Source organism: Macrobrachium rosenbergii, chromosome 55 (genome assembly GCF_040412425.1).
Source record: "Macrobrachium rosenbergii isolate ZJJX-2024 chromosome 55, ASM4041242v1, whole genome shotgun sequence".
Taxonomy (NCBI): Eukaryota; Metazoa; Arthropoda; class Malacostraca; order Decapoda; family Palaemonidae; genus Macrobrachium; species Macrobrachium rosenbergii.
In genome coordinates, this window is record NC_089795.1 from 81895409 (window position 1) to 81967497 (window position 72089).

Consider the following 72089-nt stretch of genomic DNA (forward strand, 5'->3'; position numbering starts at 1 on the left):
CAAGTGTGAGTGTAAGGGCTGGGGTAGATGAGAGAGTGCCAGAGTTTGGAGCTTTAGGGATGCAGTGTTGAGGGGCCCAATGAGAATGGCAGATAGTGTAATAGATAGGAGTGTAAGAGCAAGTAATGTGGAGGTGCCAGTGAGGATGAATGGTGGGTTTGTAAAGGGAACAACGGGTTGGACAGGTTAGGGATAGTAGTGTACAAGGGAAGGTCGGTGAGTGGAAGTCAGGTTGAAGTGTTTTAGATATGGAAAGGAAGGACATACAAAGAATGAGTGTAGGTGGGCTTTAGGAGCATATTTTCGGGTATGGGCAATCGGGACATTTGGTAAGTGAGTGTACGAAAGATAGGGGGGTTAAATGCTACAGGTGCGGACTGGTGGGTCATATTGCTAATGGTTGTAGGGGTACCCGAATGAATGTAATATGTGGCAACTGTGGTAAGAATGGGCATTATGTGACAATGTGTTCAGAACCGAGAGCGAAATGTGTCGAATGTGGAATGGAAGGGCATGTTTTAAGTGTATGTAGACGAAAGGAGTGACTGTGACAGCGAATTCCGGGAAACTGAGTGTGAAGGGGTTCAAATGGGTGGATCCTCAGGATGCAAGCGGTGCGTGTGATGCATGTACGTGAGGGGTTGTTGCATGAGGGAGGCTTTGCTGGAAAGACTGACGAGTGCATGAGTGTGCAAGTGTGTTGTAAGGGAGTAAGATTGATTGCGTTGTTAGATACCGGTTGTAGTATGAATGTCATATTTAAGAATGGATGGGAGAAATTGAGGAATACGTGTGAAATTAGGAATTGTCAGAAGTAAGAGGGATTGGAAATTTAGGATAGCAGTGGTTGGAAGGTGTGTGAACAGGTTAGAAATTGGGGTGTAATGATGGAAGAAAGTGATTTTTGTGTGATTGAGAGTACGAAAAATGCGGGATGGTGGTCCATCCTAGTATGAATGTAATTGAATTACATATGAAAGAGAATGTGCTTGGGATTTGTATTTGGGGAAGGATGGTAGGGTTGAGCAAAAAATTGTGGAAGAGAGTGCCTGTAATTGCGACAGAGAGGGTAAAAAGTGCCACATGAGATTGGAGAAGTTGAGTGTGAAAGTGGCATGGCCGGATAGCCTCCGGGATAGCCAACAATGATAGTTGTGAGTATGTAGTTGAGGGAATAGACGTAAATAAATTAGTCAGGGCAAATGTGTGTGTATATGATGGGGTGTATAAATGGTTGAAATCGAATGTGGGTGAACCAAGTATGCATGAGAGCTTGTGTATGGAGGATCAGCAATTGGTTTTGATAGAGTATGGTAGGAAACGTAAGAAAGGGGAAGAACGTAGAAGTGAACGGAATGATCGTAAGTTGTGTGATAGGGTGTGAGTGCCAAAGTGAAAATGAGTGATAAAGCGTGCAATACGGATGAATGGGATGGTATGAATAGAACGTATAGCATATGCGGGTTTGATATAACTGAGTTGACTGAACGTGTAGGGGTGAGTGAACGGTTGGAGGTGAGCGAAAGTGTAAGAGTAAGAGAGCGTAGCAGTAATAGACGAGTGATTGAAAGCATGAATGAATCGTTGCAATAATTGGAAAGGTCAATGAGCGAATGGGATGGGTTAGTTGAAGAATTGGGGGAGATATTTGGGAACGAGTTAGAGGGTATAGATGAGCTTGTGGGTGAAATTGAGAGTGGTAATAGTGAAGAAGATAGCGTGAATCTGAGAGAGAATGGAGGAGAAAATGTAAATCTGAATGTTGCTGGAAGAGAGAGCAAGTCTGAGAGAATGATTGCGTGCCCGCGAACGCGTTCTAAAGGACCTGCTAGTGAGCATCCGTGGGTGTTGCGTAAGGCAATTTGAATGCAGTGTGAAAAGTGTTGGTTGGAAAATGCTAAAAGGGGGAGAATTATAGAGGGATGAATGAATTTTTACTTAGCATTTCCCAACGTTCTGTGTGTGTGTGAGAGAGAGAGAGACAGAGAGACAGAGAGAGAGTGAGTTTTAGTTTGCCGTTTGAGATGGTTTTGTAAAGTAACGTAAGTTTTGAGAGAGAGAGAGAGAGAGAGAGAGAGAGAGAGAGAGAGAGAGAGAGAGAGAGAGAAGAGAGAGCGAGTGTAATTGTCATTAGTGAGTGTTTCGGTTGTTGGAAGAGGGATATGGTCGTTTGTTGAGTTGTTTACGGCGCTGTCTGTCTGTGAAAATGTGAAGGAATTTCGGTTTTGGGGGAGTCTTTAGTCAGAGCTAGTGCCGGTCAGTGGTTTCGTGTTGGACAGTTTTTTGTATGTTTTTCCGAGAGTTGTTGGTTTTTCTTGTTGGTGTGCTATTTTATTGTGTGTATATGGTTCTATTTCCTTTTTTTTAATTTATATTTCCTTGTTGTGTAGAGTCTGTTTTCAGTTTTGTTTGTGTGGTTTGTGTGCTGTGTTGGCGACCGTGGACACCTTTAATCCATCTCCCAGCAACCGAGGATCAGGGTGAGTGTTGTGTGTGGTTATATGTTCTGTGTATCTGTGTTGTGTGTTGTTTTTGTGTTTTTGAATTCCGCTACATTATATTATGCTAAAGGGCAACTGGTGTTGCAGTTACAATTAAGATTGTGGCGGGTAGTGTGACTGGAGTGAAAGGATGGAAGAGGAGCTGGTGAGGTTGAGAGAGGAGTTGTGGCTGTCAAGAGAGGAGAATGCATGGTTAAAGAGTGAGAATGAGAAATTGAGGCTTCAGTTGGAAGAGATGGGATCATTGGTAAAAAGGAGCGAAAAGAGGAAATGAAAGGGGGAGATGAAAGAGTCAGAAGAGAGAATGGAAGAGAGGGTGGATAAAAAGTTGGAGGGAATGATGAAAGGTGTGGAAGAAATGGTGAAAGGTATGTTCAGGGTGTTTTTGGAGAAGGGGCTGTTGGAGGCAGGTCCTCTGGAACGTGTGAAGGGGCAGAGAGAGAGAAAAAGGAGGAAGAAGTGAATGGGCGTGAGTGATGAAAGGATGTGGGAATAGGAAGTAAGAAACGAGAGAATGAGAGGCAGGGTAAGAAAAGGGGAATGAAAAGCAAAGGAAGGAACAGAGGAAAGTAAGGATAAGTCAGGGGAAGAAAAAAAGGAAGAAGGGAAAGAAAGGAAACTGGTAAGAAGGGTAAGGAAGTGGGAAAGGCAGGAAAGAAGGAGAGGGAAAAAGACAGTAGTGATAGTGAGGTGGATGGAGGTGAATGAATAAAAGTGGATAAAAGAAGGGGAAGAAGAGTGTAATGAGTAAGATGAATGTAAGTATGGAAGTGGACTCTTGTATCTGGAAGGGGGTATGAAAGGACAGAGTGAAAGAAGGAAAGTGAGTGAAAGTGGAGAAGAAGTGAGAAAGGCTATGTATGAGGGAGGCACGGTGTGAAAGGTATAATGAGTATGGAAGTAGGGATGTGCATGATTTCTTTAGGGAGTATGAAAGGTTTTGTCAGGATAAGTATGGGGAGAGTAAGAGAGTGTGGGCACGAGAATTAGGAGAATATTTGACTGGGTTTATTGATATGTATAGGGTTATTATGGAGTGTGGGAGATGTTGAGTATGACAAGGTGAAAGCTAGACTAGTTGAGCAGCAAGGAGGCGTATGAAAGGAGTGTTAAATATAAGAGGAAGAAATGGATTTGATGAGGCAAGAATGAAAGCTGGGAAACCTTGTCACTGTATGCTTGTAGGCTGAGACGTTGGTGAGGAAAGAAGTTTGGGGATGATGGGATAGATGAACAAGGAGTTAGTACGAAAGTTGTTAGAGAGTGCCAGATGGAGTGAGAGAATTTACTGAACTTGAAGCGGAAGGAGAAGAAAAGATGGACGAGTGAAAGGTTGACTTGGGAGAAATTTTGGAAATTGTAGAAGATTATGAGCTTGACAGGGTTATAAAAGAGAGCAGAAGTGTGAGTGTAAGGGCTGGGGTAGATGAGAGTGCCAGAGTTTGGAAGCTTTAGATGCAGTGTTGAGGGGCCCAATGAGAATGGGCAGATAGTGTAATAGATAGGAGTGTAAGAGCAAGTAATGTGGAGTGCCAGTGAGGATGAATGGTGGGTTTGTAAGGAACAATGGGTTGGACGGGTTAGGGATAGTAGTGTACAAGGGGAAGGTCGGTGAGTGGAAGTCGAGCGAAGTGTTTTAGATATGGAAAAAGGAAGGACATACAAAGAATGAGTGTAGGTGGGCTTTAGAGCATATTTTCGGTATGGGCAATCGGGACATTTGGTAGTGAGTGTACAGAAAGATAGGGGGTTAAAATGCTACAGGTGCGGACTGGTAGGTCATGTGCATTAATGGTTGTAGGGTACCGAATCGAATGTAATATGTGGCAACTGTGGTAAGAATGGCATTATGTGACAATGTTTCAGAACCGAGAGCGAAATGTGTCGAATGTGGAATGGAAGGGCATGTTTTAAGTGTATGTAGAAAGAGGGTGACTGTGACAGCGAATTCGGGAAACTGAGTGTGAAGGGGTTCAAATGGGTGGATCCTCCAGGATGCAAGCGCGGTGCGTGTGATGCATGTACGTGAGGGGTTGTTGCATGAGGGAGGCTTTGCTGGAAAGACTGACGAGTGCATGAGTGTGCAAGTGTGTTGTAAGGGAGTAAGATTGATTGCGTTATTAGATACCGGTTGTAGTATGAATGTCATATTTAAGAATGGATGGGAGAAATTGAGGAATACGTGTGAAATTAGGAATTGTCAGGGGGAAGTAAGAGGGATTGGAAATTTAAGGATAGCAGTGGTTGGAAGAGTGTGTGAACGGTTAGAAATTGGGGGTGTAATGATGGAAGAAAGTGATTTTTGTGTGATTGAGAGTACGAAAAAATGCGGGATGGTGGTCCATCCTAGTATGAATGTAATTGAATTACGTATGAAAGGGAATGTGCTTGGGGATTTGTATTTGGGGAAGGATGGTAGGGTTGAGCAAAAATTGTGGAAGAGAGTGCCTGTAATTGCGACAGAGAGGGTAAAAGTGCCACATGAGATTGGAGAAGTTGAGGTGAAAGTGGCATGGCTGGATAGCCTCGGGATAGAAACAATGATAGTTGTGAGTATGTAGTTGAGGGGAATAGACGTAAATAAATTAGTCAGGGCAAATGTGTGTGTATATGATGGGGTGTATAAATGGTTAAATCAGAATGTGGGTGAACCAAGTATGCATGAGAGCTTGTGTATGGAGGATCAGCAATTGGTTTTGATAGAGTATGGTAGGAAACGTAAGAAAGGGAAGAACGTAAGTGAACGGAATGATCGTAAGTTGTGTGATAGGGGTGTGAGTGCCAAAGTGAAAATGAGTGGATAAAGCGTGCAATACGGATGAATGGGATGGTATGAATAGAACGTATAGCATATGCGGGTTTGATATAACTGAGTTGACTGAACGTGGCAGGGAGTGAGTGAACGGTTGGAGGTGAGCGAAAGTGTAAGAGTAAGAGAGCGTAGCAGTAATAGACGAGCAGTGATTGAAAGCTTTGAATGAATCGTTGCAATAATTGGAAAGGTCAATGAGCGAATGGGATGGGTTAGTTGGAAGAATTGGGGGAGATATTTGGGAACGAGTTAGAGGGTATAGATGAGCTTGTGGGTGAAATTGAGAGTGGTAATAGTGAAGAAGATAGTGAATCTGAGAGAGAATGGAGGAGAAAAAATGTAAATCTGAATGTTGCTGGAAGAGAGAGCAAGTCTGAGAGAATGATTGCGTGCCCGCGAACGCGTTCTAAAGGACCTGCTAGTGAGCATCCGTGGGTGTTGCGTAAGGCACTTGAATGCAGTGTAAGCGTTGGTTGGAAAATGCTAAAAGGGGGAGAATTATAGAGGGATGGAATGAATTTTACTTAGCATTTCCCAACGTTCTGTGTGTGTGTGAGAGAGAGAGACAGAGAGACAGAGAGAGAGTGAGTTTTAGTTTGCCGTTTGAGATGGTTTTGTAAAGTAACGTAAGTTTTGAGAGAGAGAGAGAGAGAGAGAGAGAGAGAGAGAGAGAGAGAGAGAGAGAGAGAGAGAGAGAGAGAGAGAGAAGAGAGAGCGAGTGTAATTGTCATTAGTGAGTGTTTCGGTTGTTGGAAGAGGGATAAGGGTCGTTTGTTGGAGTTTGTTTACGGCGCTGTCTGTCTGTGAAAATGGGAAGCGAGATTTCGGTTTTGGGGAGTCTTTAGTCAGAGCTAGTGCCGGTCAGTGGTTTCGTGTTGGACAGTTTTTGTATGTTTTTCCGAGAGTTGTTGGGTTTTCTTGTTGGTGTGCTATTTTATTGTGTATATGGTCTTCTATTTTTTATTTATATTTCCTTGTTGTGTAGTCTGTTTTCAGTTTTGTTTGTGTGGTTTTTTGTGCTGTGTTGGTGACTCGTGGACACCTTAATCCATCTCCCAGCAACCGAGGATCAGGGTGAGTGTTGTGTGTGGTTATATGTTCTATGTTTCTGTGTTGTGTGTTGTTTTTGTGTTTTTGAATTCCGCCACAACCTGTTTCCTCTTACAGCAGGAAGATAACTTTAGTTACAGATTCCAGTTTACAAAGCACACGCTATCGCTTCGCTCAGGCCTCCGACTTTATCCGGGTTTGGAACTTGCTTAAATGCAGTTGTTTGAAACGATTTAAACCCTAGAATACAGTCGTCGATTAGTTTTGCTGTCAGGTTGGTATGGATAAATTTCGGATATCGGATAATGCTTTAAAAAGTTCAAGTTTTATTATTGCAACCCGGAGTCGCCTTTAACTGGATTTAAGAGAGAGAGAGAGAGAGAGAGAGAGAGAGAGAGAGAGAGAGAGAGAGAGAGAGAGAGAGAGAGAGAGAGATCTATAGTGTTAGAAAAAGGTGTCAACAAGAATCGGTCCCCAAATTAGGATTTTCAAACTCGGAGTCGGGTAGACGGAAAAGAAATGGACGTTTTTCTTGAAGGTGAAGTTAATTGCATATTTCTCCTTTCCAGATTCCGATGGAAATAGACACCGTCTTTTCATCGGTTACAAAGGAATCGAATCCCAAAAGGACGAAGAGGCTGATAGGATCTTCAAGGAAAAGGAGATCGCCTTTCCATCTGAATTTAAAAGTGAGCATAGTATACCGTCTATTCCAAGTCAGATTTTATTTAGTCATTATTCTGGTCGATCACGTTTTATATTCTTATTGTACCTTTAATATCACTAACTATTGAACGCTTCGATAGTTTTCAATACGACCTTTGCATTCCGACGTCAAGCCTTCCTGTTCCTGTTCATTTATTTAACAAGCCATCATTTCATTATTCTCCATTGTTTTCTGCCCTACTGTGTTTTTATAAATATGGGAAGATATGGTTGGGATTATCATCAACCTCATTACTATTCTTGGTAAGTTAATAGAACCTTATTTTTCTTGGTTTTTCCTCTCTTTCAGTTTGCCTTTGTTCGTCTTCTACATAAGCTTTCCCGTGCACTCTTTGTTGGATCAGCTCTCTCTCTCTCTCTCTCTCTCTCTCTCTCTCTCTCTCTCTCTCTTCTCTCTCTCTCTCTCTCTCTCACTTAATGAATCCTCATTTCCAATTTGGTCTGCTCATTTCACTTCCCAATCTCCTCCTAGTTGGTACTTGGTATGATATTAATCTCCTTTTCCACCGTATAAGTCTCCAGTCCAAAACAAAAGTTTGTTTGTTTTTCCAATTTTCAATTGCTGCTGTAACTCGTAGCTGTCCCTTTTTTGTTGCAGGGTTTTCGTTATCACAGACTGTAGGTCTCAGGTACCTGAAGTTTCCCATCTTATCAACCCGTTCCCTGCCCAGTGATATTGTGCGATCGTGCGCGATCACTGCAGTCTATCTCGTAAAGCTTGCAGCGGGGTTGGAAATGGGCATTGATATACTGAAGATTTTACTTTTAGTTTTCTGTAAAATTAAACTATTGTAACGGCTTTGTCTGTCCGTCCGCAGTTTTTCTGTCCGCCTGTGCAGGTTCACATTAACGTTCAGTTTTTCCTCCACAGGCCCACAGTGCAGGCATTACTGAACGTTAGTGGCGGCCTTTAGACGTAAAACTATGGGAGAACCAAGATCAAAAGCGCAAGTAAAACATCGCCAATTTACGCGGTAGAGAGTGGTAGGTACCTGTAGAGGTCTTGCCGCTGTCCTCTCGAGCACAGCGACAAACTAAAATTTCTTAGGTCATTTATATGGCAATAGCTCAATTACCGAGTTCTTAACCTGATCTAAAATTGCAGCAACAGGATTAAAGAATTGGTATTTATAGTTTTTCGTTTCTAATTTGCAACTCATGATCTCTCTTTCGCTTGCCTGTGTTTCAGTTCATTTAGGGTGAATGACTTAAGCAAATCTTTTGTGTCGTTCTTTGAATTTGCGTTTGTGTTTATATATATATATATATATATATATATATATATATATATATATATATATATATATATATATATATATATATGTTTTATTATGAAAAAGTATGCTATGCAGATAAAATATAAATGAATAAACATCCACGTTGACTGTTAAATTTTACTGAGAAACGTGGAAAAACATGGTCAATATCAGTGTCTTCGAAAAAGAAAGTCGGGTTGGGGGTGAGGGGTGGGCTGCGATTTAAGTAAGAGAACAGGTTTTTAAAATTTGTGATAAAGCCTAGGAAAAATCGTGAAATCTTTTGAAAAACGTAGTTTTAGAGAGCCAAAATATGTTTAATAAAAAAACAAACAAATAAAAACTGGAGAATACCTACCTTCAGCTAGTTACAAGAGGTACCAATAATTGAAAGGAAACGTTCTGTGCAAAAAAAATAGCACTAGTATTGCCCATTTTTCCAGTTTAGCATAAGTTTATAGCCAATATTTTCTTTTATTCCGTTATGTATTGTTTAGAATAACCATTTTCTGTAAAATTTTGAGTTTTATAATCTTATAATAAAATTTTAATTAAGAGTGAATCTCGTTAAACCCACCACAACGCTCATTGGCTGCTTGGAATCGGAAATGCACGGAATACTGGAACCGAAAGTTACCGGATCCGTGGAAGGGGAACCGGTCCGCACAGAACTCTGCAAAAGGTGCTTAGTATTAGCTTATGAAGTACTCTTTTATGGTGAGTCAAGTGTTGATACTGAAGCTCTCCCTGGTGTATAATATGTTATTTAATTGTTAGATTAGCCTGTTGAAAATACATTGTCGACCATGCTAGGGTAGTACCCTACTGAGGGCATGGTGCTTGTGTTTTTCCACCAATAGGAATGTTTTATAAAAACATTAGGTCATACAATAGGCTACTGTAAGTATTTTATTCCTCGCCAGTACCAAATTTGATGTAAAAAATTATCGAATAATGATAATTTTCTCATTTTTCTTCACGGAATATCCGTTAGGGGTCAAGTGAATTAGTTTTCTTTTTGCAATAAAACTAGGCAAATATTGTCATGGTTAGCCTATTGCCCAGATAGCCTACATGAACCACGAATTTTTTCGACGAGTAATGTTTTATGCTTTCCTAAAAGTGTTTTTGCAGCAGACTACTCGTTTTTTGCTATTTTTCTACCCTAGCCCATCCCCCCTCACCAGTGCAAAACAATTTTTGGCTGGGCCAAACCGAAAACGAGTGCAATGCATCTATCAGAAAAGTAGGATAGCCTATGCCTCAGCCTAACCTAACTTAGAACACGTTAAAAGTCACAAAGGCTGAAAATACTTGGAGTAGGCCTATACTAACCAATGGCACTGGGTCCTTACCTGGCCCAAAGCAAAGGAACCCCCTCCTCCCCCTCCCCAACCTTAATATAGGATGCTTGGATACTTGCCAGGTCCCCCCCCCAACTCCCCTGGCCATGTTTGACCTAGAGCATCATAAGAGAATGTGCATGGATGTGTCAGAATAACCCAAATTAGGTCACCAGGTCCTTACCTGACCAAGGGACAAAGAGAACCTCCCCCTTTCCCCCCATAGTCTTACCTAGAGCACCCATTAAAGTTACGTACAGAGGTGCATCCTACCTAATGTAAGCTGCCAGATTCTTACCTGGTTGTGCCCCCACCCCCTACCCTGCCATTCCATTCCAAAACCCATTCTCGTTAAAGGATTTGAATTTTTGTTACACACGTTGGGGTAAGTTAATAATTTGCTTCATACTCGATTCTTTACAGTTTTTGCTTTTGCATTCCTCTCTCACTAGAAATTCACAGGCTTTTCATGAACACCAGGGGCAAGTGGTTGAACAGGCTATATGATTAGTAGTTCTATTCGAATCTTCTCCAGTTAGGGAAAGTTATGTCTTAATCTGCAGATTTGCTGGTGATGAGCACTGTCAACTCAAAGTTGATGGGAGTTAATACTGGGTTTTTGGTACTCTGCATAATAAATGAGTGTAAACTTTGGCACTGTATACTCAACATTATGGCAGCCATGGAAAAGCATTTGTGAATGGTGACGTTGCTGATTGGCTGGGATATTTCCCTGGTAGTGAAGTGAATCAACTCTATCTTAACATAATTGTTTGTACAGTGTTTTCATAATGCATGTGTTTACTTTACAGTAACCTACAAGACTAGGGTTTGAGGTAAGGTTTAGACTTGGGGTTGATCTTAGGCACTTACGGTACATTGTTATACCGTACATAATACTTTTATTTTATCTGTAGATTTATGGTTTAAATTACATGGTGTATTTAGTATGCAGCAGCTTACTACAGTAAAGCCCCTGGACTCGCGTTCTCTCAATACACGGACTCAGCGATTCACGGATATCTGTATGGAACACATATACACATTATTTCGTGGAAAATTTGCTTATTCGCGTTATTTTTCACTGAGAAATATTCACTAGTTATTGTATTTTCATATATTCATGACTAAATGGACTTTTGGTGATAAAATTAATAAAACACTCGGGTACTGTATAGGCATTTTTAGAGTCGGTTTTAAGTATTCACGGGGCGGTTGTCGTACACATCCCCCCCTGAACACTGGGGGTCGACTGTAATTGTATGTTCTTTATATTAAGTGTAATCAGCCATAGCTTGAATAATGACTTGATTTGGACACTTTTCTTGCTATAGTACTGTTATTTAGTTACTGGTTTGTTTGGTGCTGCAAGATGTATGCTATATGCTTAGTTTGTTATGAACTGTAATGATTAAGAGTTTGTAGGGTAAGCTATGTCCTTTGGCAAGGTTGGTTAGGGTTTTAAGTAGACAAAGCCAGGTTATTTGTCAGCCATAAAAGTGTGTTACATAATACTGCCTGGTGTTTGGGTTCATTTACAGTATATAAATAGTTTAATACAATGCTTGTTTAGTTTTGTGTAGTAATTTTGATCAAAATCAATAACCCAAGTAGTGATGGGGCAACCATCTGGACCCTTATATTTTGACTGCCAAAGTAATTGATTTAATGCAGTTTTACAAAACTACCAAATTGATATGTGGCCTATTGTGACATTAGACAGAATGATCCAGTATGTATGGGGAACAGAGGGATACTGCAAAGAATTTCCCCCTTATTTTGCTTGCTAATTTGATTTTTTTTTTTTTTTTTTTTTTTTTTTGTAAATACTACTGTTTATATATGACTCTTTTGATTTATCTTGATATGGAATTATATTGTACTCCTCTGCTTATGGAATTATATTGTACTCCTCTGCTTAATTTAACTCCATATGGGGTGTGTATTCTGTGGGAGCCCTAGCAGATTTATGACCCAATGTAGCTTACTCCTGAATTTGTGCTCATTTTAATTCTATACCTACTGATTATAATGATACCTAGAATTGTGCTCAATAGGTTAGTGGGAATTAAACATTTCAAACACATGGTTGATGATTTTTTTCATTGAAAATTCACAATATTGTAAAATCTGTGCATCATTTTAATGCACTAGAAAGATTGGATAACTTGACAGTGGTGTGAAAATTTTGGAAACAATTTTTTTCATCATTTTACTCTTGTGTTCCATTACCAGTTCATTGGAATGTCTCCTACTTATGATACTCTTGAATTGCAGGTGTGGTTTTAAAGCCAAACTATGGAAAAATTAGGCAATGCAAGTATTAGACCCAAGAGTCTTCTGTACCAGATGCAAGTTCAGAAAAGTTTGGGAGAAAGTAAGTATTCTTAATTTTTAGTATTGCTTAGTTCCCAAGTAGCTGTTTATATTATGCAGTGTAAAAGTTAAAAAGAGTGTGATGCTCCTAGTTTGGCTGTGTACATTTAATTCGAGTAATTGCTGAATTTTTTTCCATTGAATGTTCACATTACCTGTATAGTGAAGCTTTTATGCAGAATTAATGCATTATAAAGGTTGGGTAGACTTGGCAGGGGTAGTGAAATTTTTGGAAATTGACCAGTTTTCCTATATAATTGTGCTTTGTGTGTCATTTATGATACTGGATAGGACATCTTGTACCTAATAATTATGTACTCTTGAATTGCAGGGTTACTTGAAAAGCCAAGATTCAGGAAGATGAGGCAATACAGGTGTTAGATCTAAGAGTCTTCTGCAGCAGAGGCAAGTTCAGAACTATAAAAAAGTACTTACTCTTTATTCTCAGTATTGTTTAGTGCCAAAGAGCTAATTATACAGTATATACACTATAATAGTTAAAAAGAATGGTTCTGAGTAGGGACTATACATTTAGTTGGAGTAAATGCTGAATTTTTTTTTTTTTTTTTTTTTTTTTTTTTTTTTTTTTGAATATTCAGTTATAGTACTATATTGTTAAACAGTTACTTTGTGTCAATGAATCTCCAAGATTGGGTAAACTTAGTAGTGGTAGGAAAGTTGTAGAATGTTTGCTAGTTTTTGTACATAATGTTGCTTTGTGTTCATTTACAAGATCTATGGAATGTCTTTCACTAACGATGTACCCTTGAATTGCAGGTATTCATGTAAGATGAAGAATGCAGGTGCTACTCAGGTGTCTTCTGTACCAGAGACGTGTTCAGAATTGTGCAGAAGAAAGTATGTATATTTAATTGTCAGTATTTGGTACAAATTAGCTAATTATATTACGCAATGTAGTAGGTTCGAAATATTGACTCTACATTTATTAAACATGGATATGAAATGTACTTCCTTCTTAATTTCCAGAGTTTTTGTATGAGCAATCTGTATTAACGGAGACATAAATTATGTACAGTACGATATTCTATGGCTAGTTTATATAATTAGAAATTGACTTTTTAAATGACATAAGAGAAACTATATTAATTAGAATACACAAAACAGTTACATCATCTTGCAGTATGTCTTGTATTTTTCCAGAATTTAGTTTTAAGCATATTTTTTTACAGCTCATTTATCTAGCGTAGTAAATCTTTTAATAAAACTTATGTTGAAAACCTTGTCAGCAAAATGAGACTCAAGATGAGGCATAATTACAAAGGGAATTTTATGAAATTTGCTAGATTTTATCCCCTTTAAAATAAGGTTGTTCAGTGTGGAATAGTTTCAGATTTCTCCCTTTATTGTCACATGCTCATCCAAAGGTGGTTTCAAGTTTTAATATATCTTGATGGTTTTTAAAAGGTAAAGGCATTAACCCTAAACAGAACTCTCTCTCTCTCTCTCTCTCTCTCTCTCTCTCTCTCTCTCTCTCTCTCTCTCTCTCTCTCTCTCTCTCTCTCTCTCCTGTTGCTGATTTCTTTTTTATCAGTATTTTTTGGCTACTGTCAATACCTGTTAATAAAAATTCAAAGGGTGTTGTATGAGAGTGTTTGAATTTATACAAAATTCCCTGGGTTAATGGTATTTTTGGTTTGAATTTTTATTTTTTAGTTATTAAAAGCACCTTTGAACAGTAAAGGATAAAAAATCGTAGCCTTTTTTAAGCATATCTTGGTATTTTTCATAATTAAAGAACACAGCATTCCCATGTATTGGATGATAATCAAAGTTTGTGATTTTTCATTGCAAGAGGTAGTGGGAGGGGAAAGTGGCATATAGTTTGTATACACTGTTCAAAAACTTATACAGATTTTTATACTTTACCTCTAATATGTTGAGTGTATAGTCTGTACATTTGTTGGTCACAGGTAATGAATGTGGGGACATGTTTAACAATGCACCTTAAACCAGTTAGCCTCTTGCATGAGTTTTGTTGGTATTTCATGTTTTCTGTACGTTTATCATATTGATACACGCAGTTACTTATGTTTAATTTTTCTTAAGAGTTTGACAGTTGAAAGCAATAGCCACACCCAACTACTGGGTGTTCCAACGTAATGAATAAAAGCTTTTTACGGTATAGTGAATTACTTTCATAAAGTTTGTATATACCGAGTTGCATCCTTACCCCACACCCATCCTTTAACTGCTAAACAACAAGGTTGAATGACATAATGTGTATTTCAGTAAAAATCTTGTGCATTTGTGTGTGTTCATTTTAAGATTCAAGGGTCCTTTGGTCACTCAGAAAAATTAATTCTCTCTCTCTCTCTCTTTCTCTCTCAAACCTCTTGATCAATTGCCCCGTGAACCAGAATTTTAAGGACAACTGCAAATGACAGTAGCTCAGCAGTGTCTTCATAAGGCTGAGGTGTTAGCTTTCTTATAACCCTCTCCTCTTATCCTGTATTGGGACAGGATTGTTGTTATATGGTACTTCTGGCAGTTGTGTACTTTTTAACAAGAAGCCCCATTTTGTTTGTTGGGAGAGGTTTATTGGTCGATTGGTTCCATACTAGCTAGGTTCAAAATGAAGGTTCTTTTTAGTAGGGCCACTGAAATTTTTAATTGGCATTGTAATTACAAGGGTATCCTAATTTTAGCATTCAAATATCCAGGATTGTACAGGAATCTGCTATTGTGGTGGATTTTTAGAAGGGTCTTTGAATGCCTAATGAAATAATCAAGAATTACAGTGTTTGTAGTTTTTATGATTTTTATCAAAATAAACTCATGTCAACTATATTAAAAGTCCAATTATGGTAAAATTTAAAATGTGCTTTGTTTTTCTTTAACAGGTCAGTTCAAGTACTTAATGTGTTGGTAAATTGCCATAGACTTCATCTGTTTTCTGTAGTTTCTAAGGATTTGAGACTGATTATCAGTACATACCTGAATTAATGGTTATCAGAGTATAATTTTGTTGTTCATAATGATAAAGTTCATTTTGCCATAACCATATGGTTCTCTGTGACCACTCCTGTTGTGAATAATTAGGCAGGTTGTTGGTTACAGAGGAGTATTGAAATACACTTGTGTATTTTTGAGTGTTGTGTAACACACATTATGTAGGCCTTTGGTGTCAACCTCGAAATTAAAATCTTTGGTTTTCAGACTATTTTGTTTAGCACTGTCATTTTTCTTGGTTGTTACCCCTTCTACTGTTTTCTTAGAGTTTGCAGCATAATGCTGCCTTTTTTTTTTTTTTTTTTTTATCAAAGAACGCTTTTTGGTATGTATGTGCTGTATCTTGTAATGATTGAAGGTAGCATCCTTGAATTTAAGGTTTTGCTACTTGGTTATCTCGTCACAAGCGTTTGCAGCACATTCTTTCATAACTGTCCTAAAACTGAATGAGATAGTTTTTTGGGTCTGTCAGTGGTTCCAATTTCTTTATGTGAAAGCTTGGAAGTATGGTGCTATTTGTAGTAGCCTGACCTTTTGAGTATTGTCTTGTTTGCATAGACAGATACCTAGACAAGTCTTCTGCAGCTTGAGCTACTGAAAATAGTACGATTGCAAGCTGGTTCATCCCATAGAACTTGGAATGAAGTTTTCCCTGTAGGTGGGGTACAGTTTACCTCATGTAGTGCACAGGCATTATTTAAAGGTACTGTATTTGCAGCATCCCTTCAGGCCCTAGCTGCAGCCTCTTTCATTCCTTTTACTGTACCTCCATTCATATTTTTTCCACCCCCTCTAACAATTTTCGTAGTGCATCTGCAAGGTTTTCCTCTTGTTACACTTTCAAACCTTCTTACTGTTCATTTTTCCCTTTCAGCATGGAATGATCTCATAGGTCCCAGCACTTGTTCTTTGGCCTAAATTCGATATTTTATTCTGCTCTTGGAATGAAGTTTTGAATGCAGCTTAGTTATTGACTGAGCAGATGAAGTATGCTCATTTATTCATTTTGGATGGAAGGAGGCAAGGGGGCTGTCTCAAATGGACAAGAGTCATACTTAGCAGCATCTTTGCAAATATATACTGCTAGTTCTTGGATTCTATCTCCATGTCTGCAGTTGACTGACATTTAGAATTTTAAGCTTTTCTTTCTCTGAAATGTTTGTGATAAATCTGTTTTATCTTGAATATGCAGATTTAATGTTGGTTCATTGTTGTCTATGGCCACATTTAGCTGTTTGGACAAGTTAGCCATAGTGAACATTTTTGTGGACTGGTGGTTGTGAAATATGTCTGCCAGTCTCTCAGATGGAATCATTTTGTTTCCCTTGTCAAAATGTTGGTTATGGTTATTTTCATTTCAATTCTGGGGGCACACGGTTAAAAGGTACTGGTGCTGGACACTCTTGATAGAGCGCAATAAAAAGCTAGCAGCTTATGGCTTATCAAAATTATTTTTGTTATAAACTTTTAATTCATTGATTACTAGTTATCCACACGATTTGTTTCTGCAGAATGATTGTCGTACGAATGCACAGTTTTTTTAGGTCCTGTGAACTTCAACCGTTCTTCTTGGGAGAGTAGTAGAGATGTAAAACTGTTTCCTTAGATGTGTAAAAAGTAAATATGTGCTATAAAGTTGTACAGTATGTTTAAATGGAAGAACCCAAGAGTATTCTATCAATTATTGGAGGGTGCAGTTTTAGCTCTGAGCTATCAGTGTTTAAAAAAACCTGTAATCCAAAAGCTTCAGGTAATAGAACCAACCCCCAATTAAGAAAAAATCAGCGTTCTTAAATTTTATATTTTCATAAAATCTGTGTAGTGCTTATGTTTGAATATGTTTCTCTCCATGTGTTGTTGCCTTTTTACCCAGTCTCTCCCTCACCCTAATGTTAAATGTCATGATAGGATGATTTATTTTGTATAGAAAACCTTGATGCATCACATGACTTTCATTGAAAGAAAGTGGTGAAATTTAAACTTATTGAAATAAGTGATTGTGCTTACCTAACACACACACACACACACACACACACACACACACACACACACACACACACACACACACACACACACACACACACACACACACACTCTCTCTCTCTCCTGTGGATGTTTAAGTAGCTCTGAAATCAGTGATACAAATGGAAGGAACACTGAATGTAAATGAAGGAAATACAGATGTATAAAAGTTTAAAAGTTTACATGAAGCTGTTTCACGAAGTTTTACATTATCTGTGGAAGAAAGTAAATGCAGGAAGAATAGAGGTAAGTTTAAATGGAAAAATAAATGCAAACTCAAAACCTTTTAATTAAATAATTACAAGGAAAACTGAACATTATTGTAATTCTTGTTGTTGTGGCAGTTCCTTTAGCCTCTGTATGTCTAGGTCCAAACAATTGCCACACCCTCCAGTAATATACGGAATCATTTCTGTATCTAGTTAATGAATAAAAAAGCTTTAGTGCTTGACTTCTAACTACATTTATTCATATGTCATTCCCCCTCTTCTAATGTAAAATGTCAAGGGTTTTTTCATTTAACGTTACCTAACATTACAGTAGTTTAATTAAGAGTGATTATCAGTTTTAGTGGGTTTTTTATGAGTAATGAAGTATATATGTACCTTTTTAGCCCAGTGTATTGTTGAAATCTTATCTAGTGTATATTAAGTGGGTACAGCATTTTGACCACTTAGAGAGGCTTCTAACCACCTTTGGTTTGGTGCAAGAGACATTTGTAGGTCCTATTTTGATAAAGCAAAGGCATGTAAGAACTGATTCATTACATACTTCGCATAGGTTAATAAATTGTTCATAGCATTGAGCTTGATAGTTGTTCCTACACAAATACAAACCTTTGTTCTTTGAATTGGTTTTAGCTTGCAAAAGTGAGCTGGAACAGCATTTCAGACTTACTGACCAGGTAGTTAACTACTGACAAGCCAGGGGAACCCTGTCCACTAGTCTGTGTACACACTGCTTTGCTTCTGGCTGCCACCAAGTTCAGATATATCTCTGGACTCAGCATGACTTTGTTGTTTGAACTTTTCAAGAATAAACTTGAGTACTGTATTCCTTTTCCTTCTTTGATTCTTTACTATCGTTGTATTATTATAATACAAACCTGTCTGTTGGTATTCCTAGCAAGGACGAATTTTTGGGGCCATCCAGAGCAAGGGTGAATGACCCGTTTGTGCAGCTCGTCCATGCCTCGTTTCTCACTCTGTGGACTGGGTATGGGCTGCAGTGAGCTTAGTGCTCTCCCTGCTTCACTGCAGTACTTTGTGATCACATAGAGGGGAGGTTTGCATGACAGTACTTCGTGATCACATAGAGGGGAGGTTTGCATGACATGTCTATGTGGACCATTTGCTTCCATTCATCCAATCTATGGATTGGGTTTGGGTTGCCAGCAGTCCAGGGATGTTCTTCTCTATCCATGGTCAGATGACTTTGGTGATGGGGCAGCACTTTGGCTTCTTACTGCAATTCTTAGGGATCAAATGGGAAAGGAGTTCCACAACTCTCTCATGCTGCTTGTTCAGTTCTCGAATTCCCAGTTTTGAATCAAGTTTTAAGGGGCAATGCCCTGGTGTTTCCTGTCCTACCATGGTTGGACAGTTATTGCGATGGGAGCTCTTCCACCTTGTGTGTGTGTTTATAGGGCCACTTAGAGCTTACACAACAAGGTTATGTGGTCTGTGTCTTTGGATCTTTTTTTCCTATTTCGATTCTTTCATTGGGGGGGGTAGAAGATGCTTCTTTTTCTGGCTCTCCCCATAGCAAGTCTTAATAGGCTTCTGGGCTTCCAATGGTTGGTACATATGTATGGAAAGGACCAACGGGCTCATGCTAGCGGCACTGTAAGTACTGCTGCATCTATTGCTTCATGCACTGGCGCAATCACTACCACTGGGTCTGCGGGCCCTTAGGGTACTGGTCAGGTTAGCAAGGCTGACGGGACGGGTCTGGTCAGGGTTCTAAGATCACTGATCAGGGTTCTCAGATCACTGGTCCGGGACCCTGTGCTAGTAAAGCCAGTGTTAGCATGCAAGAATAAGAATTAAACATGCAAGTGTTCATATGTTTTCCATGGGAACGAATCGGGGGGTCCCAGGAAGTGACAGAACCTGGGCGGTCTGTCAACCAGGGTTAGTAGAGGAGATTCTCTTCCCTTTTTCTCTCGAACAGTGCCAAGCCAGCAATACAGGCAGACTAGATTCTCAGTGGGGTTTTGTTGTAGTCTCTCTCTCTCTCTCTCTCTCTCTCTCTCTCTCTCTCTCTCTCTCTCTCTCTCTCTCTCTCTCTCTCTCTCTCTCTCTCTCTCACATTTGAAGGTGGCAACTTATAGTAGACTGCCATGGTATGTTTTAGGTCGGACTTCTGGTCCTTTACCTTAGTGAATGTGACACTTTGTAGGGTTAGATGCCTGAAGGAAAATGGCTACATGCAAGAGAGACTTTTGTCTGGGGTCAGGTTTTTTACGTACCTGGCCTACCAAGCAACTACCTGTAAACCAGCTCTAGTGTGGGGAGACAGGATACAGTTTTGTCTCAATTTCTAGGCTTTTTGGCATTGAGTCAGTGTTGGCACTGAGAATTTGAGTGGCTTTGGGTTCTGCCTCTCCCATTTTTGGGATGAGGTAAAGGCTGTGGCAGAGCCTGTGCAGTTGTATACTAGCACCTGTCTTGCCAGGCAGAGCCATGAAAACTCCCAGGTCTACATGGCACTGCAGTAGAACATTTGTGTTTGACTGGCCGTTTCTTCTTCAGGGCAGAGGAAGTCACAAGCTTCTATACTCCCACAGGGTATACCTAACTAATGCTCCTCTAAAAGGTAGTTTTGTCATGCCTTTTTTATTTTTTTTTTTTTACCCATCCATTTTTGGCAGGGTAGTGAAGAGGAAGGGGGTGGAGAATGCGAGGGTGGTTGTTGTCCCTTCCAGTTGCCATACTAAGAGGGTTCTTCGTGACAGCAACGTTTTTCGGTAACTCGAGGAGTGGATACCTTACGGAAAGGGTTTCTATCTGCTTCTCTCCTTTGAGTCCCCAACACGAATTACTCTTTTTTTTTTTTTCATCACAAAAGTTCTGATTGCAGTAGGACTAAGCTTTTTTAGGTGCATATGCCATACATTCAATATCACACCAATGCACTAGATGTTGAGAGAGAGCTACTTCTTTTTGGTATATCGAGGATGCAGGTATTTTCAAACACACATCCATAGATACTTTGTGCACCCACTTAATCCTCTCGGGAAGGCTTTCATTCACGAGTTTCGACTGCCCTCCCCCTACAGTCTGAAGGAGATATTCATGCTGGAGTAATTTTGAATCTTTTCGGTAAGGGGCATGTTTTCTTTGACATTTTTGGGTATTAGAGAAGTCCTGGCAAACTCATTGCTGTAATTGTCCTTGACATTTTTGGGTATTAGAGAAGTCCTGGCAAACTCATTGCTGTAATTGCCATAGGACAACTGTCTTCTCAAGGTGTAACAACTTTTATAATTGGTCCTCTTTCGTAATTAGAGAGTAGAGTACTTGGGTATGCCATTTATGACAGCAGCGAGAATGTTAGTAGGATTCTTGCATTGGCTGACTCAGGGAGGTTGCAAGCTAGTTCACGTCTTGTCAGAAACAATCTGCTTGGCAGTGGCACCCATTATAGGTCATCTGTCGTCCTTTGAGAATCCTTTCCATGGAGCATATACTCCCCCATGCCTGGTTTAGCGTCTCAAGAAATTTGAATCTTCTGAGTTATCTGGGCTTAATGGCACTTGGAAGGATGGAGGTCTTTCTTGCTCAAAATTGTCCCGAATTTTGTAACTAGATTCAGAATTGTCAAGTCGAGTCAGTTCAAATCATCGTCGTTCTCTCCCTGAAAGACTTTCAAGTAGTCTTCCATGTGAGACACTGTTAGGGTGCCATATTACTAAAGGAACTAGACACCTCAGATTTGTATGTCGACAACTCTTTGGTTAGTACTAAAAGTTAAAGGACTAGTTTCCGAGTACACTGTATCTCTTGGCTCTGAGAGTCAGTCCATGGGTCTTGCCCATTGTGGAGGGTGAGTTGCAGCCTGGATGAGAGCTCATGGTAGTAGGGGCATTGCCTTGTCCTTAGCACTGGGTAGGAACCTGTCAGTTTCTCAGGTATTATGAGCTGAGAGGTGATCATGTCTGATTACCTGCATGATTTATCTACAGAAGGTTACCCACTGGTCTTGAACACATTTGCCTTTGGCTGGTGGTGGTTGCTTATGGGTTGGGATAGCAAGTCACCTCCCATTGGGACAGGTAACACCTCGTCTATAAGGTACAGCTGGCAGGAGAAAGGAAAGGCAAGACTGGTGCTCTCTCTGAACTTGATTGTGTTTGCCTGCAAACACTGTTTTAATGCCTCTGACACTTTAGTATAATGTAGGTTCTTACAGCCTGATTGTGAGTAACTGCTACATCCCATGTGTAGTATGCTAGAGTTTGGGGGGTCCCTTCCTCTACTCCAAGTGGACCAGGAAGTTGACATTATGGGTATGGCAAATCCTTCCACCAGTGGGAAGAAGTCTATGTAAAGTGCAAAGGTTTATATATATTTTGGGTAGGAATATTTTGTATTTTTCCTTCCTACCCAAACATATAAACCTGAAGTTCTTTTAAAAGGGCCCACTTCAGCCCTCCCTCTCATCTGGCACTGGGGCTGGGAGGCAAAGTTGGGTGTAGACCAACCAGTGGGCAAGGTTTCCTGCCTGTCAGCAGTTACATTATCAGTGTTTGAAATTATAATTGTATTATATACAATGATCATTTCCAACATAACTGCGTATTTTATACAAGTAGTTAACTTTTTAAATTTGTTATATTTTGTAGATTTGTGATGTGAATTGTAGTTCACTTTTAATATTTTGTAGATTTCACATAACACATTGTAGAGCAGATGTGAATTTTGTTACTCTTTAAAAATTAAATTATTTCTATTTTACAGATTACCTTGTGGGAAGAGGATGTCACTATCAAAAAATAAAACAAGCCGGTAATCCAGGGCAGTTTTTAAAAAATCTGGACATCTCAAAGTTTTTTGCTGCTGTGTTGTGACGACTAATGTGTTATATTACATACAGTGTTTGTGAAATCAAGCATTACATTTTAGTTTTAATGAAATCAAAATCATTGAACATCTTGTTTTATTGTACACACAGTATTACTTAAAGCATTGCCAGAATACAAATTTACATAACATACACATTAGGCAAAACTTTCATTTGAAAATCCACATTGTAACATACCATACACCACCACCCCTACCATACACCACCACCCCCTATGAAATCCACATTGTAACATACCATACACCACCACCCCTTATGTACAACATGCCAGCACTTAAGTTGTAACTTTACAGTAAATTTTGGCGATATCTTAAATGATCCCATGTGGTTTGGTCTGGGTGATATATATAACAGTATAACATGGCTGAATTTCATAGACACAGACTATCATCAAAGCCATTTAACTTTTGTGAAATTATTATCAGTGAAATGTGAACTTTCCAAGCAAATGCACTAAAATACGGGACAATGTAATTTCAACATCCTCAAAAAACAATTCAGTGCAAAATTTCGATATCCTCAAGAAACAATTCAGTGCAAAATACGGGACAATGTAATTTCGACTTCAAAACAATTCAGTGCAAAAACACATCCTCAAAATTCACAGTGCAAAAAACACATCCTCAAAATTCAGTGCAAAATACTATATCTTCAAAACAATAAGGTTTTATAAGGGGCCCCATGTTGATTATGTTACACAAACTAATTTAATTTAAAAATTAAGGCTCTATATTCTCAAATGTTGCATGTGGTTTAAGTTTATCTCCACTTATTGATATTACCTTCTGTTGTGAGTTATGTTCATGATGGTAGTACTGTTTAATTTTTTGTAATTGTTTAAATAGGTATATCATATTTTTAGCCTTACTTTAATTGTTAATATATGTTAGTATGAGTTATGTATTTTCTTGTTGGCATGTATTTGTGTATTCCAGGGTGTGATTATCACATTTTAGTTTTATTTGAGGTGTGATTTTCTTTTTTTTTACCCATGTTTTACCATTGCTTTTTTTTTACCCATGTTTACACGCTTGCTTGCAAGTGTTATATTTAGTTATTTTGATATTTAAGATTTGTAGAGCTGGTTTGAATAGGCTGGGGGAGTGATCCTTCCACAACTAAAACCTTAGTGATCTATTCTAGTACATTGGTGCTAGGGTCTTACTTAAAACGCTGAAGATCATTATACTTTTTGTAAAAAAAATTTAATGTTTTAATTATTATTGTTTATTAGCCCTGTGTGTCATGTCTGCCTTCAGCATTCATAATTTTCGACAGTCGTTTAACATAACTTTACAACAGAAGGTAATTAAGTGGATAAACTTAAAACCCACGTAACATTTGAGAATATAGATCCTTAATTTTTAAAAAGGATATGGGATTTGGATAATTACTTTAAATAATTAAAGATATTTTGACTTCAAACCTAAAACGCTAAATATGCACAAACATAGAAGGACTTATGGGGTTTAAGAGCTATAATCATGAGTCGATATGGCAGTCTTCTGTCCAAAAGTGGGTAATGATGACGGTTCCCATACGGGCGAAGACACAATCCTAGGATGGAGTAGTAGTCGTTGTGAAGAGTGGGACGAAGAAATTAAATCACTCCAATTCCTTTACCTTGAGTATTGTTTCAACACATTTAGTTCCTGTGGCAAGCAATGAACAGACCTTTCCCACTATAGAAATATGACAATTTTCAACCAAAACTCAACTACCACAGCAAACTTCGATGGCAATATGTTATTAAGGCATCAACCTTTTTCATTTTATTACAGTATGATTTAAAGGAAGTCCTGAGAAAGGTTGGTCATCTAACAAAAAATAAACTTCCATGTAAAATTACTACTAAGGGCATTTTTGTGGTAACAGCAAACTAGTTTTGAGTAACTGATGAGTTTATTGGCTTTGTCGGCTCCCCCCCAAAAAAACTGAGGAATCAAATAGTCCGTCACGTTCAGCTAACGTTATATTGGCTTACAGGATTATTTTGGATCTATACTATTATCAGTGCAACTTTGATGTACCAAAGATTACCAGCCTGACTGTACTATAAAAATTTATCACTGAAATAATTACCAGTTTACAGTAATGATATAAAAAAAAAAATCTTATCCGCAAGTCTTAGATTGTAACATGTCAGCTAAACCTAGACCAGTGTCACCAAAACTTGCACCATTACAAGTAACTGGCTTCCAAAAACTTGACATATTTGCCAAAACTTGACATATTTGTCAAAAAAGTAAAAGATGTCATAAATTTCCCTAACACAGCTTCAGTATGAGACACTTAGCCATTAAAGTACAGAGTTTTTTCAGTAACTGCAATACTAACAAGTCAACGTTTTCTTTGAACAGTCCATTGTGGACCTTGTAAACCACCCTTAATTGGGGTTCTGCATAAATTGGTAATTACGCTCAAAAGAATGCTTACATGAAAAGCAAATCTGCCCCGCTAGGATGCAAACCTATGCCTTTTGGATTTGCTACAGACTAAACAGGAACTTATCCGATATTAAGGGTGTATTTGGGCTTTATAAGCATAAAATATTCACGCGTTGGTAAAAGACAAAATTAATATAAACTACCTAGTAAACTTAGTAATCAGCTATCCCGGTGAAGATGGGTTAATTTCGATCTTAAGCATAAAACTGAGCGTTTGAAAAGATTTTACAGACTATTATACAAAGAACTACTGAAAGAGTGGCGGGGGCGATTGGAGAAAGGTCACATCTACTAGTTAGAAATAAATTCGGTTAATCTCAGAATAAAAACGATCACTGATAACATTCAATAGCAGGTGAACATTTTTAAGGTGATGAATATGTTAGTAAATGAACGGAATTAACAATACAATCGTTTATCATCTTTCAAAAATCTGCAAGTTTTATCGAAAAAATCAAATAACACAGACACCTTAAGATACATTTTACGCCGTGCGTTGTTTGTCCTAAGGAACGTGTATTTGATTTAGGAAAGCAAATCTAATATTCTAATCTGAATTGGGTACGAGATCTGTTAAATCTTAGGTAGTCATTGGCACGACAAAGTAAAGGTAGTATGAAATATGTTTAGGCATGTTAGGAGAAATTTGCGTATGGTATTCGACCATCATATACATATACAGCACATACTAAAAAAAAATATAGATTAGCTTTACCTGATATTGGTCATATATTGTTGGTTACCTTCTCAATCGCTACCCCTCGATCACAAATTAGAGACAGGAATCTGCATCTGGATTAATTTTCAACGTTATAAATTTGCTGTTGTTGGACCAAAGAAATCTTTGCAAGAATTATATCTTGAAGCATTATCATCTTATCTACTCGAGCATGAACAGCTGTCGACTTGCGAAAGACAGACGGATTTGCTGTCCACTCCAGTCTGATGGCTTATTCGTATAATGATCTAGTTTTCGAAATGCCGGTCTTCAGGTTAGGATGCTAATGGTGGGTCGTTGGAGGTTTTCCTCTTGCGATGATACCTGTCGTAAAGAGAGGAAATGTATGAAGTATGTCACCATTTTACCTTCACTAGAAGGAATAACATTTACAATATGCATGATATAGTGATTTGCGACGCAGTTGGACTTTAAATGAAAGCTTCTTATTAGATTATTGTATTCCAATTCATTTAAAGAAATTACAATAAGTATAGTTTATTTCCATTCAACTTGGATTTTAATTAAAATTTTAAGACTTTTCCTATACATACATACGTAAATGCCTAACATGAAAAACATCTGCTAAACAGTAATGCAAATAATTGAGGTTATGCGCTCAGAATAATGACCTTTCAAGAAAGGGACAAGTAATTCGGAAGCTACGTGTAGCTAACCTCCACCCAGTTTTGCCATGCCCAATTTTTCGATTTGTATAATAAGGCAACCCAACCACCAGCAGAGGTTTCCTTTACAAGGATTTCATGGCTAATCTTCCTATTTTAAGATTTTTACGAATATTCTATCAATTCAATTTTCCCCCCACTGCGATATCCTGTACAGTGGAACGTAAAAGACAAAGACAAGACAAGACATTAGGAAGTGTTATTAACCCTATTTCTTTTTTCGTTTTCGAAGTTCAGCTTCTGCACGAGCTAATGTCATCAAACTATGGACAATCTAATGTGTCGTTCCCATTTCCGAAAAGTTTTGAAATATTCATAGTATATACTTATAGTTGTGAGAAATCGCGGTGCAAATGAACAAATTTACTTTTATGCTTAGATTTGAGCACTTTTATTCGGAAGAAATACATTTTCATACCATTTGGTCGCCTGAAGTAAGAGTGAACCTAATAATTTTACTGTTAAATTATGGACAATCGGGGCAGCAATATAAGAAAGATTGCAACCTTCATACTTATTTCGAAGAGCTACAAATCTTATATTTTCATATACTATATTCAAAAGTTGAATCGTCTGATGGAACAAGGAAATTAGCTTTGTGCCACCCATTTCTCGGTTAGTGAAATACAATGACAGAAAGCAGGTTTAAGTTATATCAAGTCCTATTTAGTTATGACCTAAATTTTCTGATACACTGAAATGATGGAGGTGGTGTAACTAAACTATTGTGGTTTTACCAGTCATTATGACAAAAACATTACCTACCCAATACAATACAGCATATATTCAAACCATAACAATACAGTATGGTTCATTACTGATAAACTTCGTATCCTTTTATTACAGGGGCATAAATGAGATTTAATTATTAAAAGTTTGCGTTGGGGATCCCATTTATGTTTAATCAATTACGGACTTAGTTAATATTTTTACACAAGCATCATCTCAAGGATACCGGAAGGAGATAAAAAAAAACAATCTGTTTTATGATGGTTATTTAAATTCAATTGTCACTAAAGTAAGTGCTTGGGTTCTGCTTACCCCTACTGACTGTCATGGCTGGTGAGCCTTTGACTTAACTTCTGAACCTGGTTGTCAACAAACCACAACTGATGCCACACAATGACTGGTAATTGCTTGAACCTAGAATTCATGATTTCCCCTCGTGTTATAGCCAGCAAGGATGATCTTTCATACGGGGTTTCCTATCATACTTTACTTTGCTTTATGATCAAAACCGAGTAAGCTGTGCCTAATAAATCATACTCTTAGAAATAAATATGAAATCTAAAAGCAGACTGGAGGGTCATTTAAAATATTTCATATTAACATTGGTCATAGTTCTGAAAGGAAGTTGAACGTGTTCTCCCATTTGAGTGTTTATAACTGATAGGAAATTCCTTCTCTGTTGTTTAACTGTCATATTCAAGACAAAGCCTGGTTTATGCTGGTAGACTGACTGACTTATGGTTCAACAGAAAATTAATACAATACTCTCAAATGTGCACATTCTGACGTACCCACTGCAGTTCCTCCTCTGTTTTAACAGATGGCTGTTACAGATCAAAGGAAAGCAAACATTCAGCTGGTGTGACCGTAAGCAAGTAATGAGATAAACATTGTTCCTCATTCCTGCTTTCTCTAAAAAGGTAAACTGGCTGTGTAACTTTTTTTGATCTCATAAATAGTGAATATTCTACGTGACCTTTGATAATATGGAGGGGTAAACCCATTTTTTTTTTTTTTGTGAGGGCTGCTGATTATTTGGCTCCTAGCTGTGAATGGTTCTTTTTGTACATCTTGGAGGATTGACTATTACTCCATTAGCTGAACAAAGGGAATGGTAGTTCATGCTCGACCAATTACAGTTAATTTTTACCTAATATATCTGCTGAGTTTTGACCTATAGCTGGCAAATTTCTGAACGCCTTTGATGAAATTAATAATCTATTCCTTTGAAAAAGTTTGATTTTGCAAGGCGTAGATGCTTGTGTTGCTCTTCTTGCAAATTACTAATACAGTACTGTACAAATATGTATAAATTGGTCTTGACTTTAATGTTGCAATTGGCCATGTTAACCATGAAGCCCTAGTTTCATGATAACCAAGAGATTGGAGTTCCGAGAGCATTCGGTATTATTTCTGAATGTTTAGCTTATAACACGGAACGAGTAGTTGAAGGGCACTAAAGGAAATTACAGAAGTGCAATCTCTGGTGTTTCTCAGGATAGTGTCCTGGTCTCTTTCAGTTTATTACACATGCATGATTTGTGGTTTTATCTTAACATGCTTGTTGCTCATGCACATAATGCTACTTAAATTGCAACGATCCATTCTCCTGATAGTGAACTTCGGGTTGCGTTGTTGCATGGTGCAGAATTATAGATAATAGGAGGTCTAGGCAAATGGATCCCCTTATCAAAACGTTTCACAACGTTTAACTACATGCAGCTGTTTGCTTTGGGCTGGTTGTCTCAAGTTTCACTACGATTTAACACTAAACTCGCCTTTACTGCTGCCGGCTCGAATACAGGATTCAATCATTCTTCCTAGTTAATACCAAGGTTTTTTCTTTTAATTAAGAAAAACGATAGTATCAGACGGTTTATGGAATTAAGGATAATAAAAATAGATATACCGATAAAATCTTATATGGGTAACTACAGAAAATAACATTGAAATATAGATTTGTAAAATGTACATAAAATATTTGTCAACTTGAATGGTATGATAAAATATTTGTTTTTGTAACGTTAACTTTGATTAAATTCTGATTGTAATACTATTAAAATGTAAAATATTGTATATTTCTTTAAGACAAAAAAATTACCCCAACGAAATGAGCTGAAAGCTTCAATCACTTAAGTGTAATACCTGGTACTTTCAAATATTTGAGGTTGTCATTAAGCCACACTGCTTATCTTTCTTTATGCTTTCAGAATGTTTTAATTTCTCAAATGCTTTACTTTATTGCTGTTTAAACAAATCTGCAATAAAAATTAGTTTTCATTCAATAATCTGCATCATGTACTCAGAAATTTTTAAAAAGCTCTGCGAGCCTCAGGACATCAATAATTATTTAGGTTTGGAATTTGATCACCTAGTTTTGTTAAATTTCAGAGGCCTCTAAAGAACCTCCAGGTTAAAATTTCTTTCTGATGCTGTAATAGAAACCCCTATCACTGTAAATTCAAATCCTTTGCAAGTTAACTCAAAAGGCTGAATATACTATTTTGTAAGATATTTAATGCAGGTCATTTAAATGCCATGTTTTCTTTCTCTCCCTATCCTTCTGAAGACATGCAACGTCAGTTACTACTGGACGAGTTCATTACCGCCACATTCAACTTGGAACTTGAAATCTTGAAAAATTGCAAATTTTCTTGAGATATATGAGCTTTTCATTTACAAGAATTTTTTTATTATGCTTTGTTTTTATTTTGGATTCATAGAATTTGGAGACCTTTTCTATTACGGTTCTGTAGTCCATCACTGGATCTAATATTGACGTCCAGTGAAAAGAACAGTGCTTCAAACGTTTCCATAACATCCGGTAGCTGTATACAAATAAAATTACTACTGATCAAAGGAAGCATATATCAATTTTAGCATCCTCTTAAAAACTGCCATCACAAGAAAAGTGACAGTGATTTTAACAAAACCCACATATCACAATTATATGCAAATTATCAAAGAATTACGACTATAAAGCAGACGAGGCCTTTCAGCCAATCGGCATGAAAAAAAACAATAAAACCAAGAACTTAATGTAGTATTTAATGCATAGACTCAAGGTTTTCAAGAATCTGGAACCTTTCCGCCAATGACTTGAGCACTTGAAATAGTCAGCATTTGTAACATACAAATATCAGAACTCCAAAGCAGGTGCTGAAAGCATATCAAACCAGTGTGAGCCCTTGCTGACCAACCAGATGTCTTCTGGGATGAGTTCTCAAAATTCAAGTCTCACCTATCCTGCCGATGGCCATTAGGTTATTCATTACAACCTGAAACCACAGTCCCTCTTCAAAGACGTTCATCAGTTAAACTTTCCTCCAAAAAGAACAATCAATTTAGGTTCAACTTAACCCGTACATCATTTAGTTATTATGCAAAATAAAAATTCCTCGTAGATGAGGTATGATTTTAGTCAGTAATAAATTCCATGTTTATCTGTGAAACGGAGGTTTTTATACTAGAAAGTTGGAATTCATCTACATTTTCATGAACTATTCACAAACACATTGCAAGTTAAATTGAACACATGAGAGAAAACAACAATGCCATTCAGGATTATTTACACGAGGCAAAAACATACTACATTAACTACTTACAAGAGAGAGAGAGAGAGAGAGAGAGAGAGAGAGAGAGAGAGAGAGAGAGAGAGAGAGAGAGAGAGAGAGAGAGAGAGAGAGAGAGAGAGAGAGAATGCACCATGGCCGAGAGCTCTTAAGTCAAATTCTGAAGTCCTCCTATAATCCCTCATGAAAATGTAAATGTAAGCAACTGATTAATGCAGTGACTGAATATAAATTTAGGCTAAAGGCCAAGCACTGGGTCCTATAAGGTCATTCAGCGCTGAAGCGAAAATTGACAGTAACAGGTGTAACGGAAGAAAAACCCCGCAATTGCACTATGAATCGGTTGTAGGGGAGGGTGGAAAGTAAGAGGGAAGAAAGAGAATATGAAAGGAGGTACAGTAAAGGAACAAACGGGTTGCAGCTGGGGCCGAAGGCACGCTTCAAGGAACATAAGTATTGCCGAACTGCACCCGCATGAGGTGCACTGGCAGTGCTACGGGGTGAAACCGAATACAGAACAACCATAACATTCATCACATCATAATCTCTGAGCTATTCATCTGGACCAGCACGTTATCATCTTCAGTTTTCTTTATCTAGTATAAAAGTGTAACAATATTAAAAATCATTGTACTCTGACAAAATCTATAAAGAATACCTGAGTAAGCACAGCAAAGAATAATTCCCACAAAGAATTGGGGGTAGGAGTGAAAACACCAGCAAACCGAACAGGATATCATGTAAAGAACTATATGGACAACGATTTAATTGTGGACTTCTCCAGGACCCAAGCTTGAGAAAACAAGGCAATGAGGATCAGTGACCCTGAATAGCATGAGGTATACAGCACACCGTTTGTAGATAAGGCACCATATGTAGGGAAACATTTCCGAAGAAACGTAAGACAAAGCAAGCAAATCAACAGTCGATGCCTGAAAAACTCAAACCACCGGTAAGGGTTAAGTGTACCTGATCTGGCAAAAGTAACCAGCCAGTTACAGCAAAACCATAGAAAAAGCACAAAAGGCGATAAAAGGTTTGAGAGTCAAGGGAGTTCCTTTCCTGCTGACAAGTTTCCTTCCAATACATCTAATATGTGATCCTTAATCAAAATTATTTTTCCAGAAGAGCGAATATTATCAGCAGACATTGAGTTGAAGTTGCTGTTCAAGAGCTGTTTGAGTATGATAAATTCCGAGCTAAAACAACTTATTAAATGTACTGAAGCCAGTCAACAATTCATATAAATCATCATTTTCTTGAAATGAGCTCACTACCGTGCCTGAAAACATTTCAGTATAAATATTCCCATGAAACATGCATTGGAAACAAAGAAAGTGGCGGGGGGAGGGGGGGGGGCTAGGGAATGGATCCACACACCCTCCCTCCCACATACATAAACTTTCAGAAGTTTAGTACCTGCTACTCAGGTAACTATTAGCATTCAGTTAATAAAACTATTTCATGTTGAAAATCAGGTAAACGTTAGTAGTGTTTTTACCGATATGAAAGCTATGGGGTCTAATGGTAAATGGAGATAACCTGTACAAGACCTGAATCTGTATGTTATTTGATGCATTGTAATACATCCATCGAAGATACGCACACAGAATTACTACCCAAGACTACGACCTTAGCTGGGGAGTGGGAGTGGGTTAACCTCCAATACCTGGATCCCCTCAACGTATTTAACTTCACCCACAACTCGATGACTACATACACATTTTGGTATGGTCCATTAGGTTTTAGCAATTATTCCGGAAATTTACTCTTTGCTCGAGCAGAAACATAAACCTTAGGCGTCCACAATGTCCAGTGGATTAAAGTTTTTTTCGAAAACAGTGATCATCGGTACCTACAGTATATGACAGCATAATTAGAACAAGCATTAAACTCTGACAATCTCCATCATGAGATTTTGAGATAAACGCTATTAATTTAGACTAAGGTACTGCGGATCTTACAATTAGGTATACAGTGCAAATGACAGGCAGAACATTGTTCGGAATGGTTAACTTGGATCTTAAAAGGAAAAAAGATAAAAATGATTTCAGTTAGAGAGAGAGAGAGAGAGAGAGAGAGAGAGAGGAGAGAGAGAGAGAGAGAGAGAGAGAGAGAGAGAGAGAAGGGGGAGGGGGAGGCTGTTTGTTATTGCGATACTGTCGGCGTTTCTATACTAAGACCAAGGCCGAGAGAGACAAGGTCTACCCAATTGGGTGGAGTGGCCTCCTACCGGGGGGGGTAACTACGTAGGCGATGACGTAACTTAAGGTACCTGCTCATTACGGCAATTCACCTGCTTACGCAATAAGGAGGTAGACGAAGCTCCGCCTACATGGGGGATTTTGGGGGAAGTGAGCAGACCACCTCTTTCACTTGGCCTTAAGACAATACATGCTTTTGAAGACTCAACCCTCAGATTCGAATAAGTTATTATGACGAATGATAAACCAATTGTTATTGATAGAGATATACGTGTTCCTATAACGGCGAACCATTTCTTCCTAGTAAACTGGATTGATCTAGATTTGTGTTCATCAAGGTTACATAAACTTCCTTCTTGTTCGGAGAAAGTGAGGAATGGTTTAAGTTGGTGTACGGTAGGCCATTAAATGAGAGGATATTTCAGAGATGTACGAGTTAGAGACGCTTAAAAAAAATCTTGCCCTATTCATAAAAAAAGACCAGTGAAAACTAGAGCGAACTGTCCGAAAATTTAGACCTCACTAGCACACCTTGTTACCGAACAAGTTTCAGGGTGTTTTAAAACTCATTACCATTACGTTAAAGTTATTGGGTTCAATTATTCTGCAAGAACACATGTAACTAGTCGTAAATTACTCAAAATATGGCCGATCTAATGATTATTTCCACTTATATACATTTCTAGATTTTTAATTAATTTTTGGGTTAATATCTACCATGGAGGGCGGTATTTTCGACAGACAAAACAACCTACTTGAATCTCCACGTGGTGTACACAGGTAATGAATTATGGGCAACTTTACCTTGGGCTTCCCTATAACTACTGTACCACGCTCTAACCACGTGCAGTTATAGCTAGTATGTTTATAAGTAGCTATAATATTGCAATGTAAAGTTAATTTTTTGCATTAATTTAAATTGACTAAATATTATGCTACGGATACATTTTTTCGTTTGGTTTAGGATCATGTTGGTAAAACAGCAACTAAATTCAGAATAAGTCATCAATTGCACAGACATGCTGTTAACGGTACGTGTTTATCCTATTGTGAAATGGGTTTGTTAGCAAGGATGAAAATATTTCCAGGATGATAAATTGTCAACCAAATATATTCACAAGATATGAATTTATTCTCCTTTGGTTTAGCAAATAGGAGCCATCGTACCATTGGTCTAAGGAAATCACAAGCTGTCATTTTTTGTGTTGCGTCAGTTAATCAACTATTCAGTTTGCATAGGTATACAAAACATAAGAACAAACATGGAGCATAATTAAAGGTAAAGGGAAGAAAAAGGCTAGTGTCATAAAGAGGAGTTTGCCTATTTTGTACTGACACTGAATACTATATAAAGACATCGTGAACTTCCAAGTTGCCATTAATATTGGTATTCAGGTTAAATCACGCAAATTATCATTAAAACATTCATACTAATTTAAATATAAGTACTACCAAGAAGTCAAGTTCGATATAGTTTTGTCTTGCGAACCAAAATTTTTTCTGCACTTCTCCCCATGTTGTACACCACCATATACCCAAGTATGTTAGCATACTCTTGACAAAAATACGAAAAGCGTGATCCGGATTATGTGGCAGTTCGCTGTTTTGAAAATGGTAGCAGTCGAAGTGAAATCAGTGCCAAATTTAATGTAAAAGAACATTTTACACTATGCCATATATTTTTTTTCTACGCATGAGCCATCTTAACTGTAACTGCCCGTGTGGTCCGAAGCTGGTCCGTGAATATATCGGCTTTGAATAAGACCCAGAAATCCCTTTTCAATTAGCTTCTAGCTAACGGAAGTCATATCCGTACAATGGAATAGCATAGAACAGAATATAGAATTCAGGCCAAAAGCCAGGCTCTGGGACAGATGAGGTCATTCAGCGCTGAAAGGGAAACTGGCAGCAAGGTGTTACATGAGGAAAACCTCGCAGCTTAACTATAAAACGATTGTTTGGAGAGAGTGGAAAGTCAGATGGAAGAAAGAATATGAACGGAGGCACTATAAAGGGAATGAAAGAGGTTACAGCTAGGGGGCGAAAGGACGCTGCAAAAACCTTATGCAATGCCTACAAGTGCACTGACAGCGCTACCCACCTACGGGGATATCCGTACAATAATCCATCATGTTGAAAATTCCGTCAAATGAGCAGACTCGCTATGGGAATATCATTTTCCAGAAACATCAACTTATTTATTCAGCCATCCTTCAGAGAGAGAGAGAGAGAGAGAGAGAGAGAGAGAGAGAGAGAGAGAGAGAGAGAGAGAGAGAGAGAGAGAGAGAGAGAGAGAGAGAGAGAGAGAGAGAGAGAGAGGTTGGGGGTAAGGCAGCCAGTTTAAAAACTTGTACTCGTAGTTTCCATTTGCCTTCAGTATACCACAGATTTTCCGTCATCTTTAATGTATTTTAACTATTTTACTCTCTTTTCATTTGCAAACATTAACTCGTTTTGTTAAGTTACAAGCACCAAAAAAATGAGAAAACGGCGCAAGCGAAGACATAGCTAAGGTCCCTCCTGAAACACTTTTCTTCGGTGTAAATACGAATGAAAGAAAACGGCGGAGCATATGCACGTTAACTATAGTAAATGGTAACAACCGGACTGTAGGCTATTAGCTATTTAGACCTCACTGGCATACCTTGTTACTTAACAGATCAAGCGTTTAGCACCATTGAATGTTTTGATTGCAGAAAAGCTTAAAATTTAGTAACATAGAATCATGTAGAAAATTATTCTTCAGTACCAAGTACACTGCAAACGGCACTTCATCCTCTTTGTTTTTCATTGTACATTAGTCTTTAATAGAATATGTTTAATGAAATGTTTTAATGGCTCCCTTCTTAAACTTCGTTTTCATTGACACAATTAAGTGGAGGGAATACAGTAACTTATGTCGAATGCTAGTTTTAGGTCCCGCTAACTTCAGCCAGGTTTTCTCAAGCCTGTTAATTTGGCACTCGTCAAATTGAAGCCCGGTAATTTCACTCCCAATAAGACTAATTTTTCGCCTGACACTTGAGCTTCATATTACTCCACTGAAGGTGGTCTGTGGGACTTGCAAAATCATTTGATATATGGGCCTACGTTACCACAAATTCGAAGAATCATAGGCAAAATCATTTGATATATGGGCCTACGTTACCACAAATTCGAAGAATCATAGGCATACTCCATACTAAATGTCAAATCAACACCATAATTAACATTAAGAAAATAAAAACGATTTTAGTTACTTCTAGAAAGACTGTCTTCATTCCTCAAAATATCAAATGAGAATCTAGTGTCCAATTTTGATACTGCTAAAACCGAAATTCCAAATTCATCTTGGCTCCATAACTCGAAACAATATGTAGTTAGTCTTTTGTTGACTATTCGTTGGTTGCATTAAGTTTTGCGAGTTATTTTTTTAAATAATTCAAGCTACGATAGCTAACCAGTATGACACTAATTTAGTCACTACTTTGAAGGCCTATATTTTACAGCCTCCTAAGTTACCAGACTTACCATGCATACGGATATCTGACGACTTTCTCCTAATATTGACTAATTCTCGTTTTCATTAAAAAGCTAAGTTTCGACTGAGCACATTTTTGGTGGGATGCTTCAAGCTGACATATAAAGCCCCTTCCACTCGAGGGGTAAATACACGGAGGGCAGATACTGTTACCAATTTTGTGGGTGAATGGCGATCACGTGTAGATGACGTCATAGACAGATGCCTTGGACTGTTTGATCTGGTAACACTGTTTAAAAGCCAGAGAATTACGGGCAAACCAGAGTACCCGTCGTGTCTTTCCTCCTCGTGTTGAGGGAGCATGACTGGTGCTTTTAACTAAAACGTTATAGTAGTACGTATAACCAATATAACTAAAAGAACATGCCTTGTGACTTAACTCTATACACGGATAGATTATTTCGCACAACAATCTGTGCCCTTTGTTATACTAAATACTACTTGGTGGGTTGTGTGAAACTAACACACCCGCCTTTTCAAATTTACTTTTGACTGTGGGTCTACCCTTTTAGTCTCCTTACATTAAAATCTTTATTGGTGATGGCGTGCAAGCATGTTCAGTAACTTGAATTATTACCTGTCAAATTATTTAATTCTCGTCGTTCTCCGCATGGCGTCCCTCATTCTTTTGGTTAATTTTTGGAGGTCTTCAAATCGGCATTAATTCCATCCTGAAGGATAGCGTTTTGATTAGGCGCCCCCGTTCATCTCTTTGAACGTCTCTTAACTTTTCAATTCTGGTTAGCACCTTTAAAACATCAGTTTCAAATTTTGTTACATCTAGCCTTCATTAATCCATGCTCCTTCGAGGAGTTATACTGGTATAATGCCCTGGAAGTGTGCTTATTTCAAGATTCATACTCTTCATAGCAATTCTCGCTTTGACAGGTAGCAAGAGAGCTCAGTTATGCATAGTGTAGTACCCATTCCCAGGCAGTGGATCTGTGATAGTTTGGCTGTCTTAATTGAACATTGGGTAATAATTTGGTATGCCATTGTAGCAGCATTTAAGAAAGTATCTTATTAAATAATAATGCACAAACATATTTAACGTTATTTAAAATAATGAACTAACTTTAACGCTATCTAAAATATTTATTAACAGAAAGTAATTTCCCACCCTGTTTTCATTACGCATTTACTGTTTTTATCTTATCAAATTCTTTTAGTCTTTGTTATACATCGCAGCATAACTACCTAGAATTAATCGATTACCAGAATTTTAGTCATAACTCTAGCTAAATTTGCCAAGGCTTGAAGGCGATGTTAGACATTCTAAAAAATCTCCTAAACCCGTCGAGTGCAACTAACGTTGTCGAGCAAATTTAAAATATTTTCAAGCCAAACCAGGATCCAGCCAAACTGTAGTCCTAATGGTCGGACTCATCTCGACGGACTGACTGCCCTGTGAGAACTAGAGGCACTGTGTACATCTAAAATTTCAGGCTGCCCCTAACGAGAGTACATCAGGTTAACGTGTAACTTAGCGGTATTTTGTAAACTCCTCCCTTACACTTAATACGGAAAGTAAACCAGTCACGCAATTAACTGATGTCTTGTTCAAACAAGACCAAACAGGACAAAACACAATGCACCTACACCCGACTGGGATTTATTCTCAGTCAGTGAAAATTTACAGTTCTAAGCATTTAAAGCAGTTAAGTAACCGTTGAAACTTGAAAAATGTGTGACAAGATGGTTATCTTTTGTGTATCATTTGAACCATCAAAAGCACGTGACTGGGGGATAGAAACCACTTCAATTCAGCATTCAGAAAACTACTTGCCAATTACGAAAGTCTGTAAAGTGTATGTCAGTTACACAACATAACAATGAACGACATCCAACTCCCGGGAGCTTTACACACCATTGTGGAAGAACCAATCAATAGACACGAAGTACTGGATTTCATAAAAAGGAAATGAAGAAAAGCAACATCAACCGAAAAGCTGCAACATCTTGTGGAAAAAGAACTATCCTTTAGATTGCGAAGAATTGAGTTTATTGCAACAAATGTAAAAAAAAAAAAAAAACCTCTCTCAATATAATACCAACGAACTCTTGCGTTGGTTACGTTACTGTTCGCCCAACAGTTGTCATAGACCAGCAATTCCAGGTACTTCCTAAAGCAATCCAGAATTAACGTCAACATTCTTTGAAAAAAAAAAAAAAAAAAAGCATCATACATTACCTCGACCAGGGATTAATTATGATCTTTGGCCCTTGCTCACCTAATATAACTTCATGGCGGTCTTTATGTCTATGTTAAATGGAAAATATTAAAATGGAAAATATTAAATGTAGATCGTCCATAAAACTGCTACAAAACCTTTATGGTACGAGCTGAAATCAAAATCTTAACGAAAATTGAACATCAATTAAAGATAAAATCAAATACGATAAATGGATACTATGATGACCATGAGGCCAATTCTTGATAGTTCTCGTTTATTAGGAGAAGTGACCTTCGAGCAAATCTCTCTAGCTCAAATATAGGCCTGAATTTCTAGCTAGTATGAGAATTTGTATTATAGGATTACGTAGAGCTAAGGTCTAAACTTTTGCTTAAAGATTGACCAAACAGCTAATGTCAGAATTTAAAGAGGATTTCTGGATTTCAGCTAATCCCAGTACTTGAAGCGAAGGGCATACACTTTTTCGAAAGGCATCTCACAATTCGGGTGGTGTTCGTAAAGTGTACAACAATTAAAACAGTTGTAACTGAAGGTACATGTAATGCCTCAACTTCTGCCAGTTTCCTGGACGATTACCTTGTTTCCGAACCTACGGGTAAATGACTACAGTTGAAACTTCATAACTTGTTGCGAATGTATATTTAAAAAAAAAGTTTTAGGTCATCAATTTAAATACGAGCATAGTGTTTTTAGGCTTCCGAACAATTTTTTTTCTAACAGAATCCTGTATAAATGGTTTTCATTGAAGTTTCAAATGGAACAAACTTTTGTTCCCCCCCACCCTCTTTTTTTATTCAGTATAGGAATTTACTCAATGTTGGCACTGCGCTTCATTATTTACCCTACATTCTGTAAAAAGTGGGAAGTTTCCTCGAGCCCAAAAGTAATGATGGGCACCTAGTTAGTGTAGAATGACTATGCTGCAACAAAATCAACAGAAATTGCCGGATACTAACTTTAGTCCTTTTGAGCAGTTAGGGATTGCCCTTACGTCGATTTTTCCCTTTAATCATTTTAGCATTCCAGTCTGCTTTAGAGAACTGGGAACCCTTCCTTGCCCAGATCAATCAATTCCACTGGGAATGAGCGTCGGAAGGGAGTGTGAGGCGGGGGCTTTCTATTCAAATCAAACAAAGTATGAGTTTTAACCAGATTAATCTTAAGTTATGAGAAAAACTGAGTTGGATAGTCACTAACTCAATTAAGAATTTTCTGCGAAATCATTCGATAAGAACTGACTATGGTCTGTGCCTCAGAAGATTACAGTCCGTTGGTCCACCCGGATAGCGAAGGTCCGAAGAGTTGAACTTACTGGTTACATTTTCGATAGCTATGGGGTGGGGCATATTTAAACTGACTTTCGGAGTATAATACATCTACATGACAAGACTGGATGTCACCCCTCAAAAGTTGAACTTAGTGTACAGAATTGGCATATTTGGTAAACTGAGTCATCTACCACAAGCCTAGCTACAGGTTGTTTCAAGTTACTGCAACACAGACGCACTTTTGAATAGTTTTAAAATTACAATTTTTAGCTCCGTTATTATTTTTAGCTGTTATGATAGTGTGGATTTGACAATTAATATGGAGCACGCCATAAGGCACTCAGAATTTCTCTGCACAAATGAATTTGTGGGTCCAACAGAGTCAGGGTGACCAGATTTTGAAAACTGAAATAAGGGACACCTAAATTGAGAGGTAGTTGAACAATATTGACACACAACTTACACGTGAAGTTACGCACGCAGTGACGCAGCGCGAAGTCCTTCTCAGTTAAAAAAAACTCGTGATCGCGCTATTAATAGTGGGTTACTGCAACCTTCAGAACCAACCTGATACAACTTAGTAGGCTGCAGCACTAAACAGAGCAGCAAGAATAATAAAGGGTGTTGCCCTCGGGATAGAAGTCAACGCAAGACTAGCTACACTTCAATTGCTGGTTTAGAACTTTCAAATTTGCAGCCCTAAAATTGTACTGAAAATAGTCTTTCAAATAAAAATGGAATTTTATGAGTCTTGTGATTATTTGACTATTAATACTGGGTTCGCTCAAGTGTGTATGGACCAAATGAAATTGCGGGTCCATAAGTAACTCTGCCGGTGGGGACTGAATAAGAAGCCAAGTAAGTAAATAGCTTGGGTAAATGGTTAACTAATACACCAAAGTACTGTACTGCATCTGCCCCTCAATTTTTTATGGTTAATTTTTGGAAGACTCCAGCCACCTCCCACGTTATAATTTATATTTTTCTTGGGTAAAATACAAAAATTTCTTCTCAATACACAACCTTCGCAAATGCTTAACAGAAAAATAAATTACGACTCATAAGACAATACCAGCGTTCCCACCCCCTCCATAGCTAATACGGCAAAACTGTAAACAGTAAACACCCCTATAGGCTACGTTAGGTTGGTATTTTTAGGTTCTTTTAATGCCCTATCACTTCCTAGCCATTTTTGCATGAAGAACCCAAAATGGTTTTTCATGCAAAAATGGCTGGCTGGAGTCTTCCGAAAAATTACCATTTCTGATAAACTGAAAATATACTCTATATAATAAAAACATCAATGAGATTAAAATCCAAACTGGGAACCGATTAGGGTCAAATCATGCATTTTTGTTAAGTGTAACGAAACGAGACGTTGCCTAGCTTTTGGGCTACTGCCCAAAACCGAAGTCCGTTTCATCCTCTCCGGAGACATGCCGTAATTATTCACACTTATTAACTGATAGCCTAAGATAACCATAAAAAAATTTCGACGGGGAAAACTATGAAGCCAACAATCCGGAAGCCGGAAACCCCGACTTGCGCCGTTGCTTACCGGCTACTTTTCCTCACGATTTTCAGCCCAAAATTCACTTTTGTAATTCAGCAAAAATAAAAAATGACGCTATCTGCACTTAAACTGCAGCACTCAATAAACTCTCATGAATTAGATACCAGTAGTGGACCTACTGACTTGAATAAATCGACTCACCCTCTCTGCTGCTTTCCTAGGTCCTTCCACAACGACGATTGAACAAGGAGGACTGGAAGGCTGAAAAGTCCCATGTATTCCAATACTTTTCAAACCTCGTTTTCCATATTTTTAATCTTAATTTTCTTTCTGTTTTTTTTCCTGTGTACGGACCAGTAAGATCACTTCACTGGGTTAACCAAGTACAATAATAAAATTTAATTACAACAATAGAGGAATATTTTTATTTTGATATGCACCTCGCGTCTTTTTAGTAGACCTTCAATATTCTCTTCGTGAATTGCTTGGACGAAAGATGGGTTTGGGGAGGGGAAATTGTTACTGTTGGGGGTTGTGGGGGGGTTAGAAGTTAAATCTTTAACCTCAGTTGTTCTCGCAAAATTGGAATGGTTTTGGAGACGAATTTTGGAAGATATTGTAAAGACATGTTTTTGTAGCTAATAATTCATGGGCAAATCCACCACAAGTAATAATAACAATCATAATATGGAGCCGCTGTCAACAAGAATGTCATTATACTTAGAATCAGAAACCAGTTAAAAGCAGAACAGCTTTTAGCTATGTTCACAGGAGTATGGAGACTGAATTTCATCTCTATTCTTACCCAAAATACTCGTAAGAATATGTTAAATAACTAAGATCAATACAGACTTGTGACCATAAAACCTGGCATAATATGATTCTGTCCACTGGAAGCAACAGGAAGCAACACTCTGAGACGATTTTTATGTATTTAAAAAAAAAAAAAAGTGTTGGTCGGACTGATCAACGTTAGCGACGCCGTAAGGCTATTAATATGGATATAAAGAGGACATATGAAGGAACTTTCTCTCCATCCGCCACACGTACCCTTTTATATCACAAGGACAAAAAGGACGTGATGAGCCAAAGGAAACCCTTAGTAGGGGCAATGCACATGGAACGTCTATAAAACTGACTTAGAGAGGTGGCATATAAAAAAACAAGAAATTTAGTACTAGTTAAAGGAGTCGTATCTACAAGATTCAAATTTTGTCTAGTATCGAGTTTACATTTCCCAGCCTAAGAATTAAAAGCAACCCAAACATACAGTCAACTCTCCTTGACCTAGCAAGCCTTTCACACAACCACTGTATTCACTGAGAGAGAGAGAGATTAGAGAGAGATTAGTGAGCTAGAGAGAGAGAGAGAGAGAGAGAGAGAGTATTTGGTGAGCTATATTACAGTACACACTCCAGAGATACTAATTCCATGTCGCCGATGATCCAATTGAGGTCAGTCGATTTCTGACTGGTAAGGTAAAACAAACATACAATCGTACAGGGTTGACCGACGGTAATGACATGTTTACTTTCCGGTATTTTTGAGATAATACCTTTTTTCGTGTTGTGTTGATGATTGCATAACCTACAGGTCAAAGAGTTGAGTAATATTCACCATGGTTCTGAACAAGGGGCTAAAAAATGGAAAAATATACAAGGTCTTAAATTCATACAAGCTTTTTGAAAAGAAAATCGAGGATTTCTTACTTAAAGATACGTTAGATTGTATTTCCATTTACCTTGTTCATATTAGAATGCTTTCCACCCACCACTTGACAATGCTTGCTTAAAAACAAAACAAACAATGCACTGACATATAAAACTTTAATTTTATAAAGTACCCTTCGCTGGACTCTGTGTACTTAATTCTGGGGAAATAAAATTGTCCGAGATAAAGTTTGTCCAGCCAATGAAATATATTTGCACAAAATCATGATACTTTCAAATAAACATTTCCCCTTGCGAAATACTAGTTTTTTATTCTCCTTTTTTTGTACACAGCTCGGCGAACTCGAAACGCACAGGTCATAACTGGTCAGAGAAACATTAATTGGTCATGCCCTGTTATGCTGGTTCATATTACATATATTAATATCTTCTCGCTCATATGGGCGACTAGTTCCATTCTATCTCAGCTGAGCTGAATTACCTTGTCATGTCATACCTCTGATATTGGAATAGTTTCTCGCCAACTTGCAGGATTTCATTAGGTACGTGCAATAACAAACTTATGGCAGTGACCTTGCTATTAATAACTATCTACGAACGAGAACAATAATGATTATGTTGCAGTTTCATGTAATATTGTTTTTTTCTAGCCTCATACTTATACAGTTTCCTCTGCCTAACCTTACAAAATAACGAAGGAACTATTGTACAGAAACGATTGTCTTGAAAGCATTTGTTGGCACAAATTTGAATGATGTCAGGGTGCCTTTAAAATTGGGTACCAAAATATTACATTCTTGATCACGCTTGTGTTTGGAAAACTCTGCTAAAATTTTAATACTAACACTAACATTATGTGATACGATCTATTTAATTACCTTCCAGAAGTAATACTTTCTTACATGTAAGCATATTTCAAGCAACACATTAAAACGAAATCAAAGCGAAAACCTAGTGAAATACGACTCTTCCTCCCTCTCTCTTGCGACATTCCAAATATTTATGGTTCGAATATTGGAAACGAAGAGGGTTCATGTAGCATCAGCACAAAGAAAAAGATGGACAGTCCCATTAGCAATGCCAGATAGGATCGGTAACCTATATATCCAGTTCAAAGTATCATTGCCATGAAATCGAATTACCATGAAAATGATTTCAATGCAACAGTTCAGGCCGTGGGTGGATGGGGGAGTTGTTCGGTAGGTTCCTTTTCCTAACAAGAGCTGTTATGTGACCACGGAGATCTTTCGCATTCCAAGTGGCCCTGATCCTCTTCTCCGCCGAGCGACCAGTTGCTGAGCAACAGCACCAACAGTAAGTACCTTGTCGAACTTCTTTGTTCCAGACTCACACCATAGGACTGTGGAACAATCTCCCGAGTATGATGTGTGAAAGCCGATCTATTGCCTAAAGCAAATCTCTTTGTTTTATAATTTACTTACCTTTTTTTTTATCAATTTATGATATTTGTTCAAACTAATCTCTTCTTTCTATATTTCCTATTACCTTCTGTTACTTCAAAAATGAACAGCGTATTCTTTCGATTCCCCTGTGGGTTTGTTCCAAATGAATAGGGTTCATCAGAGCAAGTTACTAAGCTATCTAAAGAGCATGGACTATATCCTCATCCCAAGTGAAATCCAGAATGTGGACATCCATGCTATTTATCCAATATATATATATATAGGTATATATATATATATATATATATATATATATATATATATATATATATATCTTTGTACATATGTATGTATGTGTGTGTGTGTGTGTGTGTGTGGGTGAATAAACACCACGGTTTCATTCCTGTATGAGGCAGACAATATTTGTACATTTCTTAAACCAGTTGTGATGCTATTTAATGGGTGAATAAGAACCTGACAGTTGGCCGCTGTGCTTGTTTACTAGTTTACTAAGAGAGTGGCTAAGGGCATTGGCTTAACAACTTTAGCCTAGAATAATTGCTGAGGACTGGAAGGAGAGGTCAAGACAAGGATGTGGGGCTAGCATTCTCATTCCTAAAGATCTATTGAAAACTAGAAGTCTACCCATTCTGCGTGACATCTTAAGATACTTAGAGATGTTTATGTTCACTGATTACATTTTAGAAAATATTTATTTTTATTTACGTATAGAACTGAATATAGAACTTAGGCCAAAGGCCAAGCACTGGGACCTATGAGGTCATTCAGCGTGAAACGGAAATTGACAGTAAAAGGTATGAAAGGTGTAACAGGAGGAAATCCTCAAAGCAGTTACACTATGAATCAATTGTTAGGAGAGGGTGGAAAGTAAGATGGAAGAAAGAGAATGTGAAAGGAGGTACAGTAAAGGGAACGAAAGGGGTTGCAGCCAGGGGCCGAAGGCACGCTGCAAACAACCTTAAGTAATGCCTACAGTGCACCGCATGAGGTGCACTGACGGCACTACCCCCTGCGGATTTTTATTTACGTAGATTTCTGACAAAACGTACAAAAATATCTTTCTGATTCAGTATAATGAGCAAAGGTTTATTGTGGAGCAACTGAGAGAGAGAGAGAGAGAACTTTTCCATATCATGCAGATTTAGATCTCAATCAACTCTTGATGACAGGGCGTTGTTTTACGCTAAGCGGCATTGACCACTTATGCCACCACGGGTGCTTGCCCACAAGAGTATGAAGAATTAGAGGAATTTATTTCTGGTGATAGAAATTAGTTTCTCGCTATAATGTGGTTCGGATTCCACAATAAGCTGTAGGTCCCGTTGCTAGGTAACCAATTGGTTCTTAGCCACGTAAAATAAGTCTAATCCTTCGGGCCAGCCCTAGGAGAGCTGTTCATTAGCTCAGTGGTCTGGTTAAACTAAGGTATACTTAACATTTGCCCACAAGAGTATCGCGCAATGATGAGAGCTGCATCTGCTTAAGGGCGAGAAAATCCTCAGTAATTGCCTTGCGGTCTCAGGCTGTCAACAGTGACAGGCCTAATTTCAAAGTGTCATTTAAGGTTTATTTTAGAGACTGGTTCTTAAGAGGTCATTCTAAATATTATTATTATTATCGTTATTATTGAAGGAGAGTACTGACCTGAAATTAACCGCTCTGTAAAGGTCAGTCAACAAGATTCTATCTCTTATAATAATATAATTTCATCCTATTTTACTGAAATACAGTCATTTCGGAGCATGACAGAGAAATGTCTGCGTTGTTCACTACACTAATCTCTACCCAAGTATGACTATTTTGTGACTTAATTTTCTTTAAAGTATGTTTGCATCAGCTTAGGTGCGTCATCATATTTGTATGCAAATACAAACACCATTGGCAGTGTTCACATTATTTACGATTTTAAATTTTTTCGTACTTTTTGATTTCCTCCCCTCCGATCAAAATGCACACCACATTCCGTTTACTCCATTTTAGTTTTTTGTAATAGAAAACTATTGTGCGGTCTTTGTCTGTCCGTCCGCACTTTATCCTGTCAGCACTTTGTCTGTCATATCAAACGAGAGACTATTTTCGTAGCTATTATTTAGCCAACTTTTTCCAGTATATTTTGTGATCGTTATTACTGCGGTTTCTTTCACTGGCCCAGTCTACGTCAGTGACCTGAGTAGCTCTCTACTACTACATTTCGTTTTCTTTGGTTTCTCTCTCTGTCCATCGCTTTCAAGTCATTTCTGTCTGAACAGACACACCCATCCCGTTCAATGTCAGTCTGTCTGTCCCTCTGTCCATCCATGTCCGTCTTTGACAGCAGATGCTCTAGCCTTTATCTGTCGTCTCTGGGCAGTTTAAGGCTAACTGCTGATGGGAATAGTTTTACCATTCTAAATTTTGGAGTTACGATTTTACTACAAGAGGGGAGTGATTTCCAGTAAGAATTTTGGCGTTTTGTAACCTCAAAAATTCAGTTTTAATTTACCGAAAGATGTCCTGTTGTTGTATATATATATGTATATAAATATATGGATGTATACATATATATATTATATATATGTGTGTGTATGCATGTATGTGTGTATATGTATATATATACGTATATATGTATATATGCATGTATGTATGCTATATATACAGTGTATATATATATATATATATATATATATATATATATATATATATATATATATATATATATATATATATATGCGTGTGTGTGCCAGCGTGTGTGTATAGGGTGGGCGTGTGCGTATGTATATGAAAAGTATTTGATAAATATTTGTGACGGTGTGTGTATCCGTTAACTCTTCGCAAGTGATTGCACCTAACCAGTTGCAAAATGGTCTGTGCATGCATGTACAGCTTTTCACGTGGATTCTGGTACTCTGCATTACTGTACAGTTCGTAAGGCGGTCACCTTCTAAGCTAAAAATTCAATATACTAACTTTTTTTAACAATGTAAATCCGAGAAATCGGAAGAACTGTGACTGTTGAGTATAACGTTGCATGAAGACAGGTTTATGTGCATAGAGACAAACACCTCGAAAAAAAAGTACACACGCCCGATCTTTTTATCTGGGCTTCGTGTATGTGTCTCTTGCCATTTTTTTAATGAGCACTGGAATAGACTGTTTGACGCTGAGATGAACGGCCCCCCCCCCTCACCATTCCATGAAGGTGGGAATTGGCAATGGGAACCGAGTGGAAAATTTGTTGGTTTTTACTTATCTTAAAACCAATTTTAAGATATCGCAAGAACAAGAATTAAAAGATGTATGTTCAAAAACATTTTCCAAGGTATTGAAACTGTTTTCACTCTCACTTCCCCCTGTGCTTTTCTTCATTATGCGTGCTTTATGCAATGTACACAATCATTCTCAAATATCCTATCGGTGTTCATGCCGCATCTGTAACTTGTTGCATTCGATAGCGGACTGCTATAGATTTAGTGGAAAGCCATTTCATTTCTGACATGAAAGGTTATTTTCTTGAGGAATTATGCAGCGCTTATGAAGCCGAAGGTGTCCCTCCATTAAGAACACTTCCGAGGCATAATTGCCACTCTTCTTACTGGGCAAAGATAGGTGTTTTGCTAGTATCAACTGAATGAGCATTCCTTAATGGCATTTCGAAAATACACGTTGCCACCTTATCCCATGCATTTAAAAAGGAGGTTGAATCAAGTCAACGACCTTGGCCAATGTTGGATAATTGTACGAAGCACTAAGCTCTTCGTTGGGTGAGTCGGTAGAGCTGCGGACTGTCACGGAGTTCAATTCCCCGGCCGGCTGATGAAGAGTTAGAGGAATTTATTTCTGGTGATAGAAATTCATTTCTCACTATAATGTAGTTCGGATTCCACAATAAACTGTAGGTCCCATTGCTAAGTAACCAATTGGTTATTAGCCACGTAAAATAAGTCTAATCCTTCGGGCCAGCCCTAAGAGAGCTGTTAATCAGCTCAGTGGTCTGGTAAAACTAAGGTATACTTAATTTTTGTACGAAGCACTCGTTAGGACTGCTAGTAAGTTGCTGATCTGTATTCAACCTGTCTGGGATGTGTGGGCAATAAGTTACGGAAGCGAGTTTATGAAATATTTTACAGGAGTGTGGACGCACCCTAAACTGTTCGACATAGAATCCTATGCCGCACTGAACTTCGCAGTTATTATCTTAGCAGTTATTGTCAATTCTGTCAATAGTTCTTTCATTTGGCCAAGAATTAGCACTAATATATAATTCCCAAATGAAAAGAAGATTTAATCTTGAAACGTTCCATATACCATAAATAGGAAACGGAAGAGGGAAAAAGAAAGCTAGAAAAGAATTGTCGATAAACGAGGGACTGAATATACAAAAAAAGAAACTATCGGCTAAAACTTAGGACACAATAAAACATCATTTTCCAAAACCGCTACATAAAATGAATTGTTCCTCACTACAAGAAACAGAATAAAAGCGAACTCTCCAAAACCCTTACCGGAGAAGAATTCTTTTTCAATACTGGAAGTAAAATGAAAAATGAATTCTCCAGCACACTAGGCAACAATAATTGCTCCTGACTTCTGACGAAAAAAATCTACATAAACAAAATACGAGGGATTAGATCTTACTGCCAGAATTAAAATTAAGATTTATTATTCAAAAACAGAAGCTACGAAGAATGGATCTTTGCTACTGAAAATGAAATTAGAAATAAATTTTCTATAACATTAACCCATATACAAGGCAATGGTCTTCACTAACCTGATAACTCGCTGGTTACTGACCCTTGGGAAATTCGTGAGGAACTACACCATCAGTAAGGCTCTCTTTACCCTGATATTTCATCGTGGTTTCTTAAATTTAATATCGTTCGGAGCAACAACATATTGCACTACTACTCAGCGCGGCTCCTCGGAAATAATAATAATAAACAAAAAGAAGTTTGATACTCCGAGGAATAAACACTATATTTTGTTAAGACTCCCTGGTTATTGTTCGAACTTAATACAGCAGAAGTGAAAAAGAAAACAGCAAAATCAGGCATAGGCCTACGTTATCTTCCTATGTCAGATGACCAAAGATATTGCGGAGCCGTTCGTGGAAATAATCTTAAGGGTTTCTTCATATCCACGGTTCTTTGCTCTGTCCTAAAAAGCAATTATTAACGTTAAATTGCATTTAACTTATTCAAGGAGTAATAAGGAGTAATTTGCAGATAGAACTTACATAAATAGACGAAACCAGTGGTCCGATCAACTGAACAAAATGCGGACTATAAGATACTCTGCAAACTCTAATAGACGAAACCAGTGGTCCGATCAACTGAACAAAATGCGGATTATAAGATACTCTGCAAACTCATCTGCATGAGCAGCCGTAAAAAAAAAAAAAAAAAAAACAGAAGCACTTAAGTATATTTGTGTTCTGTCATATTTTGCAATGTTTGCAACTCCCTTATTTTACAAACGTAATGCGATTCATCGCAATTCTGCACACATCCAGAATGAGCAGTACAAAACAATGAAATCTAAGCCTACAGTTCTTAGTACATATTCTTGCGCTATGTTTTTTTTTTTTTTACCAGTCAAAAGAATTAGGATGTTCTCTTACTTTTTTTCAAGTTGATTATTAATTTACCAATAACTAACTTGCACTATTATTTACTAAGTCTTTTTTACATAACTTTCAGGCACTTATCAAGTACATCGATTTCGTAAGTCTTTCTATTCATTAATTCGTATAGATATGAACCTCTGTAATTGGTTTTATATTCTATTTTCATTGGTCTAACTATAATATTTATTTTATATTTTTTACGCCTTTCCTACTATCAGCCTCAGTGCATTAATTTGTTCGTAAAGCAATGAAATTAGATTTTATCTTTAACCTGACCGTTTACTTACTGTTTATCTTTTATACTTGATTATATATATATATATATATATATATATCTATTATATATAATATATATATATAATATATATATATATATATACTGTATACATATATATAATACACACATTATATATACTTTGTATAGAGAGTATATATACATATATATATATACATATATATATATATATATATATATATATATATATATATATATATAATATATATATATATATATATAAAACTCTCAACTGATCTGTTTCAGATGAATAATGGCCCCCATGGAGTTTGAAAACACAGAAAAGATTGCTACTAGGCGCAAAAGTTTTTTTTTTTTTACTTACAGGACGTTGATTAAATTCCCTCTAAAAGGTAAATTCACAAACTGCCTAAATTCAGGAGTCCTGAATGTAATGTAATTATACAAAAGAATTTCCTCTTTCTCTTTTAGCAAGCTAAATATTTTTATATGTGGATATACTGGCAACAGGAGAATTCCTTCAACGTTTTAGTTCACAGGGAGTTCTCTAAGCTCTGAGCAACAGGTGAATTATCTTTATAATTTACCTCCCACCGAGATTTCCAGGCTGTAAATGCAGGCGTTAATCGTCTCCCACACACAGACACAGACACAGACAAGCACACACACACACACACACACACACGCTAGTGAATAATACTGGTACATTCCTCTGTGCGTGGAGACCACCTAGCTATGCATGCACGCGCCATCCTAAAAGCCTTGACACAGTTCAAAGGGAAAAGAGAGAGAGAAACATTCCACAGCCTCAGGGTAGGACAAGCGAGTCCTAACGAAGGAGGGGGAAATGCATTGTTTCTTCCAAAAAGGAAAAGAACCCCGGAAAGGCAGTTTTTCTCCTGCCATACACCGCAGGAAATTGGGCTGCGAGCACAGAGCGAGAAAGAAAGAGAAGGCAAAGTGGATGAAAACCTGAAAGCGTGAGAACTGGAGTCAGTGACGTATTCGCTTTCAGAATGACCATATACGTCGTTTGTTTCTTTAATTAACCTTACGTAAGAGTTGTGGTTACAAAGGCTTTGCTCTGACAACATCAAAACACAGGGAAATATAACGGAAAAGTCTGTTAATTTGAAGAGGAAACTGACTAAGACAGCGAGGAAAAGGTGGGCTGGGGATGCCAGTGATAACCATGAAAGATTATTGAAGAGGCTTTCTTTAGGAAAAGGCACTAATCTGACGGAGAAAGAGGGTAAATGGTTACAATCCAAGACACTTCATTTGGAGGAAGTTGTGAAAGCAACAGTATCTAATATTACTATTAGTTTTATTACTTCTGGAGAATTATTGCACAGTCGTGTTGCGGAGGTAGTAATGTATGCACAAGAAGTTACGAACAGCAGAGAACTTTCGGGAGCCTATACATCTTCCTAGATTGAAAAGGGGAGTTTATGAAAGCTTTTTATTATATTTTAAGTTAATTATATTCCACAATGTACATGTGTGAGAGACAGAAATCACACACACACACACACACACACACAGAATTCTTAGGAACATAATGGGGCTGAGAACAACTTACAGTGTGAAAGGTAACACTGTATGATATGTGTAAACAGGCAATCAAATGAATCCTTATCTAACGTTTAGTTTGGATGAAGAGGGTCTTCTAAATGAATGATTTTTCTTAAGTTTTCTTTCCTTAATGTACAGTATATGATATGAAAACAAAGAAAAACAATGTAATAGAAGATAAAACGGTATATATTTTTATCAAATGGCCCGAACGGTAAGGCTATGTGCATAGCCTTACCATTCGGGCACCCCTGCAATATGGCCGAATTGCAATCAGTTGTGCAAATGTGGCCATTTTCCATACGTAGTGATCAAATGGCTTGCCAATAGGCTGCATTTTTCTCAGTTTGAAGGAAATGTCCGTCTGACCGCCAAAAAACACCCCAGGCTGTAGCCTTACCATTTGGGCGATTTTTGGGCACCCCTGGAGTATGGCCGAATTGCAATCAGTTGTGCAAATGTGGCTATTTTCCATGCATAGTGATCAATTTCTTGCCATTAGGCTGCATTTACCTCACTTTGAAGGAAAAGTCCGTTTGATCCCCCCAAAACACCCAAGGCCTTACCATTCGGGTCATTTTTGGGCACCTCTGCCATATGGCCGAATTGCAATCAGTTGTGCAAATGCGGCCGTTTTCCATGCATAGTGATCAAATGCTTGCCATTAGCCTGCATTTGTCACAGTTTGAAGGAAAATTCCTTTTGACCCCCCAAAAAACACCATTCAGGCCATTTTTGGGCATCCCGGCAATATGGCCGAATTGAAATGTGGCCATTTTAGATGCATAGTGATCAATTGCTTGCCACTGGTCTGCACTTTTCTAATTTGAAGGAAAAGTCTGCTTGACCCCCCAAAAAACATGCAGTTTAGCCCTTACTATTCGGACCATCTTTGGCACCCCTGCAATATCGCCAAATTACAAAAATAGCCCGAATGTTTGGTGTTTTTTGAGGGTCAAACAGATTTTCCTTCAAACTGAGAAAAATACAGCGTAATGGCAAGCAATTGATCACTATGCATCTAAAATGGCCACATTTGAACAATTGATTGCAATTCGACCATATTGCAGGGATACCCAAAAACGGACTTTTCCTTCAAACTGAGCAAAATGGAGGCCAATGGCAGCCAACTGATCATTATACATATCGTAATGTATCGTAAGCTACAACCACAGGGTACATAACAGCAGTAAACTTCAAAAATTTTTTTTTTTTTTTTTGCTTTTCAAGTGTACACATGCCTTAATTCTATGCATTAACGAATACATTAATGGCTTCACATATATAGTACTGTACCTTATACAACGAAAACATTTCCTTTAAAATTAGGAGAACTAAAACTCCACTGAAGAAGCCAGTGGAAAATCTAATCTACCGTAGGTGGCAAATAAGAAGCCATAAACTTCTGGCAGAAGTTCGTCCCAAAATCTACTCTAAACTTCCTACTTGGCGTTGAAAGTTGGAGGACACGCTCGCTTGTCAAAGGAGAGAGAAAATCGGGTTCAAGTGATCCAGACTATTAGGTTTTCCGTTTAATTGCTCTACAGGGGTCTTTCATTTAAAAGGATTTTCGAGGAGGTATGTACTGGAAGCCAGTATATGAACAGTCATCAATGTATTTGTTTAAGCACAGAACTAAGGAATATATGTATACATAAAAAGCATAAAAATAATTTGACATTTACAACGAAAGTAAAATGCAATAAAAAAGAGAACACACTCTAAGCCGAATAGAAAACAAATTGCAAGCAGCCGTTCTAAATTTACTGCAGCATCTGACCAAATTACACTGCCCAGCATATGCATGCTATCGAGAAAACCATCAGCGAAGGGAAAAAATTCGTTGCAGAGTTGCAGAGGTCCTACAAAAACTAAATAAGCAAGCCGAAGTTGATAAAACATAAATCTCCTGTGTGTGTATATATATATATATATATATATATATATATATATATATATATATATATATATATATATATATATATATATATATATATATATATGTGCGTGTGTGTGTTACAGATCATTCAAATGGCTACTCTTCATCTTAAATCCGATAACCTTTTCATTTTTCACGATCAGAAATTATCATGTGTTTGTTCAAATGTATGACTGAAGAGGATACAAGCTTACTCCACCTTCTACAAAACTGGAAAGCAAACATTGTAATAAAATTTATGTGTGCCGAGTCCCTCTATCCCGCTGATGGTCCGATTATAAACATACATAATAAACCAGAAATCTTACCTAGATTTCCGTTCAATGCCGAGAGATTTTGATCTCGGCATTACTTTGGAGCGAGGCTGTCTCGTCCTTCAAAAGCTAATATCCTGGAATCTGCCAACATTGTTCAAAACAACAACGTGAACTGATCAGGAAGGGACTGGAAACTAAATCATTTGGATGGCATCCTCATCAGACCAATTCTAAAGTAACAGATTCAGATATCTCACTCATCAGACAATCCCAGGAAATAAAGTTAAATCACGGATGCAGCAGGCTTATTGCTGTCCGATATAGTTCAACATGATCATTATTCTTATCTGTAACGATCTTATTAATATCTTGTACATCCATTCTCCTTCAGATTTACCATGTTCTGGGCGGTAGCAATTGCAAAGATATGTGGATTTTACTGATTAATATTGATTCAAAGGATCCTTCATGTACAGTATATATATATATATATATATATATATATATATATATATATATATATATATATATATATATATAATAATGTATATATATGTGTGCTTATGTATGTATTACTACTACCTATTTATCTATCCCACGAAAAGTTAAGCTTCAAATCACTGTACTCATACATTTTTTTTTGTATAAATATATACGTATGGACGTATGTGGACACACAAGGCAGTCCGTAAGGGTTTCCGGTGAGTTACTGCGAGCATTTATACATTTGCGTGATTGCAATACCAAAGGGAAAGATCATCTGCGAGACTCGACAACTACTGTTAAATTGCCCAATTAGTTCTTTAATCTCGTCCCCCCCCCCGCCCCCACTCAGATCTATGCCGTAACCTGGATACGAGAAGGAAGACATATGTACAAGGATCTAGTGTTATGGCTCTCATCAACGCCTAATGGGAAATGAATCCATTTGAATCGGGGCTGATGTTTCACGGGATGGTGTTAAATGTTATGGATAGGGGGATTAGAGCGTGAGTCTATAGATACAAGAAAATATAAATTAAAAGAGGGCCAGTGCGAAAACGTGAATAAATCTGAGGTGGAAAAGATTGCAAGAAAGTTAGCAGAGAGAATTAATAGATAAAGGTATTAAAGCATACTTAAGAACAGATTTAACAGCGAATACAGTAAGCATTCTGGCTCCTCCTCTGCAAAATGGACTGGTTTGAGAGGTGAGTTGAAGCTATTGTGTTGTTTATATAATATATATATATATATATATATATATATATATATATATATATATATATATATATATATATATATATGTATATATATATATATATATATAATATATAATATATATATAAATATATATAATATATATATATATATATATATATATATATATATATATATATATTCAATGTCAACTTTCAGTTTTTGCTACGATCGATTTCCGATTGTTCCTGACTTCTAGGTTTGTTGCTAATTTCATCAAAACTGGAATTTTATCCATGCTCAGAATATGAAGCATGTCACACTCCTTACAGGATTCAAATTCCTTTGTAAATAACTTCTCAGCTATGGCAAAGAGTATCTTTCAGCAATCCCAGAAGACGATTCACTCTTACGTTTCCGCTCAGTGTATGGTACAATAAGTCACTGAAGGATATTCAGTTTGCAAGCGGGGCAGGTAAGGCCATGTTTCACTCTAGCAAGAGGGCAAAGTGATTTTTGAATAAACGCCTTTCTAACGGCCATTGGATTCCTACGCACCTTTTGTATGTATATCATATGTTGCTTTCTTTCTGTCTCCCTCTGTTTCATCCGAGCTCCAATAATATATATATATAGATTAATGATAAATAAAGTGCCAAGACCAGGAAGAACATTCTTTGTGTACGAGCTTTCGAGGTATAAAACCTCATCATCTGTACATTGAAAAAACAAACAAGGATGAGAATCAATAAAATTACAATAAAATGAATTGTCATAATAAATCTTCAGCAAAAATACTAGCAGAAATATATCAAATGAACAAGTAAATACAAACTAAAAGGGTGAGATGCGAAAAAATAACGAAAAATTAAAAACACAAACATAAAAATATGAAAATAAAACTAGGTGAAATGTAAACAAACTACCACTCACAAAGTAAAATATTTAACGACCCCTAATTGAGTACCTACTATGAAATTACACGATAGCTAGTTGAATACCAGACGAGTTGTTGTTCAATTCCGGCTTCATCTTTTTAATAGTCAGCGACTCTGAAAATTAAAAGAGTCCAGTCTATTTGAACAAAAAGACAGTACCGAAAATCCCAGGTCCAGTGAAAGGATGATCCTGTGCTAAACTGTTTGTTCTCTAATGGCAGAAAGGGGTGGTTTGGAAAGAAACCTGGTTCTAATAGAAGGACCTCTGTTCCAAAATTCTTGTGTCTGAGCCAGCGGGAACTGGATCCCACGTATCATAGACCACACTGCGAACAAAGTGAACAAAGTAAAACACAGGAATTAAGGTCCACAGGCAGGATGAGCTTCTCTCTCAAAAGTGATCTCATTAAAAGGATTAGAAAACCCGGAAACCAATTTGAGAAACAATGCTAAGTATTTCATAACTTTTTTCGGACCATATAGCTACTTATAAACCAAGGTAAGGCAGTTTAATGTGCTTTACATCTTTACTAGCAGTACTGTACACCCGGTCTGGACAAAACTTTTCATTTAAAAATTTTTCAGAACTTTGTAAAATACAAAAATGGGATATGAGTTTTCAGAAAAATAATTCAGGTTATTGTGAAAGGATTTGGATGTCTGAATGCCCTAGTGCTTTCAAACCTTTGCATTACCGTAGAATGTAGATGATACTTTCCTGTGTATAAGGAATTATCACATGTTGATTTGTTTTTAATATTTTAATTCTCGTCACTAACATTTCTTTTACTTGTGAGACGGAACAGGATAATAAGTTGTCATTTTTAGATGTACATGTATACAGAAATAGTGGCAAATTTGAGACCTCTGTTTATAGGAAAGTACTTTTACTGGCAGGACTGAATTACCTCAGGTTTTGCCAAAGTTGTATAAGATGAACTAAATACGCACTTTGATAAATAGAGCCTACAATATTTGTTGTGATTTTAATTTATTTCATCAAGATATGGTTTTCCTCAATTATTTTTCTGAAAACTCATATCCCATTTTTGTATTTTACAAGTTCTGAAAAATTTTTTAAATGAAAGTTTTGTCCCAGACCGGCGTACAGTACTGCTAGTAAAGATGTAAAAGTACATTAAGCTGCCTTACCTTGGTCATAGTAGCTATATGGTCAGAAAAAAGTTACAAGAAATACTTAAGCATTGTTTCCCTCAGGTGGTTTTCCGGTTTTGTTTTCTGTAATCCTTTTACAATAGGATCACTTTTTGAGAGAGAAGCCTACTCTGCCTGTGGACCTTAATTCCTGTGTCGTTTTACTTGTTCACTTGTTCGCAGTGTGGTCTGTCTGCGATACGTGGGATCTAGTTCCCGCTGGCTCAGACACAGATTTTTGTTCCAGAGGTCTTTCTATTAGAACTAGGTTTCCCCCTTTCCAAACCACCCTTTTCTGCCATTAGAACACAGTTTGCTGGGATATCCTTTCACTGACCTGGATTTTCGGGTACTGTCTTTTTGCTCAAATAGACTGGACCTTTTAATTTCAGAGTCGCTGACTATAAAAGATGAAGCCAGGAATTGAACAACAACTCGTCTGGTATTCAACAAGCTATCGTATAATTTCATAGTAGGTACTCAATTAGGTCGTTAAATATTTTTACTTTGTGGTGGTAGTTTGTTTACATTTCACCTTAGTTTTATTTTCATATTTTTTATGTTTGTTTTTAAATTTTCGTTATTTTACGTCTCACCCTTTTAGTTTTATTTACTTTGTTCATTTCATTTTTCGTTAGTATTTTTTGCTGAAGATTTATCATGACTATTCATTTATTGTAATTTTATTGATTCTCATCCTTGTCCGGTTTTCAGCCTGATGATGGTGTTATACTTCGAAAGCTCGTACAATAAAAATGTTCTTCTAGTCTTAAGCAATATTATTTATCATTAAAGCTAAAGATTTCAAGTAGCCGCTTAATTGCAGGACTATATATATATATATATATATATATATATATATATATATATATATATATATATATATATATATATATATATGTATATATATATATATATATATATATACTAGGAAAGTCACAAACTCTGGGACCAGGTTCATTCCTCTTAAACCTCTGCGTGTCTGCTATCTATGAAAAAGGTCATCAAAAGGACGATTTGCCTATTGACAGAAAGATAGGTTGTTTAACTTACAAAATCATCAATAATTAACTAATTAGATTAAACAAGTGAACCGTGGGACTGGAGGGCCGATTCTCGCTCTTGGTGCGTCCGTAATTGAAGGGCGTGTTAGGGACTGACTACTATAAACTGTTGAAATCTCATTAATTATATCTTTGTTATTTTCCTTCTCTGGTTCCTCTTCAGTTGTTACTTTTTTACCTGATATATATACAATGCATATCCAGAGAATGTTTCATAGTTAGCTGGCATGTCTTAGAGTAAGCCGCTTACCTTTCTACATAAATTTTTTAACAAATCTCATTTACTAAACAACATTGCAGTCGACACTCTTCTAAAACTTGATTATCACAGTTGACGCCTAAGGCAGGGAAGTCTCTGTAAAAATATAAAGCATTTTAGCCGCATTATACTCGATTATTAAAATGTTTTACTCATAACAATAAATGTTTTCGGTAAAAACTTTCTATACTCTTAAGTATATATATATATATATATAATATATACATATATATATATATATATATGTATGTATGAATGTACGTATGTATGTATATGTATATGTGTATAACGTATATATCTGTGTATAATCTAAGATTTGTATAAATTTCTCCTCTTCATTTTTCCCTAAAAAATACCTCATATAAGACCTATACATGTCTCCCTCCTCCCTAATCTATACTCTCTCTCTCTCTCTCTCTCTCTCTCTCTCTCTCTCTCTCTCTCTCTCTCTCTCTCTCTCTCTTAAACCAGTTTCCCTTCCAACAAAGAAAGAAAGAAATTCAAATTGTATTCACTTTCTCACGTTTCATCATTGATGTAAGTTAATCCTCTTTAAATGGAATTTCTAATGCTCGTATTAAAAAGTTGTGCCCTCTAGGGGTTTTTCCTTACAGGATGTCGCTTTTATCAGAGGATGCCTTTTGACATTAGCAGACAGCCTTCGTAGGATACATAACACATATATAGATATACTGTGCATGTGCATCTACTGTGATTTTTAAGCATATATATATATATATATATATATATATATATATATATATATATATATATATATATATATATATATATATTATCAGGTAAGTCAACTAAGTTAGATTTACTGCTAATTGGCAAAATAACAGTAGTCCCTAGTAACTGCTAGGAAGCGCCAATAGCCTGGAATTTTTATGCATTGTGTCCTAGGGCAGAGGAGCACCTAGTAGATGGTTGTGAACCCCTTTAGATAGGCAATGCCCTCTAAATGGGAAATGAGCTCCTCTACAATGGCCAATGGCAACCGCAGTTATCAAGTTACTCCTTTTACTGTGGGTTGCTGCTGCATTTGTACTGTATTAAGTGGAACGACTTGTTATCTTAAGAACTGCCTAACATTTGACGTGCAGCTGTAATGTACCCCAAGATGGAAGGGTGCCTGCTGAAGGGTTGTGAATCCAGTGGGTGTGAAAATACGCCGTAAGTGGCAGATAGGCATCTTCACATAAGGCCAAATATTAATCTCAGTCTTACTCCCTCATTCTGGGAAATAACAGCATTCTCGCTGCCTGAACTGGTGCGAAAATCAAGAAATGGAGAGGTGCATGTGGGTTGCAGTCCATATCCTTTGTTTATTTAAACAAGAGTAATTTCCGAATGTTTGCTGTTATGGCTGAGATGGGAAGGAATGTATGGTAGCTGATTTGATTATGGAGAAGCTGGATGTTTTAGCCCTGAGTGCAAAGGTGAAAGAACAATGTGTGCAGGAAATATATGTATATATGTATGTATGTGTATATATATATGTATTACATATTTGTATACATATGTATGTATGTATGTGTATATGTATATGCATTGTATATATTTGTGTATATATATATATATATATATATATATATATATATATATATATATATATATATATATATACGTGTATATATATATATATATATATATATATATATATATATATATATATATATATGCATCACAATGATGAATTGCTTTCTAAGGAACTCTTAGGCCTTCGCTGGAGTTTTCCCTCACTCAGAAAAGTCTTGAACAGGTATACTGATATTTCCCAAAAGGTTATTTACCTAAAACAAATATCTGCCAACTTTCATCAAATTTTGATATCCTGCTAGGGACATCCAGCAAACACACATACAGACAAGGAAATCGAGAGAACCTATAAAGGCAGGTTCAAGGTAAAAAGATAAAATGGAGACTGAAAAACTGTTGAAAAGAAGAATGTCTGAAAACCTTAGATGAAGCAGAAGAGTACCTGGAAGGTATAAAGTGAGCTTTTCGGAAAGCTAAAGCAGGTACTACAAAGAGAAACCGCAGCTGAAAATGCCCAGCTTGTGAATTCAGTGACAGTGCTTTGGCAAGTTTTTGTCTTTATTGCACACTCAAAGCCAAGGTGACAGTAATTAGTTAAGTCCGCTAAGGAAGTTTCACTTCTGGTATTACTGTATTACCAAGACGGTGATAAACTAATGAACGGGTTCGACGAAACTTGGTGAAAACAACCACAGCGTGTTTGCCTTCTTATTACCAACTTTTGGTGGGTACTCATGAATTTCAATTGTTAGTTTTTGCATGTGAACCACGTCATATCGTTTTCAGTTCCATCAGAGGTTCATAAGCTGAATGGGAGTCAACCCAAAATATATTTCCATCAAACTTCTTGAAGGTGTTGCCTTGAATCAGATAAAAATAGGCAGACGTGGGTACAAACGACCATATTTTCAAACTGTTAGTTGCAGTTATTTCTGTCAAAACTGTAGATGTTACCACTAATTTAATAATGCAAAACCTTGACACAAATGACATTTCAGTAGAAATCTATTAAAAATCCATTGCAGATGGTTAATCATAAAAGTAGTTATACATACATACGTACATACATACATATATATATATATATATATATATATATATATATATATATATATATATATATATATATATATATATATATATAAAATAAACTTTATACCTGATGGCTGCAGAAGTACAACAGACGCAAAGCAAAATTATGCAAAAATTCGCAGACAGGTGAGAAGAGCAATAAAATTTCGCAGTAAAATACATATAATCCACAAGTGTACAAAAACAACGAAGAGCGCACAATAACGAGTTCAAGAAGGCTGAAGTCGACAAAGTGAACCAGATTGTAGTTAAAGACCACTTAAAAACTCACCTTGACCACCACTTACTCACTGGAGTTTTGTCGGCTTCGGACAGTATATTAGGTCGTGTCCTCACCAGAGCAAAGCATGTCAGAAACACACGTCGGAAACTTATCGCATATGTATCACAGACAGGTCGAAAACAAGTCCGCGCCCGTAAGTGGAGAGCGATTCTTTGGGAACTGATGGGTAATTGTACGAAGCGCTGGACAGGACTATTAATAAGTAATTGACTTGTGCTAAACCTGTTTGTGACGTGTGTGCAATAAGTTGCCGATGTGTATTTATGACATGTTTCATTGCAGCACGGCCAAACTTTAGGATGGCAGGAAAAGCAGGAGCCAAAGCAATGGGGTACAGAGTGCATACAATTACCCCCGATCATAATGCTCACTTTTCTGACCAAAAGGCCAATTACCAGAGGCTTTAAATAATCAGTATGGTGCATTCAATGAAGTGCTTAGGTATTGTTACAAATTAAGCATCGTCATAACCTCAAATTAAAAATGAAAAATATTATATATTTTCCTAACATAATTCTAAAAATTTATGACAACCTATAAAGATACGTCATAAGCGAACAAGCTTATTTATACCTTAATTACATCTTTTACTTTATATATATTCATAAACATGTACATGAATATGTGTGCACGAACTTATGTGATATATAACGTTAGAAATGAGTAAGTTCGTTCAAGAATTTCAATTTTTTTTTATTTCACAGTTTTTTTTTATCAGAAGCCCCAAAAAAGCGTAACCTCTGTATATTAATGTTACTTAGGCGCTATGCTTGCACGATTTCATTTAGGTCTTTTCGTCCCAGTCATATATCTATATATATATCAAGACAAATGAAATTCATTTAATTACAGTCGTTAAAATTATACAGTCTATTTTCGCCTGACCTTGTGACCTAGTTCCCATTTAATTAACCGTTATAAAATTTTCTAGGGAACAAAAAGATAATGGAAAATGAAAAACCGCAGTGATTGGATGTCTGTATAATTCCGAGGATATACCGACCTGAATATAACTTGGAAATTTGTGATGCAAAAAAATGCAAAACAATGATACGCGATTTATTACGTTACATTACTCAACGCTAATCGTATCATATCTACAATGCAGTAATGACAGAATACTGAAGTACTCATAAACACCTGGAACTGAGGAAAATTTCATGGGGTGGGCACCAATTTTCATATTATACGTACATATATACAGTATATATATTATTTCTATAATATATTTACTATTTTTCCCCATTTTTATATTTCTCATTTATGTTATTACCTAAATCTTCAATATCATTATTTTATCATTATTTTTCATGGTGGGGCACGTGCCCGGGTGACCCCTTCCCCTGGATGCGCTAGTGCGCATAAACACAAGAAACTGAGGAAAACTGTGCCCGGTGTACAAATAATTTAGAGAGAACTGCGAAGCCGTTGGGTAAAGTTACGTTTTCACAAGAATTCATAAACATTAGAGACGCGAAAAACAATTATTTTCAATTTCATATTCACTTCATCTTCCCATGACCTACTTCCCTTCCAAAAGCAAATACAAAAGCCCAACACTGGATTTATTTCTTTGTCGAAGACGCGTAAATCGATAAGACATGCGCACTGTGTGTGTGGGGGGGGGGAAGAAAAAACGAGGCAACTAATCAAAAGGAAATTCTTCGAAAATTAATCAGCGGGGATCGAGCCACCTCGAAATCCCTGCCAATATGCCGATACAATTCAAAAGCTCTGTCCAGAGAGAAAAATGATCTTGCCTAATCCAGATACCTCAGCTCCGACGATGCCTTTTGTACAGGGAGGGAAAAGCGACTTATGTTTGGAAACCAGTTCCGTTTTTTTTTTTTTTTTTTTGTCCAATCTGTTCTTGAGGTTTTTTTAGCTTTATTTCTATTTGTTGCTCTTCATTTTTCATCCAAGTATTGTTTACGCATTATCGCTAGTTTGATTTGTGGAATTCATTTTACCTTCTCTATGCAAAAGAAAGATTTTTTTTACCATTGTAGACAATCATGTAAAGAAATTTCCTCTGTAAACACTTGTATGCAGCAAGGAACTACATGGACTATACTCCAGATAAACAATAAGACCGCATTTTCAGTAAATAAAAAGAAATGTAATTCATTTTCACAGAAAACTTCTACAGTGTTGTTTGAAAGAACTACAGGAATTACGAATCCGCATACCAGTCAGGGGTCCTGGTCGTTTCGGCCTTAAGTCATTTAGGCCGTAACATACAAACTGCCAAACGGCCGAAATTGGTGTATATAATACTTCGATTGGCGAGGGGCTAGTACTAAACACGGCGTCCCAAGGAGCTCCCGCCATGTCTTACGGCCTAAACTTCATGCGGCCTAAAGTTGTGACGGCCTAACAAGTTCACGGCCTAAAATAATACGGCCTAATTTAGTCCCGAACTCCCAGTCAGTGTTCATAACGATTGGTTGTTAATTTAAAGCCAAGTTCAGCGAACACAGATGCCTAGAGAGAGAGAGATGAAGAAATGGAGCCGGACGCCAACCCCTACGATATCAGGATAGGAGGTTAAGAGATAGGGACGCCCAAAAGACTTGCATGTTAAGTGTGACATACATGCATACATACATACATACATACATACATACATACATACACTTTCATATATATATATATATCGATAGACAGAGAGAGAGAGATAGATAGCTAGACAGGTATATGTGTGTGCGTGCTGAATAGCCACAAGGCTGCGCTAGACCATCTCTGCGTTGGTCTGAATCCCTGCTACGGGAGGTAAAGCTTCTTCATTTAGTCCTCGCTTGGTTATTATAGGCTTGCAATGACAAACGTCTCCACAGGGGGCGAAGAGGAGTCGAGAAGTTGAGAAGTCACTGTTGTGGCTATCAGAAAACACACGCATACATACACACACACACACAAATATATATATTATATTATATATATATAATGTATATATATATATATATATGAGCACATAAACACACATATATACATACATACATACTTACATACATACATATATATATATACATATATATACTGTATATATATATATATATATATATATATATACATATATATATATATATATATATATATATATATATATATATATATATATATATATATATATATATATATTATATACACAGTATATAGCGTATACAACGCGTGCGTCTGCAAAGAGTGAGGCAGCGAATGAGAGTTATCGTGGGACCACTTCTCGCTAATGAAGCTGAAAACACTTCACGCATAATTATCGCAGACCGACGAAAGAATTCCTTGCGAGAAAAAACTTACAAAGGCAGAAGATAAACACCATTTAAATGATGACTAGGTTGACGTCTAAGGTCAATTTTACGTGGGAAGACTTGGAGTCTCTTGACCTAATTTGACATCTAAGGATTCAACTAAAAGGAAGATTCTTCTAAGGCAGGTTAACAGTTACAAAGGGAGAAAGAATTCTTGTGATATTTCACGGGCGGGAAAACTGGATGTCAAAGGGATGAAAGAAAAAAGTAACTCTTACAAAATACGTTTTCTTTCTAAATATTAATTTCATATGACCAACTGAACTTCTTTAGTAGTTTTAACTTAAAACAATGGGTCGTTTTAACTTTAACTCATGTTAATGTGTTTCGACTAAAGGTATCCAAGCGATTGTCAGTCGTGCTAAGGAGGACGAGTCTTTGAATTAATCAACTCATTTTTTTTTCTGGCCAAGATTCTTAGAATCAAGGTGATAATGTGGTGCCTGAAATTCATAAGCCTTATCGTATTAACTGTGACTGTCGATTTTACGTTAAAAAATAGGTAGAAGTGCTAATATACAGTGTATATACATATATATATATATATATATATATATATATATATATATATATATATATATATATATATATATATATATATATATATATATATATATATATATATATATATATTTTTTTTTGCTAAGAAGTAAATGACTTCTTAAAACAAGCCCGGTCGTTCGTGACACATATTGAATTGAATATAGAATTTAGGCCAAAGGCCAAGCACTGGGACCTATGACGTCATTCAGCGCTGAAATGAAAACTGACAGTAAAAGGTTTGAAAGGTGTAAACAGGAGGAAAACCTCGCAGTTGTACTATGAAACAATTGTTAGGAGAGGGTGGAAAGTAAGATGGGAGAGGGAATATGAAAGGAGGTACAGTAAAAGGAACGAAAGGGGTTGCAGCTAGGGGCCGAAGGCACGCTTCAAAGAACCTTAATATTGCCTACGGTGCACCACATGAGGCGCACTGACGGCACTACCCCACTACGGGGGTTCGTGACACATATGTAAATTGACGTCATCCAAATGATAACAGACAGAAAGTCATGAGAAAATTAATAAAATATTTTTTGGCCTTCTTGTTCTTCGTCCCCTCCCCTCCCAAGGTCTTGCCTCTTCCTCTTCCATACATTGTATGGGAAGAAGAAGCTCCCTATCGTAAAGTTTCCTTTCGGGGTAATATTCTCTCTCTCCGGAAAGCCTTTAATCCCTCTGCCCATAGAATAGCCCTTCCTTGAGAGTACTTTTATTAAATTTGGTGGTGGGGAGGCGATTTGACACAGATTTCACCTGCCTCTAATGATTGTGGTGGCCTGAATACCTGACTTCATTATCACGTCTGTTCGTGAAATTGCATCTACTCTAACTATCTGTGATGGTGACATTGTCCGCAACGGGTCATAATGAAGCCAGAAAACCAATAGAGAAAGTTGTGAGAACGATATTTACTTAATTAATAAGAATATTACAATATCCTCCTGCGGCTATTACTGCTGTTGTTACCTGAATCCGTCGTTGGACCTGAGGGAAATTTTCAGGAAAAAACTTCAGACTTCTGTGAAATTCCTTTAATTGAATATAGAATTTTAGCCAAAGGTCAAACACTGGGACCTATGAGGTCATTCAGCTTTGAAACGGAAATTGGCAGTAAAAGGTATGAAAGGTGTAACAGGAGGAAAACCTCAAAGCAGTTGCACTATGAATCAGTTGTTAGGAGAGGGTGGAAAGTAAGATGGAAGAAAGAGAATATGAAAGAAGGTACAGTAAAAGGAATGAAAGGGGTTGCAGCTACGGGGCCGAGGGCACGCTGCAAAGAACCTTAAGTAATGCCTACAGTGCACCGCATGAGGTGCACTGGCGGCAGTGCCCCCTACGGGGGAAATTCCTTTAAATGGAAATTTTTTTGAAAAAGGAGCCGGCCGAAGTGTTAACGACCTTTTCTGTCATTTTATCTCTTTATTCATTAGCTGCTATTCAACAAATTTCCTGATCTTGCGTTTTCACAAAAAAAATCAAAAATACTAACATCCAAGCTCAAATAAATTAACTGTTGTGAAAACATTAACCTCCCGACCTCATTACTCTCTTGAAAAAGTTTCGACAGCAGTTCTCACATGTAAAATACAAATGTAATGACAGGCTATAGTAATTAACAAAAATGCCAACGCTATGCAAGCACCGATAGTATTCTCAAAAAAAATTTTTTTTTGCATTCATAATGATAAGCAAGAATCCTCTACGTCAAAGTTAATAATCTGAAAAGCGTACTTCTCTCTCTCTCTCTCTCTCTCTCTCTCTCTCTCTCTCTCTCTCTTCCCAAGGGCTCTAAGTGTACTTCGACACTAAGCCTGGACCGAAATCCCTCAGCTAGATAAAATCTAAAAGGTTTCGGTGCCAGCATTTCCTCATTAAGTTTTATTGCCTTTTAAAACTTCCGACAGCTGCTCCGACAGATTACAGAACTTTAATGAACAAACTAATTATTTCTGATGCCTGGGGTTTTGTGTCTTCCTGAATTTCTCGTAAAAGCCTCCTATTGAAAATAAGAGGCTTCAGCCACACACAAACACTCATACACACACACACACACACACACACACACACACACACACACATATATATATATATATATATATATATATATATATATATATATATATATAGTATATACATGTACATATATGTGTGTCATACAGCAATTTCATTGGATCTAGTCAAACAGCAGAAAAAACATTTTGCTGTTTAAAGCCCAATTTTTGTCAAACACGCTGCAACAAGCACATTGTTGCATTTTGTATTTCAATCATATATACGTTTACATACTCCTCTAAAGTCCATTACAACATTAAGAACTAATCAGTGTGATAATATATCTTTAATGATCAATATGTTCCTTGCGCAAGGTTCTGACGAGGATAATGTAGCTTTAACCAATCTCTGCTGATGATTTTGTCTTGAGAGCTTCTAGGCAATTAGGAGTAACGCCCTTGCCTTTAATATTGATAACCAAACGTTCCTAAAACTTGCAACAAACCTTAGCAACGAAGCCCAAAATTCAACTAAGTACGAAAGTATCTCGGAATTACGTGTCACCGAAATCAACGCTCAGAGTTATAGAGTCAGATTAACCTGAAGGCAAAGTCATCATTAACGGGAACATTATCCAAGGCACATCCTTTTCCCCCCGAAAGTCGACTTTTGAAAACTGGTTCATTATTTCCCTTCTTCCCACAGGGGTGTTCGTTACCTCTCATGCGTTTTAAATCAAACGAGAAATTAGAAACGAACTGATATTTTTCATTTTATGGCCCTCATTAATATTCCCGGAGTTCCACTTGTAACTTTTAAATCCCCTTCGCGTGAAAAGGGACAATCTGCGGACAGACCATTTTATCCCAAGACCCTCCGAAGAAGATCCGAGTGTTAAATGAGCACGAGGATTAAAAGTGGGTCACCTGATACACCCACTAGTATTAATTGGGAGCGATTGCAAGAATCCATTTGTCTTCCATCATCAAAAGCTCCTCCTTTTCGGCTATCATCTATTGTCTGCCCTTTACCCTTTGTCCTCTGAATTTCATCTTTTGTCCGCCGTCTGGCTTTTGTTTTCGCGCTCGGCAGAATTTTCTGCGCAATGTACAGCTCACAGTTTGTTCTTCCTCTTCTTTATTATTTGCTGTCTCTTTATACGTTGTGAAAAAGGGTCATCGGGTGCTCACAAATTAATCAAAAGGTAAAATGTCACTGAAGTCCTCTTGAAGCTGAGAGGAAGCTGTTTATCAATTGTTTTCTTAGCATCAAGACAATGGAAATACTTCGGCTAGTGATAAGAAAGAAAAACTCTCTCTCTCTCTCTCTCTCTCTCTCTCTCTCTCTCTCTCTCTCTCTCTCTCTCTCTCTCTATCTATATATATATATATATATATATATATATATATATATATATATATATATATATATATATATATATATATAATGTATATACATAATGTGTGTATGCATACATACACATATATATAATTTATATATATATATATATATATATATATATATATATATATATATATATATATATATATATATATATATATATATATATATATATATAAATCCTCCCGCTGTGGTATTATGCCTCACATTTTGCAAGCACTTACGTGTCTGAGTGCGCTGCAGTTTACCAAGCAACATATTCCTTATTCCGTAAATATTAAGAAATATTTCTTAGCCTCCTCTGTGTCGGCATTCATGACCATAGTCGCCTTGCATCCAGTTCGCAAAAATCAATACTAAGTCGAGGTCTTGTGGATTTATTCCTGGCTTTATGCGTTCCGGCCCCTTTGTTCAAGCGCACGGTCTTTCGCAAGCGCTCCTTGGAGGTTTACGTTTGGTTAGAGAAAAGAAAGCGGGTCCGCTTTTTAGTTTTTTTTCTCAGCGAGAGAGGTTTATGTTATTAGTCAGTGGCTATATAATAAGCTAATGGATTGGAAGAACTTATTTCAGGAAAGGTCTTGAAGAAGACTTGCAGCGGAGAGGAGAGGAAGCACTTTAGCAAAGGGTAAAAGGAGTTTATATTAATGAAGACTCAACATTCTTTATGTTTTGGATTTTACGGCTCCATAACCTTTGATCATGGAGATTAGCTGGTCAGGTGTTTGGGGTTCTTTCAGGTCTTAAACGGATTCAGAAGATTAAGGCATAATTATAAAGGGTTCCTCTTCACGCGTGCGTAGGTCTGTAAATGTGATTTTATAAGAGCTTCACTCTCTTCTGCGTTTATGTATAGATATATATATATATATATATATATATATATATATATATATATATATATATATATATATTATATATATATATATATATATATGTATGTATGTATTATATGTATACACACAAATATATATATATATATATATATATATATATATATATATATATATATATATATATATATATATATATATATATATATATATATATATATATATACTAGAGAGAGAGAGAGAGAGAGAGAGAGAGAGAGAGAGAGTAAAACTGGGCTATAAAATACTGCATACTTTGCATACTTTAAAAAAATTTCTGTAGATACAAGAAAAAATCTGTAAAAATTATGGAACATGGTTAATCTTCCCAAAGGGTATTATGTCAGTCCATACAATTGACTTTAACTAATTCCCCAAAATCCTTATTTTGTTCTCTAGTTTCCCCGACAAAAATGTGTTAATTTTTTCAGTGCAATTTATATTTCCCTATCCAGTGCAATTTTTCTTTTTCTATTATTATTTGCTGTTTCAGTAAACATTTGCACTTTTGAGAGTGACGTTAACCCACAAGAGCTATTCAGACTTCCCGAAGTCGTTCTGAGTTTGGGTACTGCCGTAGAGACGATTTTTAATCTAATTTATTGTGAGTCTTTCAGCAGGCACTGTGATTCCTTACTTACTACAAATGTTTCAGATGAGGCATCGAAACCTCTTGAATCGAATATGTTTTTATGCATATTCATATAAATGTATTTGTAATTATCAAACTGTTAAGAGTCTTGACCGAGAGATCAGTTTTGAAAATCAATTTGATACTAGGTGAATATCAACTATTTCAAAATGTTACGTAGCTTTTCCTTAAATTTCTTATAAGTTTAATCTCAGCATCTAGAACGTCCTCTCTAAGCATATCACATACTCCCGTCTTTCTGTATAAATTTAATAAAAATGGAAGAATTTGAAATAATCAATATCATTTCATTCCATTAATATCGTTAGTACTCACTTGTCATTGTAGCGACTGGCTGATTCCGATTCGAAACGCATAAAGCCTGATGTCAACAGGAATTTGTACATACAAATGGTTTCCTATCTATTGATGAAATTATTCATCCGTGATAACAAAAGAAAGACGACAGTCAAAGAATTATCTCGTAGCCATACCGGATCACCACTGATTCCAGATTTACTTTCACGGCATCGTTTCCTTCATAAGAAAGAAAATATTTAAAAAATATTCATAGTAGCATGAGTCTTGAATTGGAGAAACAGGCCCCCAGTTATGTATATGTATATGTATTTACAGATAAATCTGTACATATAGCTTTTGGGAACCTGTTCGAACAGATTCCCGAAAGCTCTCTGTACAGATTTATCTTTAAATATGTGTACATATACATGACTGTGGACCTGTTTCTCCAAAGAAAACAATACCATAATCTGTACACCATACCTAACCTAAGAAATGACGGTAACACATCTCCGCGTTCTTAACTCCTTCCTAAACTGAAATTCTACACCGCGATCTCTATTAGCAGATCGCTAGGATGATTTAGCATCAAAATTCCTTGGAGATGCCGGGGATTGAACCCGGGACTTCTCACATGCGAAGCGAGCACTCTACCTCTGAGTTACACCCCCAGTGCCATTCTCTAACGCCACAGACAGTTCTGGCTCTTACCTGCCATCAACATCTCTCTCTCTCTCTCTCTCTCTCTCTCTTTCTCTCTCTCTCTCTCTCTCTCACTCTCTTGCTTTGTATTCAGAATCTATTCCCGGCTCTTTGTTTCATCGTCACTGTCATGATTTTGTATGCTAGAGTACATTCCTTTGTCCCAGTCATTTGTTTAGGCAGATAACGTACATCTTTGCAAATCTTTTGCATCACTAAATTTTACTATATCTCGCTCCTATGCCGCAAAGTTATTGTTGTTGAACTTTTATATTGGTTGCAATATCTCTGATTTTAATTTAAAAGACTGGTTATTCTGTTTATCTCTTGGCGTGCGATAGACGTATTGCGTGTAATTTTATAAATCGACTAAAGGCGACTTTCATTCAGAAATCAAAATAGCCTTCGTTTAACATTTTGGTCTGATGATAATGTTAACTGGTTTGGTGCTTCCTTAATTACATAGTTTACTTTTTGTTTTTCTAAGTGAGTGGTCAGACTTCATTATGTGGTATGTGTAAATTTTCGCACGCAGTTGTTCAGCCATCCACGAACATATATCATTCGTTGGAATTTTTAATGATACTAGGATTTATCGGTGACAATACTGAACCAAAGTTTTGAAAGCTATTGTAGATTTTTTCTCCTGAACTGCACGGTCTGTCATTATCACTATCAATAGCATTATCATTAGTAGTAATAATAACGACGAGAAGAGCAACAACGCTGACCTCCGCTAATACCGTTTCTACATATTACAGTCATTGAAATAACTGTCAGAAAACGAGTAATAAACGTTACGAGGAAAGCATTCGTTGTTATTGCCTTCACTTCTGACACGTCACCTGACAGCTGCTGTAATGGCAATATTCCAGCGACTGAGCATTTATTAAGCGTCCAAAATTGACATTTTGCCTCAGAAGCCAGTGACCCACAAAGACAGCCCTTGGGTTTTCGAAAAGGGGAACAGATGGGTTTTAAAGAAGACTCGTGATGGAACTGCTGGACTGAACTAATAGCATTATAAAACGGTGTATCGACGTCAATAGTAATTGAATGGATAAAAGAACAATACAGATTATTGTTTCTGCCATTTCATAATGATGAAAAGT

General features: G+C 37.1%; 2 long non-coding RNA genes and 1 other non-coding gene across 4 annotated transcripts; 1 reads left to right on the forward strand and 2 right to left on the reverse strand.

The window, feature by feature from the left end:
• Window positions 1-2250: 2250 nt before the first annotated feature.
• LOC136835514 (uncharacterized) lies at window positions 2251-22154 on the forward strand. Of its 2 annotated transcripts, none has more exons than XR_010852179.1 (7): window positions 2251-2285; window positions 6933-7052; window positions 8902-9062; window positions 11966-12065; window positions 12396-12469; window positions 12842-12922; window positions 22018-22154. It is a non-coding gene; the product is annotated as an uncharacterized lncRNA (long non-coding RNA). The 2 variants fall into 2 exon arrangements; XR_010852180.1 differs by lacking the exon at window positions 2251-2285 and adding an exon at window positions 6355-6387.
• A 47-nt stretch (window positions 22155-22201) lies between these two features.
• On the reverse strand, window positions 22202-41484 carry LOC136835515 (uncharacterized). The gene is made up of 3 exons (XR_010852181.1): window positions 41195-41484; window positions 22392-25630; window positions 22202-22333 (listed from the first exon to the last, which is right to left on the reverse strand). It is a non-coding gene; the product is annotated as an uncharacterized lncRNA (long non-coding RNA).
• Window positions 41485-70874: 29390 nt separating this feature from the next.
• TRNAA-CGC (transfer RNA alanine (anticodon CGC)) lies at window positions 70875-70946 on the reverse strand. The gene has a single exon. It is a non-coding gene; the product is annotated as a tRNA-Ala (tRNA).
• Window positions 70947-72089: the final 1143 nt, after the last annotated feature.